The following is a 72,089-nucleotide window of genomic DNA, read 5'->3' as shown; positions in this document are numbered from 1 at the left end:
AGTTTTTAGTAAGATATTCTTTTAAAAGTCCTTTCTCCACTAATTTCTGAATCCGACCCCGGAGAGTGCGACAAAGTTTTGTCTCATGGCCATAGTCATTATAGAATTTACACCGCAAGGATTTGTCCCTTGTACCTTTGGTATCTTCTAAAAGTGGATAAGGCGGAGAAAGAAGATTCCCACTTTTCAACTTCTCATATATAACAGAGTACTTGGCATTGAGCGGGGTCAGTTTTAGCTCAGGTAGAGTCTTTCCATCACGATTGAAATTGACTTGCTTATGATTGTCATTCTTTCCATCATTATGTTGTTGATCTGACTGTCCTTGCTTCGGCTTAGAATTCTTGCAGTCAGAAAAATCTTTACTCCGAATATCTTTGTCTCTTTGCCGCTTTTCCGATAGGTTCTCCTCGATCTGGATGTGTTGTTCAGCCCTAACATACGATCGTCTCGAGTTTTAGGGACATCTTTAATTAGAGAGTGGTAAAGATCCCTTACAATGAAATTCGAACTTCTGTCTCTTTCATAATATAATGCTTCTTTAAAGGCGAAAAGAAGCATCCCATCGTAAACTTCGACATCTGCACACGCCTTTGAACCTAGTAACAAAAGTACGTAACTTTTCGTCACGTTGTTGCTTAATGTTCAGAAGTGAGTCGACATCCTTTGGCGTCTTGCAATTGTGGCGGAAACGATTACCAAACTGATTTTCTAGTTCATTGTATTGGTGAATTGATCTTGAAGGCAACTCACTAAACCAGCGTAATGCTTCTCCCTTTAGAGTTGATGGAAAGAGCTTACACATGAGCGGATCATCTCCACCCCATAACACCAACTTATTTTTGAACGAAAGAACATGCAAGCCAGGATCTCCTTCCGACTCATCATAAAGTTCAAAATCGGGTTGTTTAAAGTCGGGATGGTGGTAAGCTTTCTGAATGTCTAGCGAAAACTTATCAAGTACGCCATCATTGACTGTCCAGTTTTTCATTTTTACATCCCTTGACTCTCTATCGTTAAGTTCTTTTGCAATTAACTCTTTCAACTGTTGTTCTGTTAGAGTTAAAGTATTGGCTCGAACAACTGGACGCCCCCAGTCGTGCCCATGTGGAGAAGGATACCTTCCATTATCTCTTATTGGAGTTAGAGATCTTTGGCAGTATGCACGATCAGCTTCGACCGGTGATTGTCTTTGTCTATCCTTGTAACCAGCCTGTCTAGGCCGGTAGTTACCCTTGGCCGGGTGGTCGGTATAATTATACCGCTTCTCCATGTTTTGTTGCTCTTGTCTGGGATGCCCGCCTTCCCAGTCATGTCGGATATATCTCGGATGGCGGTCTTCCACCACGAAATTGCTTCTCGAGGTAAATCTTCCCTTTGAGATCGAACATGTCTAGGTAGTAGTTATCCCCGCCAATCCGATTCTCCCCATAAGTACGGGTAATAGGGTCATTACTCTTAGAGCGTGCAAATTTGGTTGATTGTGCTTGAGAAATAACACGTTGCTGGGGACGATGAAGTGGATCTTCAAGATGGTCCCATACACTGGAATGGCCTGCGTCCCTTCGTGGTCACCTTGATGTTGTTGAATTTACAGCATTGTCCACCGGCCTTTGCCTCTTTGCCAGCTTTCTTCTCAAGTTTCTATTTAAATTTTTGACTCGTCGTAACTCACGCTCAACCGTATTAGGTGAATTGGCTGATACTATCACCTTTTCCGTTAGTTGGTGTGAGAGTAATGTCCACGTCCATATCCATGTCAACTAAAGGATCGACATGGACAGACGGTGGACCGCATGGAGGATTACTGACTTGTCGGTTTTCTTGTTGCAAGATTGTTAGGGGTGGTGGTGGCGCTTGTACTGCCTTTTGCGGTGGCGGTGGCGGTGGCGCTGCTACAGTTGGATGTTGAGAATTGATCCTACCACTAGGAGCAACTTGATTGTTCAACAGTTCTTGCATTGGTCGATTTAAATTTCGAGGGTTGCGATTCCTATTAGCAGGAGGAATATGTTGACTATTTGGTCTGCTTCTTGTGCTTACCATCTTGATTGTTTCACGTGATAATGAATTCTAAAATCCCCACAGACGGCGCCAATTATGTTTCGGCAGTAAACTGCTTCAACACAACGAGAGCAATGGTAAAGAACGCACTAAGAAACAGAGGAATTTGATGTTGGGGGAGATGAAACTGAACCAAATAATGACTGCCTATGTACCTAAGATCTATTCTCTAGGGATTAAGTTTCAACGTAGTTTCTTATGAAAAATAATTTGGTATTTATATAGGTAGAGTAGAGAGTCCTTGTAGCTCAAGTAATCTTGTAGCTTGAGTAATTGTGATAGACTATAACTCTCATCTGATAATTATCTCTTTGATAAGAAATGAATCTAGACATAAATCAATGTACATTAGTGGCAAGCCATGTGGCTAAGGTTCATTCTTAGACACATGAGTTAATGGGCCTGTACATTGATCTATGGTATTGCAAATTGGGCTTTAGCCCTGTCGATTAAATGAATAAAATAGAGACCCCTACTAATGGACGTTTGCCACGTAGGTGGGGGTCGAAACACCCATAACCCAGAAAAATGCATTGCTTGGCTTTGTCATCAAATCTTGGATCTCTCATCTTTCGGAATATGTACAAATGCCTTGCACCCAAATACCCTAAAGTATCTACAATCAACATCTCTGCCTGACCATACTCTCTCTAGATAATCACTATTTAGAGGCTTCAATGGCGATAGGTTGATCACATGTACGGCTGTGCACATTGCTTCTACCTAGTAGCTTCTAGGTAGCTTAGATTGAGACAACATGCATCTCATCCTCTCTACAATGGTATGATTTATCCTCTCGGCTATACCATTTTGCTGCGGAGTTTTGGGAACGGTTTGCTTATGACGAATCCTATGACTCTGGCAAGACTCTTCAAACGGCCCAATGTACTCACCCCCATTATCTAAGCGAATACACTTCAAAAGCTTCACTGTCTCTCTTTCCACCATGCTATGGAATTTCTCAAACACGCCAAGTACTTCATCCTTGGTCTTCAAACTATATGCCCATACCTTTCTTGACGCATCATCAATGAAGGTCACGAAGTATAAAGCTCCCTTATGGGACTTTACTTTTATAGGACAATATAAATCTATGTGCACTAGTTCAAGGACATTGTCCTTTCTGTGAGACGGGAATCTTTGGAAAGATACCATGTGTTGCTTTCCTACCAAACAGTGAGTACATCTATTTAAATGTGGGCATTTGATGTCTGGCAAGGCCTTTTGCTTGGCAAGAACTTCCATGCCTTTTTCGCCCATATGACATAGTCTCTTGTGCCATAGTTCGGAGGAAGCTTCTTCTTCTACCGCATTTACTTCTGCTTTACACATACTAGCCTATGCCTTGTAAAGAGAGCAAGTTTTCTTCCCTTTGGCTGCTACAATGGAACCTCTGCTCAGCTTCCATACCCCGTTACCAAACGAGTTTAGAAAGACATCATCATCTAACTTCCCAACGGAAATTAGGCTTAGCCGAATGTCAGGGACATGCTTTACATCCTTGAGTGTCAAGGTGTATCCGACATTGGTTTCTATATGAACATCCCTAATGCCTGCAATCTTTGAGACTCCACTGTTGCCCATCTTCACTTCACCATATTCACCACAGGTGTAGGTAATGAAGAATCCCCTGTGCGGTGTGACGTGATAGGATGCTCTTGTATCTATCACCCACTCTGTATCCTGGCATGAGGTACTAAGACAACACTCACCACAATCTGACACAATTCCCACTAGACCATCATCGACTAGTGCGTTAGTATCTCTGCCTGAGTTTTCGTTCCTCTTTACCATGTCTTCATGTACACAATTATTCTTCTCATCCCTCTTCAGTGTTCTGCACTCATACCTGAAGTGACCCTTGGTGGCACAGTAGTAACATTGCCTCTCTGCCTTAAGAGTTCTAGCTTCACCCCTAGATTTGCTTCTGTCATCACCTCTAGAATGAGATGGTTTTCTGCTTCTTCCTTTCCCCCGTTTCTCTGTGACAAGGATCTCTGAGTGAGAAGGGCTGCTTCTTGAACTCCTTCTAGTCTCCTCATTCAACAAAGACGCGGTAGGCATCTCCATGGAAATGATTCCATCCTTAGCTGATCCGTGTAGAGAAACTGCTAATGTCTCCCAACTTTCGGGTAGAGAGTTTAATAGAAACAAAGCCTCAACTTCGTCTCCCATATTAATCTTCATCAAATGCAACTGATAGATGGTATTCTGTACTTCATTACGATGCTCATATATTGAAAAACCTTCTTGGTACTTCGTGTTGGCAAACTTCTAAACGAGCAGCACTTTGTTTCCGCCTGACTTCCTCTCATAGAGGTCTTCGAGTTTCTTCCACAAGCCAAAAGTTGTAGTCTCTTGGGATACATGGTGAAAGACACTGTCATCAATCCACTGTCGAATGTACCCAATTGCTTTTCTGCCAAGCTTGCTCCACTTAGCCGCAGCAACCGATTCCGGTTTTTCTCCTCCATTTTCAATGGATTATGTCATTGCAGTAGAGCAAGTCTTCCATCTTGGTTTTCCAAATGGTGTAGTTCTTCCTATTCAGACTTGTCATACGAGTGTTCACGGAATGGTCCATCTCTACAAGTTATTTAAACTCAAATCTTCTCTCAGGAATTTTATCAAACACCTTCCGATCAAGATTTGGATAACACCCTAGGTTAATCTAACCTGGGCTATGATACCACTTGTTGGGGTTAATACCGATACCAATTGATCCCCACTACACAGATAACTTGTAATATGAAACACTTCTTCTCCAGACAAATTCTAAATATTCACTACAACCTAATTAACATGTCAAACTCTCTAAACAACTATCAACAACAAATAATAATATAAAGAGAAGAACAAGCAAACCACAACACAAAGATATACCGTGGTTCGGCTAATGGTGCATATTTCCACAAGAGCTAATCTTTTTATAAAGTGGGAAGAAAGATTACAATCATTCCTTTCAGTCTCTCACCTTACTAGATCACTCCTCTCTCTTTACAGGCTTGTCTCTTTGTAAAGGTTATCTCTCAATCTTGATTGTTTTCAAGATTGGATTTTCTCTCTCTTGTGTTGCCTTGGTTTGTATGTTAGGTTTTGCCAAAAGCCCCAACTTATATTGCAAACTCGCGGTTTCACAAAAATAGAATTCTGCTCAAAATAGGCATGGGCGTGGGCACGCTCTCGGCAAGGCCAATGTCGAGCGCGCGCGCCCTCAACGTACTGTTTCTTGTTCACGGCATGGGCACGGGCGCGCCTTGAGCAAGACCAATCTAAGCGCGTGCGCGCTCAGACTTCTCCACGCAAACTAAACTTCTTTTCCTCCTTATGTGAGGGATAACTCCAACACTCCAACACTTAACACATCATTACGCGTTTGCAGCAAGAGATATTCCATAGATTTTCTGCAGCATACAATCAATATGGACACAGCTCCCGTGCATATGGCCTACTACAGCTAACAACTTGTGTATGGTCGTGTGGATAAGTTTGGCTAGCTGTGCCCTGGCAAGACCTTCGCAGGCTGTTCCCAGAGCTCGAGTTTAAACTCATACATGGAATGTGGTGGAGCAATAAAAAATTTGCGCGCATCTTATTATTGTTTCCTTGATGATACCTATTGCAGAAGCCAAGTAATCAGCCTATATAGGTTCATAGAGAATTGATAGGCCTGCTAGCGGTGGAAAAGGAGTACAAATAGTACGTGGACAATGCGTGATTCATTTTCAGTTTATTGTAGGTTTCGGTAAGCAACAGAAAAGATGTTCGTGTAATCATTCCATAATTTAAACTCTTAAAGTGTTGTTTAGTGAATACTGATGTTTAAATGAAGCTGAACAGAGAATATGCTTCTTCTAGGCAGTTAAGCACTCAAGCTAAGAGAGCATTCCATAACAGTAACGGCTTTTCCACTTATCAACATTCTTTGATTTTCTTCATCAAAATGGAGTTCCAATATTCCACCCCTTGGAGATGCCTGTAGGCAAACAATATCTTGTATTCTTGTTAATGTTTGGAAGTTGGAACAATTGGTAACATGCAAGCATACATGCATACACACACACAGCATATTGTGAAAAGAGAGAGATGCAAGCCTTAAAATCATTTTTGCCCAACTTTTCGCTCCAATAGGGTGCCAAGGCAAGTCTGCACTCTACACTTCCACAAACAGGATCCTAGGACAAAAATTACGGTGTGAAAAACATATCAGAGACTACTACTTCACTGATAAAGCCTGAAACATCAAAATAATTTTTGGAAGGAAACCTTTACTTTCGGAACTCCTTTTTCTTAATGAATGGCTACCCTGTATTTGGTTCAAAATGGAGAATATCTATGTTCTTACTTCTTAGAGAGAAAAAGAAAGATGAAGCAAGTTGCATCTCACTATAATACTAAAGTCTTATATGCAATGTGAGGGTCTTGCTATACGAACAAGTTTGACACATCATTACCAACAACGTTTTAAACCTACAAGAAGGTAACATTTGTCATTCAGGCACAATCTTCCATAGATTAGTGATATAGCTAAAACAATCTATGGATAACACAAAGCTGACCACTTGAATAGAACGACGAGAAGAGACTAGTTTCTGGGCTAATTTACTTACTCAATTAGAGTGAGAGAAAACAGAACAACAATGCAAGCCAAATCAGGTTTCAGAACTTTCTCTTTCTACAAATCGAAATTATAATTTCATATTTAACTGCTACCTTACTGATTCTATTGGTCAAATGGTGGCAACATATGGGCAACATTACCAGTTTACCACTCGCTCACGGCTTGGGATGGTGGGGCCATGGGGTGCTTACAAGTAGAAATCTTCAGACGAGTGTAATAGTCGTAGAGTACTTACAGGCTTACAGCCTCACACGGACGCACAAATCCCATTGCAAAAATTGGAATTCATTCTGTTGCTGCTGGTTAAGATGAACTGCGACCTGAAGGATCTTACTTAAGAGTGGTGATAATGGTATCAAGACCACATTACCACTTGTGAGTTGGGTCATTGGGTGCATAGGGTTCAGAAGTTTGGAGAGCATAGTAATGCAGTGGACCTTATTGTGTGTCAAGTGGTGGCGTGGTGCTCAGTCACTTTGCACACCAGTCAGAGCATGAAGCCTAAACGTTGGCTAGTGTTGATGCACATACTTCTGTGAAGATAATTGGGACAACAATAGGAAGATATCTGTAAAAAGGAGGCCAGCCATTCCCATGTTTACTAGTGCAATAACGAATAGCTGGAGATGAACTGGATGCAACCGCTTGTGGTTATTGCAGCTAGAACTACCTGCATTTCTATACCATAAGGACCAGATACTCTAAAGAAAGATTAGTTAGCTCTCTCTACACTAGTTCGTCTGGTCCACTCACTCCTCACCATCCTCCTATTTACATTCTCTAGTAGCTAAGAACTTCATCATTTGCAGATGGCTTCTGCATGAACTTCCACACCCAATGTCTTCTCTTCTCTATAACAATGCGGCGACTGTGTAAGTTTTTGTTCAGTATAAATACATCAGAGCAATTTTTCCACATGAGATCCTATCTTACTACTTTCTAGATCGATGAAAAATATTATTTCCATTCAGTTCCTACACTTTACTGTAACAGAAGAACTGCTAACATCCTTAAATGTGAGAGAGAAAAAAATATTGAAAACAAAAATCATGGCATCCATCACTAATATATTAGAGTTGCATACTCGCAACTAGGTGAACAAGTGGAATGGTAAAATCCGGTGTCACAGAAAGCTTTTGAAATGTGAGCTAAAAGGAAATTATCATTTTGAACTTCGGCAACAGAGGAGAAACTATGTGATACCAAATGGTAGACACATATATGTGATACAATCATACAAGTAGGCAATTCTTCAAGTTCAGGTCTCCAGGACATTAACATGCGATAACCAGATGTTTAAATGTTATAGATACGATTAAAATGGGGACATGATAATTTCTTCATTCGTTTTAGCAGTCAATGTTTAGTCTTTAGGACAAGGATAAATAGAACATGCCGTGTGTATATTCTGCACATGAATAACTATTAGGTGCTCATTATCAAAATGAACCTATTACTTACTATAGAAAGAGAGACAGTAAAAGTTGGGTCTCAAAGTGAGACCCATCCTTTATTTATTTATAATAACAGAGTTACAATGTACATACATGGGTTGGGCCCAAGTATAGGCCCAATAGGACTAATATTACAATACTCCCCATCAAGCTAGTGCGAAGATATCCAATAGACCCAGCTTGCCAATGGAAGAGCAAAGATCAGCAGGTCTCACTGGTTTGGTAAGAGTATCAACAATCTGTGCCTTAGTCCTAACAAAGGACGGGGAGACAGTCCCAGAACGAACTTTCTCCCGCAAAAAATGCACATCAATCTCTATGTGCTTAGTCCGCTCATGTAAGACTGATTCTGAAGCTAAATGGATGACAGCTTAATTGTCACAATAAAATATGGATGATCCAGACAGTGCAAAACCAAGCTCTCCCAAAATAGATCGCAACCACATAATCTCACAAGTGCCCAAAACTAGGGCACGATACTCAGCTTCAGCAGATGATCTGGAGACAATAGACTGCTTCTGGCTTTTCCATGAGATAAGGTGATTCCCACGAAAAACACATAAGCCGGTAGTGGAACGACTGTCAATAGAACCTCCATAATCAATGTAGCATTCTAAGGGACCTGTGAACCGGCGGCATAGAAGAGACCTAAGCCAGGGCAAGACTTTAGATACTTCAGAATATGCTCCACTGCATTCATATGAGATTGATGTGGAGCATGCATGAATTGACTAACTCTGTTCACAACATAGGCAATGTCCGGTCTAGTTTTAACTAGATAAATAAGACGCCCAACAAGGCGCTAATAAGCTGATGGATCTGACAATAATGGTCTCTCGTCTGCAACTAACCGGCTGTTAGGCACCATAGGAGTAGAAACTAGTCGACAACCCAGCATCCCTGTATCAGTTAGAAGATCTAGAACATACTTTCGGGGAGATAAGGAGATTCCCTTGGGATTCCTTAATTTGTACAATGTCTGGTGCATTGTCTCCTGTAATAATAATGTCGTCCACATATTCAAACAGATAAGTGCGACCCCCAGAATTCCGCCGAACAAACAATGTATGGTCTGGGTGGCACCTGGCAAATCCATATTGTAGCACAACCTCGCTAAATCTACTAAACCAGGCTCGTGGTGACTGCTTAAGCCCATATAAAGACTTACGAAGTCGACAAACTCTCCCAGCATACTCCCCCTCACCACGAAAGCTTGGTGGGGGATCCATATAAATTGTCTCGGCCAGATCTCCGTGAAGGAAGGCATTCTTCACATCCAACTAATGAAGAGGCCAATCATAAGAGGCAGCCAGGGAAATAAGAAGTCGAACAAATTTTAACTTGGCTACCGGAGCAAAGGTCGCACCAAAGTCACGTTCAGGTACCTGTGTAAATCCCTTATCAACCAAACGGGCCTTATATCGTTCAACTGTACCATCTGCCAAGTACTTTACTGTAAAAATCCATTTGCATCCAATAGGGCGAGTCTTGGGAGGTAAAGCAACCATTTCCCAAGTCTGATTCTGCTCAAGGGCTGTCATCTCAGCCTGCATAGCGGCTACCCAATGTGGATCTGACAGAGCCTCAAAAACTGATCGCAGTATCCGAATGGAGGAAACCGAAGTTAGATATGTCTGATAGGAAGCATATACACCCTGATAAGAGACAAATTGTGCAATATGATGGTTAGTGGGAAAACCGTATTTGTCTGGGGGATGGCGGATGCCTAGTTCTGGAAGGAAATCGAGGGGGCTCAACAACAGGAGAATCAACAGTAGGAGCAATCACAGTAGGTAGATCACTAGAAGGTGAAGGAATGTTACTTGAGGCAGTGGGCAAAGCATGAGCAGGAGTAAGAGTGCGACAGGTATACACCTGTAATGGTTTAGTAGGAGAGACCACCCGAGGAATATCAAAGACAGGAACAGGATAAACAACGGAAAACGCCTCCTCTGGGGAAGACAAAGGTTCCTGCACAGATGTATAAGGACAAAAATATGCACTATGTTCAACAAATGTGACATCATATCCAGGGTATGATAGAGGCGACGACTAGGTGGATGATAACAACAATACCCCTTGGACATAGGGGAATACCTTAGAAAGACACACTGGATGGATTTATATATCATCCAATTTGGTCTACGTAGGACTCTTATCATGAACATAGCAAACACAGCCAAACACTCGGGGAATAATGGGAAACAGAACACAACTAGGGTATACAACCTAAAAAGGGGTCTTACCATTAAGAACTCTACTGGGTGTGCGGTTTCGAAAGTAGGCAGCAGTAAGAACCGCATAATGCCAGTAGGACTGAGGAACATGCATACCTTGCAACAAACACCGAACTACATCCATAAGACTCCGATTTTTTCGTTCAGCAACACCATTTTGCTCACGTGTATAAGGACAGGTCAGTTGTTGAAGGATACCCCATTGGTTAAGACGGGCGACAAATTCGTTGGAAACATACTCCTTCGCATTATCAGACCGAAGTCCGCAAACCACGATATTGAACTGAGTTTTAATGAGCTGGAAAAACTGAGTGAAAACAGAGAGAACCTCATATTTTTTGCGAAGTAAATAGATCCAAGTACACTGAGTATGGTCATCTATAAAGGTCACGTAGTACCTATGGCCAGAGAGGGTAGTCACAGGAGAAAGGCCCCAAACATCCGTATGAATCACATCAAACATACAAGGAGATCTAGAAATGCGAGGAATATAAAAATTACGCACATGTTTAGACAAAGAACAAGTATCACAATGAAAAAGAATATTTTTGCATGCTTTTATTAATTCAGGAAATAAAGTACATAGATACTTGAAGTTGACATCGCCCAACCGAGCATGCCAACTTCTCAAAGACTCAGCAGAAAACAAATAACGACCTGACACAGGCAACACACTAGCATGCAAACTCGATACTGGAACAAGTACTGGGACAAGGGGGGGAGGGGGGTCTCCAAAGTAGTATAGTCTCGCATGCTCATAGCCCCTGCCAAAAATCTGCCTCGTACTCAAGTTCTGAAGATAACAAGAATGGGGTAAGAAAACAACATAACAGTGATAATCTTTAGCAAGATGACTAACAGATAATAAGCTAAGTGCAAAGTGAGGAACATGTAAGACTGACTCTAAACTGAATAGTACCCTGACAGGTAATAGTGGTGTATGAGCCATCCGCAAGGTGGACATGATGTGAAAAGGGTGTGATATCAGACAATAATCTAGACTAACCAGTCATATGATCATTTGCCCCAGAATCAAGGACCTAACCAGATGGAGACGGGGAACGAATATGGAACGCAGTAGGTGTACCTATGGCAGCAGTTATGGTAGAAGTACTAGATGTCCCCTCACGTAGAGACATAGCATGCATAAGCTGATCAATCTGTCTTTGGGTAAAAGTCCCAGAATCCTCAGAAATTCCCCCTGAATGATGACTACCAGAAATATCAGCAATAGCTGCAATACAAGGCTTACTGCCTCCTAAGCCCCTCGACCCCGTCTTGGGACGAAGCTCTGGATGCAATTGATAGCAACTATCAATAAGGTGGCCACTGCCCTTGCAATGGTCACAAAAGCGTCCACGAGTGTTCCCAGATGGAATAGTAGAACGAAAGCCAATAGAAGACCCCTAGGGTCGAGTAGTAGCAACAAACGTCATCTGATCAGCAGAAGACGGTGCATCAGAAACCACTGGAGAAGAAGTAATCCGAACACGCCGCTCTTGTTTCCCAATAATGGCATACGCCTCACCAAGAGATGGAAGAGGTGCAGTATTGAGAACTTGAGTGCGAATGGCTTCAAAATCAAAGTGAAGACCAATAAGGAACTGATGAACTCTCTGCTTCTCTTCACACTTCTGAAGAGCGACCATAATAGTCGGTGTCATACCAGTAATACTAGATAGGGAAGTGTAAGCAGAAAGCTCATCCCAGCGCTTCTTCAAGTACCCAAAGTAAGCTAAGACAGATCGAAAAAGCCCCCTGTGTAGTCTGACCCAACTCACGGTAGAGCTCATAAATTCAAAACTCATTGTTCGTAGTAGCATACACTTCGGAGATAGCAGCCCACAAACCATCAACAGTCTCATAAAAGGTAAACATCTCATAGACATCAGGCTCCATAGAGTTTAACAACCAACTTGGAATCATACAATTGGTCATGGACCAACTATTGTAGGTAGGGTCTGTATTAGTTGGACAAATCATCTTGTTGGGAACAAGCCAATTCATCTTCCCTTTGGCCCCTAAAAATAATCGAACAAAGCGAGCCCAAGAGTGGAAATTCTGCCCATTAAGAAGAGCGGTAGTAATTTTCTTCGAAGAAGAGAAATTATTCAACAAGGAGACATCGTCCGTACCTTTAGAGTCTTTATCCGTCATGATAAGGGATACAGTGCAAAGGATAGTATCTTGATGTGAGAAAAAAAATGAGAATCGCTAGAAACCTACCGGAAAAATGTTATAAACGCCGGAAACCTATCGGAAAAATGTTATAAACGCTGGAACCCACCGGAAAACAGCACATAACGCTCAGATGAGCAGCTCAATAGCACAAGTTAGGCGCAACATGCGTCATTGCCCAGGCCATGAAGAAGGAAGGGGGTGACGGCGGCTAGGGTGGTGGCTAGGGTTTGATCTCCTTACTTTTCTCTTCCTGTTTGCTCTGATACCATGTAGAAAGAGAGACAGTAAAAGTTGGGTCTCAAAGTGAGACCCATCCTCTATTTATAATAACAGAGTTACAATGTACATAGGTTGGGCCCAAGTATAGGCCCAATAGTACTAATATTACAATACTTACAAGCATGGTCAAGAAACAAAAATGATAATTTGCATTTAGATAAGAGACTCTGCAAATTATAATTGATCTTAGCTATCAGTTCTGCATAACTTTATTTGTAATGCTATTGGATCCATTATACGAGTCACACTAAAAAAAAGAAAACCAGTAGGCTAGCTAGTAGTTCCTTAAAAAACTTACTGACTATCTTGAAATGTTAAAACTAATACCTCATTAATACCCCCATTTTGTGAAAGAAAAAGCGAGAGAAAAAATCGAATCCACTCCCACTGGGAGCAATGCCACTGACGATAATCCCCTTTCCAGTTACGTATTTTGTCAATATTTGGCTGCAAATCAGTAACAATCTGTTCTGATGGGAGTTCGACCTACCAAAAAGAAAAGAAAATTAATTTATCGTAATGTTTACTCAACGAATTAAAGGATTGTGGACGGTTAGTTTCATCGTGAAATATATAGGAAGCCATATCTAGCATGACTTTAGTTTTTATTTTTTTTTCAAGGCAATGATTAATATACTGAAGATTGTAACTACAAAAAAAATAGCCTTATATAAAATGCCTTTCCCTTGAAAACAAGAGATGTCCATGGTGAGTGACACCCCCATTGCATTTTCCTCACAGCTGAATTTAAGGTGATTTAAGTATCACCATTTTAGCAAATCCATTGCAGGAATCACTAATAAAAAATTTCAAATATATGTATAACATTAAGAGAAGAAAATTAATTGAGAGAGTAAATACAATGAGGACACCCCTATTAGCTATTTTCTTTAGGGTTAACTAGTATTACCCTCCACTAGATGAGCCAATTAGGATTTCCCCCACTAGATGGTCAATTAGGGTATTCTCCTAAACACACGGTCAATTTGGATTGACCGTTAAATTTCAAGTCAAGCAACTAAAAATTACACAAATGCCCTCATTATTTTCAAAAAACAAATGTTCAGTTTTAATTAGGTGGGGACAATTGTTTCATTTTCAGCCATTTAACTTAAAAGTTAACAGTCAAACCAAGTTGACCGTATGTTTGGGGGGGGAAGGAGACCCTAATTTCCCATCTAGTGGGAAATCCTAATTGGCTCATCTAGTGGGGGGTAATACTAGGGGTGGGAATTTGGCCCTAACGACCCTAACCCGGCCCTGACCGACCCGACCCTAAGCCCTATAAAGCCCTCACAACTAAAGCCCTCACAGAGTTTAGGGCCGGGCCGGCCCGGCCCTAATGCCTTCTAGGGCAGGAATAGGGCTAAGATTTTAAAACATAGGCCCGACCCTAACCAAGCCCTAACTGGCCCTGTTTCATACTTTCACTATAAATACACATACCATAATTGTCCAACTCTTTGTTAAATATTTTCAATTAAAATAACATTGTCCTTTGTAATTTATCACTTACACCCAAGGGTACTTCCAATAACTTGTTTTATATAACAAAAACTTATCAACTTAGCAGCCATGAAGAACAATGAGCACTAGCCTAATAAAAATAAGACTTTATTCCTTTGATCATCAAGTCAAAGTCCATAACTTATTATTCTCAATTTCTTTTCTCACTTATTTCTTATAAATTATATTTTTATTCACATCCAAGCCAAGTCTAAAACTAAAGATTTCCTTCCACACCATTAAAGCAAAATACAGAGCAGACATTTGTAACATAGAAACCAAAAAACAACCTTTGTCAGAAAAATGACATTTGTAATCTCAAACCTTTCTCCATCACTTGTTCAAAAGCCAATATTTTCATTTCCATATACAAAGCTTGAATCACTTTTAAATTAGAAGAAAGGTAATATTATATTTGTTTGAATCTATTATAGAAATAATTTATGATATTACAAATAGTTTAACAACTTCCATGACCCTTAACCAAAACTATTATGTTTCTTCTTTATATATATTACTTCTTCCTTTAAAAATGATAATATAATTATTTGTCTATGTATTTCAATGTTAAATGTAATTTTAGTGAGGTTTGAGTACAAGGAAGAACAAATTCGAACTCTCGATGTACTTGAGTTCATTAGATTGTGGATGTGCATTTTAAATTTTGGACTTATACGAGATTATTACTAGATTGGTTGGACTTTGAGTTTGTAGATTATTGTACATTTTGTAATATAAATGAGTTTTAAAACCGATGTAGTAAAAAAAATATATATATATATAGGCCCTACCTAAAGCCCGAACCTCCTAAAGCCCGAATTCCTAAAGCCTTTAAAGAGGGCTAGGGTCAGGGTCAGGGCTTGAGGTTTCGACTTGTGACCCAGCCCGACCCGGCCCTATGCTGACTTTAGGGCCGGGCCGACCCGGCCCTAATATCTTAAGGGCTTTAAATATTTAGGGCCGGGCTAGCCCGTCCCGGCCCATTGCCCACCCCTAGGTAATACTACTTAACCCTTTTCTTTGGAGTAACTCTCAAGGACACCTTTTTATTTTTGTAACTCTCAAGGACCTGATAGATGAAAGGTCAAGTATACCCTTGACGCGAAATAAAAAACGGATCGGGTAGATGAAATGTCAAGTATACTCCTGACGCGAAATAATTAACGGTCCGGCCCAGACGAAACGACCTGGTGTATTTAGTATGAACATTGAATGTTCACAGTCCTTGGGTATGAACATTTAATGTTCATAGTCTTTTAGGTATGAACATTCAATGTTCATAGTGAACATTCAATGTTCACAGTCCTTGGATATGAATATTGATTGGGTATGAACATTCAATGTTCATAGTCATTGGGTATGAACATTCGATGTTCATAGTCCTTAGCATAGTACAAAATATCGCGATATATATCGAGATTTCAGAGAAGGGTAAATAAATATCGCGATACCAATTTGGATAAAAACCAGTGCAAATATCGACGATTTTTGTTGATATTTCGCGATATTTCCACGATATGTGTGATTTATACGATATTTTCGGAGAGAATTGGGTGATTGCAAACTGATGAAGAAGAAGAAGAAGAAAAGGGCTGGTGATTGCAAACCGACAAAGAAAAAAAAAAAGGCTACTCCTACCCTCTCCCACGCGAGCTACTCTATCTCCCACGCGAAATTTTGATGGCTATAAGCTCATTCTTCTCCACTCTCGGTCTCTTGCAGTGCTTGTGAAAATTCAATTGCAGAGCTCAATAAGGTAAGCTTTCTTGTCCCCTCCCATCCATGATTATTTGCTTCATGTATAACTTTCCAACTCTAAATAATCAAGTATTTGTTTTAGCAATCATTTAAAAGTTTGTTTTATTAATAGATTAGTAACTTAACTTCTGATTCTTCTCTGTGAACTTTAACGTGTCTAGCATGATATTGCAAACTAGGGTCAAGTGAGGCTACAGAACTCTTTTCACTAGTAATAGTTTTCAAGTTTTCAAGGTTATCTTATTTTGGTAATTGGTCTCACCGGAAATGTTCGCTCCAATTGAAATGTTTAGGTAGTGATTCGGTCCAAACAAACTTTCGCTTGACTTCATACTTGAAACCACGAGTACAAAGAAATAATAAAAATAAAAGTACTACTAACACATAAATAGAGAAATGGGCATACCATTTACAGCAGGATACTGGTTCAGTGATCGAACTACAACAACTGGAACCTCGAACTCAGGGTTGTGATTGATATATGGCTCAAAAGTTATCTCAGAGAGAGCATTGTAACCAACTACATGAATATGACTATCGTCGGCCTAGTTTTCCAGGATGGAATTATACTTGGAGCAGATACAAGAGCTACTGAGGGACCTATAGTTGCTGATAAGAATTGTGAGAAGATTCATTATATGGCACCTAATATATATTGTTGTGGAGCTGGGATCTGCATCGATACCGAAGGCGATTACATACATGGTCACCAGCTATTCGCATTACCGCCAGCAACTAGTCGTGAGTCGAGGGTTGTTACAGCTTTTACACTATTAAAGACTCACCTTTTCGGTTACCAAGGACATGTCTGTGCTGCTTTGGTACTTGGTGGAGTTGATATTACTGGACCTCATTTGCCTATATATCCTCATGGGTCGACTGATACACTTCCTTATGCGACAATGGGCTCGGGTTCTTTGGCTGCAATGGCTATGTTTGAGTCAAACTACAAAAAAGGCCTTTATAGAGATGAAGGTATTAAGCTTGTTTGCAAGGCAATATGTGCAAGCATTTTTAATGATTTTTTTAGTGGTAGCAATGTTGATGTTTGCGTGATAACTAAGGGGAAGACGGATTACCTGAGGAATTACCAGTTGCCAAATCCTCGCACTTATGTCAGCTCAAAGGGTTACTCTTTTGCAAGGGGTCAAACTGAGGTTTTGTCGACTAGGATTATCTCGTTGATGGCGAACCTGGTGTTGGCAGAAGGAGATGAAATGGAAGAGTGAAATAACCCCGACTTTCAAGGAGAAAAGAAATGCTTTACCAGAGTATGGTCCCGAAGACCTTTTATATATGAAGCTGAACATTGCAACGAATTTTAAATAACCACTTGATTACGTGATGTTCTAAAAACAATAATAGCACACGATAAAACAAGTAGAAACCCGTATGGTGTGATTAAGTACGGAACGAGCAATGTCTCCTCGTTATCGTAAAGAAGGGTGCTCCCTTGAATATAGATGGCGGGACTTTCTAGCTTAAGGCTTTAAAAGCAGTAGTTTTCCGGGCTTTAGTTAGAGGCGAGAGGTTTTACTCTATCAAGCAGGGTCTGCTGGCGGGAGAAGCATAAACCTCGAATCCTGCCGGAATGAATAGGTATAGGGGCTATTTGTTCCAATTTGAGAACTTATAGGAGCGACATACTGGCCACACTCATAAAGAACATATTAATTCAGTGGGAGTAGTTGATATTTTATATTGTCAAAATAAGTTGTGGTCCAATAAATGTTAACACAGCAAGCCTATTTTTTTGTCATATATATGTCGGTATATTTGTTCATTATTTAGTTCTGCCAACTGTTCCAGATTAAATGAAAGAAGACGACACTGTGAGAGTAAAAAAAAAACAAAATTGCAATGGTGTTTTAGACTTCTAGTTATAATGTCACGGTCTCATTATCCAAAGTGCTTCTTTTTCTATCATTTCCAAAAGAGAGATGATGATTCTCAGAAATTGAACTACTTCTTTTTCCAAGTGGTGTATATTACACACCATGACACCAAGTCACCAATGGTGTAGCGTGCTTTCTACTCTTGAGTCTTGAACATACAGACTACAGAGACAGATTAAGTATTACGAATTATGGAAAGAAGCTTTGTTTCTCTACTTTTGGCAGATGCACATAATTTGTTTGCTTAATATTCTCGCATGTTTTTCTTTTCTTTTCCGTTATCACGCTAACGTAAAGTATTGTATATCGGATTTTGTAAAGGATGGTGGCTTAACCGTGACCGTGGAGGAGAGGAAAAGGATGGTGAAAGAACGTAGTGATGCGGGGCATCTAGTTCGTGAAAGCGCCCCGCAAGTGAAGTGGAATTTGTGAGGTCGTCGGCGACTGGAGGGACGCGGAGTTGTCGAGGATTATGATTTCTGCCGACGAATCGCCGAGAGGAGGGCTAGTACTCGGGCCCGCTCCTCGGGGAATAGGAGGGATGGGTCTCCGCTTGAGCTGGAGGAGGTGGAGTTTGTTCCCCGAAGTTCAGCGGCCGAAGCGGGTGCCTCTGAGGAGAGGGCGCCAAGGTGGCCAAGGTCTAAGCAGCCAGATCTTGTCTTTGCAAACTTCAGCCGAGCTTAACCGGGGAAAAAGCGGAGAAACGCCAAGCCGGGACTAAACTTGAGGATGCCCGCCTTGGAGGGAGTGGATGCGTGCATTGGAATGGACACCTTCTTTGGAAGGGGAAGGCTGCTTTTTTACCAAGGGAGGCGGAAAGAAGCGTAACACCATAGTCTCGGTGACGAACCGGATCGCCGCCGGTCTACGTTGATGAGCGGTCCGGGGACAAGTGCTCTGTGGAAGAAAAACGGATCGCAGCTTCAAGGTGGCCCCGATCGTGGAGTCGCGGTCCCGGACGTTTCAGTCTTGGATGGGGACAAGAGGGAGATGGACACCAAGAGCTTAAAGCGTAATCTAAGAGCGATGGATCCGCTCAATGCTTGGTAAGCTTTGATGTTCGTGAGGTGTTGATTTATTTTTGGTGAAAGCGATCCAACTTAGATGTTATGTGTTATTATGCACCTGTTGACGGGATATCAAAAGTTGAAGCAGATAGCACAGATCATTTGAAGTTGGAGAGTGGCGAAATTTGGAGAAGGTGAAGGACGAGTTGGCAAATCTCCGGCTGTCCGGGGAGATGGAGAAGAGGGAGGCGGAGGAACGTCGGGGAAGAGTAATGATGAGGCGCTGGAGAGGATGACATTGGCCGCTGCAAACGCCAAGTCGGGCGGAGGAGCCGGGTCACTTTATCGAAGTATGCCAAGAAATGCAAGGCCGTTACCAAGGAAGCACAGGATGCATACAACGCTTTCGACAAATAATGAGGACCTAGAAACGACCTACCTTCTATTGAAGTGGAATCGGTGAACGGGCCCTAGATACACCGGAGGAGGAAGTACACGAATGCCGGGCGATGTTCCGTCCACCAAATTATGTCGCTCCTGGATATATGTATCGATCCGCGATGAGTGTGTAGAAGTGACTATCGTGGTCGGGCTAAGGATATTTGTCCGCAATGTTATAAATAAAATATGATGATATAGTTAAGTTACTTAATGTCTTAAGTGTTAGTTATATTAAACCTTGATTGAATTGTGATTTGCAAGAGGGTAGACCCTACTAACTCTTTGTGCGGTGGCGTGTCTACCCTATGAAAAACTAACTTGGGTAAAGGTAAAAGAAAAGTTAAATATAGTTATTTTGTATAATCGCCAGATATGATACTTTGATTATTTTGTTAAGGGGAATAAGGAACTACGATGCCTATGAGGGAGGAACTACCGCCTTATCCCTAAATCACTTACATCGCCTTTATGCTTACCCCTCGTAATATGTTTTTTGCATGGGGTGCGCTACGTGTTGGAACGCAGATGTAGAACAACAGATGGGAGACCTAATCGCGGCTAGAAGGTATTGTATTTGATCAATTTTATTTGTTTTATGATGAAGTTGTATCATATTTGAGCTCTTTTGTTTTGGAAGATGGGTTTTGATGTATAAGTAGTGTGGAGGACGTGATGTATATTGTTGAGGTTGTTATGATAACGTAGAGATGTATGTATGTTAGTTTGTATTGTATAAGACCTATATTAGGGTTTAAGGATTTGTTTGTATATAAATTATTTTCTTTTGATTTGAGGGTTGGTTATTTGACTTAACTGGCACTAGTCGAGATGGTTAAGTAGCCGGTTCTACGAATCAGTATATCTTTTAGTATGTGGGTGTAGTTTTATTGGATTTCCAAGTTATGACAGATTTAAGTTTATGAAATGTTGAAAATACTGAGAGGAAATTCTCACAAATTTTGTAGGATTTTTTGATTCGAGGATTGGTTACTTGACTTAACCGCACTAGTCGAGATGGTTAAGTAGCCGGTTCTCTGCGAATCAATATTTCTTTAGTAGTTGGGTGTAGTTTTATTGGATTTGAAGGTTATGGCAGGATTTAAATTTATGAAATGTCGAAAATACGAGGAAACTCTGCCAAATTTTTGTAGGATTTTTCCGCCTCTGTGTAGTTTAGGTTTTGCTTAGTTGGTCTATATCACGCCCCGAAGTTTTGTAATAATTAAAGATGTCAATGGTGTCTTTGGTATTCATGGATCGTTTTATTGTTATCTTCGTTCTCTTATCTCTTATCTCTCCGAAATGCTAGGGCTAGTTGTTCTTGTGTGTAAGATCGTCTTTGAAGATTCATAATGAAGGAATCATTGTTATAGTGTAATTGAAGGGCTAGTTTTGGCAAGTGATGTAATTGAACACGCCATATTGACAACCCGATGAAGTGGATTGAGTTGTGTTGGTCGCCTCAAGACGGCGTTAGAGTGTTGGATAGACTCTATATATGCGAAGGCATCTATGGACATCGTGGTTACAGGGCCTTCACGCTCTCATCATGGATTCAATCACAACAGAAGATCTAATAGATCGCTTATATGATTGAACGCCGGTGCAAGTGCAACAAGTATTGTAATATGTAGAAAAAAAATCAAGATTCATTGTTAAAGAATGAAAAGTCAATGTAATATGTAGGAATTCCGAGGTGTATTTTTGAGTATTAGAGAGTAATTTATATTAAAAGTATGACTGTGAGGGAATAATATATTTATATATATTATGCATGTGTCCAACACGAATCAGGAAAACTCATGGAAGATCGTTATAACATAACACCTTGTCTAGAACTAGGTGATAACCTCCGGGACTCATGATAGATCGTTATTAACATAACACCTCGTCGAATCGAGGTGACAACTGCACATGCACGCAACGGGCGATGCGCCAACGTAGGCGTGTTAGTTAAAATCGTAGCATCGATCCACGCTTATAAATAGACCGCCTAAAAAGCTCATTTATTCTCATCAAGATAGGGACTTGAGTGAGGAAGAGGAAAGGGGAACAATGTCCGACTTGATTCAAGTTCATCACAAAATCTTGATATGTAGGCATTTCGTCCCAAAGCGAGCTCGACCAAAAACTTCGACCCATCACAATCTTCTCCATTATTCACACTTGTAAGGACTGATCAAATTCAACCTTTATAATGACCACATTCAAAGAAAATATAGATATTTATCGATATTTGTCGATATTTGTGGATATTTATCAATATTTGTCGATATATCGAGATATATCCACGATATTTGCAGTCAGAAATACCCACACATAGTCTGTGGATATTTGTCGATATTTATCGATATATCTCGATATATCCACGATATTTACAGATACCCAAATGTAATATATCCCCACACAGGGGGATATATCCACGATACATATCCATAAATCAGAGGTCGATATTTTGCTATATCCCGATATTTTGTACTATGGTCCTTAGTCCTTTGGGTATGAACATTTAATATTCATAGTCTTTGGGTATGAACATTGATTAGGTATGAACATTGAATGTTCATAGTCCCTTTGGGTATGAACATTGTTCATACATCAATATATTGTATAAAGTACATTCACTTATTTGGATATGAACAATCATTGTTCATACACCAGCAGAAAGTATGAACACTCATTGTTCATAGTAAAATGACAGAAAGGGTAAAATTGGAAAATATTTATTTTAAATCCGAGTCATTTGTCCTTGAGGGTTATTTTCACGAAAGGGTATAACTGACATTTAAAAAAAATAAAATGGCCGGACCAACTTATTTTGTCCTTGAGGGTTACTAAATTTGAAATCATGGGTTTGTGAGTTACTAATTGCTAGAATTTGTCCTTGTAAGTTACTCACCAAAAACCGTGTCCTCTAGACTTCATTTTCTCCAAAATTAGGTGTTAGGCCCAATTTCTTGTTTCTTTATATTGACCATTTCAGCACCATTCAGCGTCAAAGGAATTGATGGGATCTCTGATGGTTCACAGTCAACCGATGTTAATGTAGGTACGTCCAATTCTATAAAGAAGCCATCTTCTCCATTTCTAGGAACTTTTTTGGCAATCAGAATTCCTGATAGGGTGGAAAACTCAATGATGTTGCTACTTATTAAACCCGATGTAAAGAGAGCATGTGAAAGCTGCTAAGGTTGCATGGCCACAAATATGCACCTGCAAATAAGAACACATGTGTGGGTAAACCCGCAAAGATAATACTAATAAGAATTAAGAAGTAATACCCAAGAATTGAAGATTATAGGGGGGGAAAAGGAATATACCCCTGCAACTGGTGCGAACCATCTGAGATGGAACCTTGGAACTGAATCACTGTTTGGAATCCTAGTCAAGTAAGCAGTTTCAGAGAAGTTGAACTCCCTCGCAACTACTTACAACCATTCATCGTCTTTTTCTTCTTCTAATAAACAGACAGCAGTTGGGTTTCCTTTGAATGGTGAATCTTTGAATGCGTCGACCTGGTTGAGAAGAACTTAAAACTGAATGAATAATGAACATGAAAAGCATTGATGAGCAATATAGAGAAAGAAGTATTTACCAGTGTATTTAACCGGCTTTTTTGCCATTACAGAGAAGCTGAGTAGAACAGTATGGGTTTCCAAGGAAGAAGGAGAGAAGTTGAAAGAAGAGTTTCAAAGTTGTTGCAACTTGGAAGGAGACTCCAATCCAAGTATCTCTTCATCCTGACCTGACATAAAAGAGTGCCCATGCATCCTTACAACATTGAACCTAGAAAATAATTGACCAGAATTTCTGAACTTCTTTTTCAATGACAGGATATGGAATAAACCTCAGGATATTGTACTTAGGCGATTCGGCCAAACCATAAGTGTAGGCATTAGTCCTGGAACAGCAAGAAGTTATCCTTCCAGAAAATCCTGCAAATACACTAGGATGAATATCAGGTCTCCAGTATATTCATTATAGTATCATGAGAAGCTTAGACGGACAAAATATATATGAAATAAAAACATTCACTAGGGATAAAAGTATGCTACCTATATACAAAAAAAGGACAACCTCATACTCTCTGTATACTTGTTATTCCGATAGAAAAAATTCATAGGAAAGTCAAGAGCGTAGTCAACATACTACTCGAACCTGTGATGACATACATTTAACTCAGACTCACTCACCAGGAAAGCAATACCGATTGTCACTAAATTAGCAGTGTTCTACATAGTTATTAGGTGTCTCTCTCCAATCCCAGTCACTTGCTTGTTGTGCACCAAATCCAGCCAGCGCATATGGCCCGCACCATAGTTAGCTTCCCTGTATACCCAACTGACCTCTACATTCATGGTTTTCATTAATTCCCATATACCGAGTACTACCTCTTTCATTAAGGCATCATTTTTTCAGGGCGACGGGGGACCTATATGGGTATTAGTTTAGTAGTAAAAATGCTCAAACTGAGAAACCATAACCTCCTCCTAATCCAATTAACTTGACATTTCATCTAGAAGACATCCATTTAGTATGACTGTTTTTGCACATCAAAATTTTCAAGTGTTTGTAAGTGAACAACTGATCTTCAAGTGAACAACCAAAAGAGGAATTCATACATGAGAATTACAGTAGGTATCAGACTAACAGAAATATTCTTCTAGTAAAGATGGTTTGTATACATGGACTTCAACTGCATTCTAAAATTCCTATTCATCTCTTTTTACCAAGTAGAAATTCAGTGAGATTTCCTTGTTTGCCTAAATCTTAATTGTCCTCGCTTGTTTTGTCCAGCCTGATGAAAAACCACATCAGTTTCAGACTTTCAGATACAAGCAAGCCACATATTTATACAGATTAAATGACTCAAAACTTAGCTAGAGTCTGGCTATATGCAACCTGTAATGTCATGTTAATTCCATTCTGATATAACTCTCTCTATTTAACTAGTGCTCTATCAGCAGGAACAACAGAACAATGCAACGAAGAAGACAGAAACAAATTAAATCACTAATTGTATACTGCACATATTAACATATACACTATCAATTACACCTATGTACACAAGCAAGGAATAAATAGAAAAAATCACTAATTGTATACCACATGTCTACACAATACACATATACACTATCAAATACACCTACATAGACATGTAGTTACATGTACGTGTGTATCCTTAACACAATGATTAATGAATGTTAAAATCAATGGTAAACAAAGCGTCACCAGAGGCACTCGTGTAGCTAATACAAAGATTGGTGTACTTGGGTTAGGAATCAGAAAAGAGACAATGACCTGCTATTGGTTCTGATCACTGTCCTATCCTTCTGGACACCCAACCACCCAATAAATTACCCCTAAATCTTTTAAATTTCAGTCCATGTGGATTCAGCACCCGGATTATCACAATACAATCAACTCTTCTTGGAATAACTCTTATCATCAAGAGCCCCTTATTCCACCACACCTTCTTTTCTCAAAAAACCTTGGTTCCATTAAAAAGGCTCTTAATCTTTGGAATAAAGTAACGTTTGGTAATATTTTTGATCAAATAAAAGATTTACGTTTAAAAATTGCTTCCTACCAGATGAAGGCACCCACTGCGGAAAACAGATTTCTTGAAAAAACTGCCCTTAATAAACTTGAAAACCTTCTGGATTATGAGGAAAGTTTTTGGAAACAAAAGTCTAGGGATGTTGATATCAAAGAGGGTGACAGAAATACGATGTACTTTCACATAAAGACCCTAAGACACAGAAAATTTAATAGGATTGATCATTTGAAAACTGAAGATGGGTCTTGGGTATCCAACTCTTCACTCATTGCTAAAACTCTGGTGGATCACTTTAAAAACTTCCTTAATGAAGATAAACCGGTTAATTCTACAACCATCCCCTACCTTTTCCCACACATAATTACACAAGATGAAAATGATGCCCTTCTTCTTCCTATCACCAAAGAAGAGGTTAAGTCTGTTCTGTTTGGGATGGGTGCTCTTAAGGCATCTGGTCCGGATGGGTTCCCTGCCATATTCTACCAAAAGTCTTGGGATCTGTTACAGGGAGACATTTTCAAAATGGTCTCAAACTTTTTTACCTCTGCTCATAGTCTTGAAAATCTTAACCATACAAACATTGCTCTTATCCCTAAGTTTGTTAATCCAACCACCAGTAAAGATTTTAGGCCCATTAGCTTATGCAACATCTCATATAAAATCATTTCCAAAACTCTAGCTAATAGACTCAAACCTATCCTCTTCCCTAGCATCTCACCTTATCAGAGTGCTTACGTTACTGGTAGGCAAATATCTGATAATGTTATCCTCGCACATGAGATTTTCCACACCATGAAAAAATAAAAAAAGGCATCTCTGGTCTTATGGCGATTAAAGTTGACATGTCAAAGGCTTTTGACAGAATCAACTGGAATACTATAACTGAGATCATGAAATCCTTGGGTATTGACCCTAAAGTAAGTACTCTTGTCCATAACTCAGATCTCATCCCCTCATTTCTCATCATTGTCAATGGTTCTCCTCATGGTCACTTCAAATCCACAAGAGGTTTGCGACAAGGTGATCCGTTGTCCCCCCTTCTTTTCATTTTGTGTATGGAAGTCCTCTCTAGACTTATAAATAAACTTGTTTCTGATAATAAAATTCATGGGATTAAAATAGCTAAAAACAGCTCCCCCATTGCGCACTTGCTTTTCGCAGACGATGCATTTATCTTCTGTAGAGCAGATATTAAGGAAGCAAACTCTGTTCTTGCTATCCTCAATGATTTCTGTCAAATCACTGGACAAGAGATAAATTTTGAAAAGTCGGGAGTTCATTTTAGTAAAAATATTCCCAGCGGAAAAGTTATCGATATTCAAAAGATTCTTAATATGAAAAGAATTCCCATGGGAGAAAAATACTTGGGTACAAAACTCTTTCTTGGTCAGCCCAAATTTGAGATTTTCAATGACCTAATCCTTAAAATCAACAAGAAGATTTCTGGTTGGAAAAGTAAAATTTTATCTCAAGCCGCTAGAACGGTTAAGTCCATTACCTCTGCTATGCCTGTTTACCATATGAGCACGTTCCTTTTACCCATAGGTATTACGGACAAAATTAATGCGATTCAAAGAGATTTTTGGTGGGGAAAACAGCCAGAGAAGAATAATCCTTGCTATCTTAAAACGTGGTCCTTCATATGTCAATCCAAAAAATCAGGAGGCCTTGGCATTAGAGACTCCAAACTTAATAACTTGGCTCACCTAACTAGAATTTTCTGGCAAATTCTAACTAATCCTACTAATTTAGTAGCTTCACAGCTCAAGAGTAAGTACTTTCCAAACAATAACATCTTACAGACTTGTAGGAAAAATGGATCCTCGTGGTTCTGGCAAGGTATGTTACATATCCTACCTCTCATTAGAGACAATTCCATATGGCATGTTGGAACAGGTACAAGCATAAATATTTGGGAAGACTCTTGGCTACCATGTGGTAAAATCCCTCCATCTTATCCTGTCAACATTAATTATATTCACGTATCTCTTTTGATTAATCAGCATAGTAGAACATGGAATTCTTCTATTGTTCAATCTCTTTTCGACCAGGACACTGCCATGCATATTCATAAGGTTTATCTCTCCACTAGAAACCTAGATGACTCTTTACACTGGAACCTTACAAAAAAAGGCACTTATAGCGTAAAATCTATGTATAATAAACTAAGCATGAATGTTAATACGTCGGTAAACCATGCTACCACTTTGTCTTTCTGGAATAATGCAAATCTGCCTAGACACACTCTCCTGGCTTGGAAATTCTATCATGAGATGGTACCCACTAGAGATCATTTATCTTATATTATGTTTATCCCTAATAAATCATGTCTTCTATGTGGTAATGTGTTGGAGAGTGTACACCATCTTCTGCTGGCCTGCCCTTTCACAACAGCTTTGTGGTTTCAAACTCCTTGGATGTTTTGTCTAGAGGTTTTCAAACTATACTCCTCTAAGAGGTGGATTGATATTTGGTTCAAGCCACCACCTGATTGGCCTATAGAAACAAAGCAGTGGACCAAATTCTGCCTGCTTCTTTACTATAACATCTGGATAGACAGATGTAACATCCTCCATAACAAGTCTAAACCTTCTCTTGACAGAATAAGCAAAGTCATAAGAAACTTCTTTGACGAGCTAAGTATACCTATGCCTAACGTAAACAATCTGCTTTTGCCTATCACTGTTAATTGGTTACAACCTCCAAAGGGACATCTAAAGTTAAATGTAAATGCTAGTTTTCTTTTAAATAAAAACAAAGCAGGTTATGGGTATGTGTTAAGAGATGACAAAGGCAATTTGGTGGCTGCAGGAACAAGCACAAAGCTGCTACCGGTCAGAGGAATCGAATTGTAGAGGACTGCTTCGAGCTATTAGGTGGTGCCCAAAAACACCTCCTTAAAGCTTCGGTGGAGTTGGAATCGAAAAGCTGCAGCTTGATTATCCGGGGAACAAGCTTTCAAATCTTTCCGGGCAAAGACAATTGATACTTTCGGATCACGACAAATCTTTTTGAATTTTTGGTTCTAGATATTAACTATGTACCCAAAAGTGGAAACTTGGTGGCACATAAATTGGCGGCCTCTGCTAGTACAAATCCACAGTACAAAAACTGGACACTCAACCCACCAAACAATGAGGTCGACATTCAGTTTTCTTTCCCTATTATTCCTTGTCAGATAGTTCCAATATGGCTGAAACAAAGCCTGGAGCATGACAATGCTTTTGTAATCCGTTGTTGATATAAATAAAACAGTTTGATTACCAAAAAAAAAAAAAAAAAAACAGGAACTACCAAGGCGTGTTAGACACTGTCCTTAAGTAAAGATTTCACCCCCGACTCCCCTCACAGGATTCAATGGTAATAATTGGCCAAACCCACTAACATATCACACACAAGAAGTCCAAGAGCAAGCCTGAACCTAGCTCGGGCTTTGTGTATGGTCTCCCTTCTAACACAAAAACATATGTACCCTAAAGATAGTCTAGATATACTCACAAAGTTAGTAGTAGCTTACCAATGTGGGACTATTACAAAAAAACAAAGTGACGAGAAACACTCAATGTTCTTCCTCTCCACTTTGCTCAAACACAAGTAATTTGAAATATAAAACAAGGAATTCCAACAAAGATCGTGTATTTCAGTCTCAACATACCGTTTATGCACATCAACATTTTATCCACGATCTCTTCCTAGCATTTGAGAAATTTAAAGCAAATTAATTACAAATTAGCTAGCTGAGGAAAAAAAAACTACACTAGGAATTAGGAAAGATTTGATAGACCTGCAGGATCCATGATATTGTCCGTACTGGTTCATATCTGACGCGCACTATCATATGTCACTGGATCATAGGTAAACGTAACAAGGATGCAGTAGTATGATGATCTAAAAGGACGAGTACATAAAGTCCATTTACATGCTTGGAAAAGGTATATGTAATTAGTTGACGGATCAAAGTTATGCAACTGGTGGGAAGATCAGAGAATTTCTGTAGATGTATCTAATGTGAGTTACATTCTCAGAAAGAGGTGCGTGCCAAATAAATTTGACATTTAGGATGAAGAAGATGTGCTTATGTGCTCAGTGCTGGGCAAAGCCAATGATGGCTAAAATGAGCACTGTGAATTACTAGAAGAAGCTCTTCAAATACATCCTCAAGACTCAAGAGTAATGTTACCAACGACCTCCCCTTCTTCAATATCCTCTGATGAATGAAACACTCCATTGGTTGCAACATCAATTAATTGAAAAGAGATAGGGTTTAGGGTTTAGGCCTAGGGACCTTCTCAAAGTCGACCAATAATCTTTTCTGATATTCGGCCCTGCTTGTGTTTGGAATCATTGCTTGCTTCATCACTGCACCTCTATCACCACTGGATGGAGGTTCCTTGCTCTTAGCTTTAGCCTTCACCACTGCTGCCGTAGGACTACTTCCTATTTGAAATTTGCTTTAATTTAGCCTTAATTTTTTCCTTCTTGCATCGTGTTCTCTCCAACCCAAGATAGCTCATCCAACCAATCTGGGAAGTAAGCGCCATTTTGTGTAGCTAAGAGCATTTTTAGGAGAGATACTTTCCTAACATCAAACACCAAACCAATTTGGCGTTTTTTCATCTTCCGGAGAGTCACATGTTAGAAAACACCAAACCAAACACCAAATCAACCAAAATTTGGTTCTAGCTTTGGTGCTGTATCAAATCTCTCTCGCGGTTTTTCTAACACCGCATGGGCTTGGGCTGCTAAGTGGCCTTTTATGGCGCAGTTTTGCCAACACCGCTTGGGCTTGGGCTTCTATTGGCGCGGTTTTGCCAACACCGTGTGTGTTTTTTCTAAAAATTAGGAACTATGCTAATGAAGATATTAAGAATTGTGCAATTGAAAAAATTAAGAATTGTGCAATTGAAGAAATTAGAAATTGTGCAATTGCATCTAAAAATGATAAAAATGATTATGATTATGTATCCAAAATGATAAAAATTATCCAAAACCTATGATTATGATTATGTATCCAAAACGATAAAAATTATCCAAAATCTATGATTATGATCAAATATCCAAAATGATCCAAAACCTATCATATTACATAAAATTTATTTAGCTCTCTTCTTACGCCTCTTACCACTTGATGCCTCTCCTCTCTCTATTTGGATGTTACTCAAGTCGCCCTCTAAGTTCCTAACCCGAGAACCAAGATCTTCTCATGCGCATCGAAGGTTAACTACCTCCTCAAGATGAAGTTCCTCATATCCCCGATGTTGTTGCGGTAATACGGTGAATATCCTCATACGCTTTTCGAGTCTCGTCATACGCACGTTGGCCGGGATTGCTGATATGTTTGAGAATATGCCTCCTCTCTTTCTTGGCTATAATGATACACGACAGTCCTCATCCCATCAAACATACAAATCTGGTTCTCATATCTTTCTCGAACCTCAGCCTGAAAATCCAAGAAAATACAGTGTGAGTACATATTATATATATAATAAATAAGATAAATAAAACAACTAAACTCACCGTGGTATACTGATCAATCTGCGGCTCTAACTCATGGCAACGAGCACGAGGCACCTTAGGATTAGAAATGTAAGTAGCCTCCCAATCAAGTCCACACATGGCAAACATATGAGGATTACTGGCAAACACAGGAGCTGGCTGATATACATTCAGAGGTTGTGGGTTGTAAACAGGCTGTGGCGGATGAGGAATATGTAGCTCACATCTCATCCCTTCTATGCCCACAAACTCAAAGTTGCTAGCTCGACCAACAGGGGGCAACTAACAACGGACCCATGGAGACACGGTTTCACCATCTATAATATAATATACTAATCAGCAGTCTGCTCAACAACAAAAGAAGATGCATCTGGCTAAGGACCACAATTATTGGCATGGACTTCATGAACTTGAGTTCTACTCCACAACTTAGCATCACTAACATCTGGTATGAGAGCACATGGAACTCCATAACGTCCAGTCATCTGTCTCCAACATCTGTCACCATAGTACCAAACCTTACAGTCACGTGCGGCAAAAACAACTCTATAACGTGACAAAACACAAACATGCTGCATAACTGGATCGTCAAAGGCAGTAGACAAACGCCAATATTTTCACTCAATAGATGACAATGATCTAATATCAATCTGAGCACGAGCCATACAGACATTATTTCTAATATGCCCCCTGTTACGACTCAAGTGAGGCCCTGACCAACTAGCAAATCTAGGGCGAGTATCAGCAATCATGTCTATGTTAGGACAAAGACAACGGAAGTACTCATAAAACCAAATCTTTAAACGTCCTGTGAATCCTGTAATCTGAGGACTTCTACTTCCGAATGTCTGTGAAGATTTATCTAACGCTGATATCAATGTGGCATATACTGAGCTACCAAGGTTATAATCTCTCATATTATGCAAATTAGAAACATAAGCATAATATCCAAGTCGTATCGTAGAATGACCATTTGGAAACAGAACATGCCCAATAAAAAATATCAAAAAAGCCCTAACATACACATCAGCACCCTCACTACCAGGTAGAACAGTCAAAGCTAACTCTACTTGTGTATTAGGATCCAAGAGGGGTGCATATATGCAATCTTAATATGAGATAGCTTTATACCAGAAGAATCATAAGCATCTACATCCAAGCGAGGAAAAATTACAAGCATACTACCAATATTCTCATAATTTGTATTAAAATGTATCGGTTGGCCTATACCGATATTCAACCCAGAAATTATGGTGAAGTCTAGTGGTGTGAACCCTAACTCCGCACAAGGAAAATAAAATGTATGAGTTGTATTCCACAATCTTTCTACTAAAGCTATGACCACTGTCCAATCAGCCTTCTCATAATCTATATCAACCGAAAGACCCAAAGGTGTACACATAATACTATCTCGAATATGTACAAACTCATCCAAACTCTTAATAACCTTCCACCACTCTCTAACACTAAGTAAAGCCGATCTAACTCGGTAGTAAATAACTTGTTGATATTATGAAAAAAAAATAATGCATATAAGATAAATAATTAATTGGTCCAACTCAACTAATTAATGCATAATATTCAAAATATTTAATCAAAACTAATTAATTACCTGAGAATTAGTCACAGCACTTGACACGTGTTTCGTATCACATGTAGAAGACACAACTTGCATATCAAGTGTTTCACTGGGATTAAATTGTCAATCGAAGTCGTTCATTTGATACTCAAGTACATAGGGATGTCTATCAGTCAGCGCGACATCCTCGGCTTCTTCTCCCCCACCGTCTTGTACTTCCTCGGGTTCTTCTATCTCTACTTAATTGCCAATGTCATTTGCAATACACATCGTCATCACCATCGAAAGGTTGAAAATGATCCATATAAAATTTCAAGAGTTTAGGTAGGTTTTTGTTTTTGTTTTTGTTTTTTTTTACTATTGAGAGGGTTTATAATTGAGAGAAAAGTTAAAAGTGATTGAACCACGCGGTTTTGGTCATCTTTATATAGAAAATAGCACGCGGAGTTGAGAAACACCGCGTGGTTTTTGGAAAACCGCGTGGGCTTGGGCTTGTCAAATGGGCTTTAGTGGCGCAGTTTGGGAAAACCCGTGTGGACTATATGACACGGTTTATCCAAAACCACGTCATTTGATGTCAAAAATTTGATGTTGCTTCTAAAGATGGTTGGTGTTTTTTTAGTTTAGTGTTTGGTTTGGTTCAAAAATTTAATATTTTTTTGGTTTCTCTCCTAAAGATGCTCTAAGTAATTAACTAATTATCAGTAGCAACGCATCTCAAATTGCATGCATAAATTAAGGGCTGCGGTATTGGCACCCCGATGAATGGGACTAACACCAATTCAACGGTACTAGCACCCCTCCATTAAATACACAAAAAACACTAACGACAAGCACCTGCCGTGGGATTGCACAATCCATGGCATCGGGTTGCCGCGAGATCCCATATCCCACGGAAGGTGGCTTCCGTGGGTCTTTTTTTAATTATTTTTTAAATAGCCACCGTAAAAAAAAAAAAAATAGTTGTCGCGAGATAATTTTGTTTACTAAAATGGAGTATTTGATTGTGTTAATTATCAAAACTCTTCTTCATTAATTTGATCACAAAATTTTCTTATAGCATTTGAAAATATTTGCCGCGAGATAGCAATGGCTCGATTGTATATTTTTTTTGTCATGGTTTTGGTGTTGTTCTTGAATAAAGAAACTTTAAAGAAGAAAATGAGGTATCTATATGTCGTGTGTGTTCAATACGTAAAATTTGAAGTGAAAAAAAAAAAAAAAAAAAAAAAAAAAAAAAAATGCCGCGGTAACTGCTTGCTGTAGGATATGCGATCTCGCGGCAGTTGCCTGCCGTAGGATATAAGATCTCGTAGCAACTACCTGCCGTAGAACTATGGGCATGTGGGATGTAAAAAGACATATAAGAAATAACCATTATTGTTTATTTTTTGTCAAAGTGGTGCTACTCCCATTTATCGCACTACTCCTCGTAACTTTTCCTCTAGAGAGACCTTGGAATTTTTTCTTAGCCAAACCCACCCCTCTCGATCAACTAACTCTAATTGAACGTGATATTCATTCCCGAAGTAGAATATGTCATTTCCCCAGACGCATCATCTCCTTTGGTTTATATTTGTGTTTAAACAATTATGCCACTCTTACTTATTCATGTCCTGTTCCGCATGTCCTTTTTGAGGGGCCTTTATATTTTTTTTCTTACTCAAACGGCCAAACTCACTCCATTAAATCAAAATTCAAGGTGATATTCATGCTAAAGTAGCAGATTTCATGCTTACACCGAATCAGATCGTATCATTTTTTTTGGTGAAAACATACTTTATACTTGTTTTTTCTGTTTGTACCTGATTAGGAAATAAAATGATGTTTTAGGATTAGGACACTAGCTTACATGAGCTCTGAAGGAGGGAAAGCTAATTACCTAACCAGGATCCTGACATTCTAGCATTCTATTTCTACTACACTTCAAAAGTAGACGTCTTCGTCGGCCACGCTATTTATTTTTATAGTGACAAAATGATAACAGTATCCGCTTTGACAACTCCACTCATCTATCAAATACAGTAACCAAGCACCACTCATACAAATAAAGTTGAAAAATTACTGTGGAATCGTTGTTCAAACTGTTATTTGTAGAAAGGCAAATGTGAGTTGTTCATTGTCTGACACTCTGACCAATGTGGTTATAACGCCTCCTGAGTTACCAGATGAACAGTTGCAGAATACCGAATGCGTACACAATTTTTGTTTACACAACATACATTTTCAAGACATTACACCGGCAGGCTTCTTGACCCCTTCTAAAATGTCAGTATTACATATTATAACCTTAATTTTTGCTCATCAAACTTGAAGCCTCCCCCTCTCAGCTTATCTCAGATTAAATACAGGCGCAAAATAAGGTTCTTTCCAGTCTAAGATGAAACAGGATGCGTTTTCAGTCTGATGGGCCTCTTTCAGACTGGACACGTTTTGTGAAAGACAGTTGGTTTTGAATCTGAAAATTTGTCCAGTCAAGGGAACCTACTGTCTTGATGGCTTCCTAAAGGCAGGTGTTTTTGGTTATAAGAGCAAATTTAGCATAACTTTGCTGAGCCTGTCGGATAATAATTGTACAAGACAACTAAAATCAATATTGCAGCGCGAAAAGGAAAAATCAGTATTCATAGCATTAACTTAGTTTTATGCTGGGTGACTGTGTAAGTACCCATAGGTTTCTGCACTCTGTTCGTGTAAATGACCAGGACATATATTACAGAAGCCAGGTTCTTCATGTACACAGAGAATTGTACCTTTTTGGTCAAGCAAGAGTCACTCGAGAAAGAGAACTAAGAAAGATGATGCACTGACTTAATAGGCAAATGAAAAGAAGTCCAATCATTTCAACTTTCAATATTTAAAGTGTTGTTCGTTGATGTTTAAATGAAATGTTAGCTATGGATACACCACTCAATTACATGAAGAACCTGAATATAGTATGTGGTCTAGCCAATTAAGCAAAGAGAGACCCTTCCATAACGGTAACAGCTTCTCCACGTATCAACATTCTTTGGATTGCTTCATCAAAATGGAGTTCCAATATTCCACCCCTTGGAGACGCCTGCATGCAAGTACTGTCTTGTTAATGTGTGGATTAATTGGAAACACCAATGCATGCAGAATATTTATGAAAAGAGAGAAAAGGATGGGTAGTACCATGTAAGCCATAAAATCGCTTTTACCCAACTTTTTGCTCCAATAGGGCGCCAAGCCACAGTGTGCACTTCCACAAACAGGATCCTGAGACAAACAGTAAGGTGTTAAAAACTGAAACCATATAAGAGAACGCTTCAACTGATAAGGCCTGAAATATCAAAATAACTTCTGGATTTTCACTACTACATAATAGATATTCAATGGCCTCCATCAATTTGTTTGGCAAGAAATACTCAGTGCAGGCTTCGTCCACCAATGGATTTTGGGTACAAAACGGAACTAACCATGAGACGCAGAATTGTAACCTGCAAGACGTGTTTGATTATAACAATGTAGCCAATTTTAATAAAATACTAAAATAACTTATTTGTTAACAAATGTTTTGGTAATCCCAATATCTCAACTACACACACAAGAAATATTGGTACACACATCATAAACATCATTGAGAAGAGTATGTGATTAAACCAAATTATTATGTAGTAGTGTATGTTAAGTTGTTACAATGTTGAAATAGAACTTTGAAAGTACATACACAAGGTTCTTGTGTTCGCAAATGACTCGAATTTGAATGACTGGAAATTTGTCCGGAAGTATGAAAGAAGTGTGTGCATGTGAGTGTGACGGTCACACTCACACACGTACTAATGTACCCAAGTATCCAACTACCCAAGCATGCATTCTCTCAGGACTCGGGGTATACATCTTGATTGGATTGCTAGCAGAACAAATTTTGAGAGATCTTTACCAACAATTTGTAATCAAATCAAGAAGTTAAGATCTACCATTCGATAAGAAATCTCCCATAAATTAGTGATAAATTTCGAACTTATATCAGATGATAAAAGAGCAAAAAGCTGGCCACTTGAGTAAAACTACGAGAAGTCATTAAGGGCCCTTATCTAGGCTAAACCACTCACTTAATTAGAGTGAGACAACACATATTACCATTGCACCTTTCAGGGTTTTCGACCTCTATAAGGCGGATTTTTATTGGCCTGCATCACTGATCCTCTTGGACAAATGGTGACAATGTAATTTGGGCTTAATTACCACTTGGCTTGAACCGGTGGGGATTCAATTAAAAAGGCTACAGACCAGTACTGTAACAATTGTAGAATACTTCTTACAGCCTAAGGTGGAGGCACACATGCGAAAGTAGCACTAAAGAATTTGACTTCATTCAATAGATGGTTACTATTCCCAAGTGGTGGCAACGGTAGTTAGGTTAATTACTACTTATGGGCTGGCTCTCTGGGGGTTCAAAAGGAAGTCTGGATACCACAATAATGAGAGGACTATCATAGGCATCACCTTATCACCATGATCAATTGCTGCTTTGTTACTTGGCACACCAACCAGAGCACAAAGCCTACCGGTTAAACAGAGCTGATGCACACACTTCTCCTAAGATGGTTGGGACAACATCGCCAGGAGAATCTGTAGAGGGACTGAGGGAGGCCAGCTCCCAGCCATTCCCCAAGTTTACTGGCACAATACGTATGAGGTAATTAAATAAGTACCTGCATTCTCACACCAACAAATAATAAGGCCAGATACCCTATGAAATATCGATTGGCTCACTCTGCAAAAACTCATCTGGCCTCCATTCTATTCCAGTAACTCTCCCTCACTCCTCACTGTCCCCCAGCATACACCTTCCAGTAAATAAAGACTTACTTTTTGTTGATAGCCTTCCGCATGAACTTCTACACCCAATGGCGTCTTCTTCATACCAAAGAAACTACTTTGTAGAACTGATTCATTTCAAAACTCCTCTGTTCAATATTTTTATGCTGCCAAAGCTTGAGGTACCAATTTTCCTACATTAGATCCTATATGTATTTCGATCAATGGCCTACATAATTAACTCCTTTCGTTTCCAAGTTCGGCGTCTACACTTCACTGGGACTAGAAAACCGAACTAACATTCACTAATATTTTTTTTTTCTTTTTTTCTATATATATATATATTTTTTTGCTCGGTTAAGTGAAATTTCGTTAATAATGTGGAAGTAGGCTGAGAAGTCCTACATTCCAAGAGAAAAATGAATAATAACCATTTAGAGTACAATAGCTAACAACATAAGAAAAAAATAAGCTACGAAATGCAACATCACCCCATGTCTAAGACGATCCCACCAAGCTACAACAGACTCAAAAAGACATCCTCTAAACTCTTTGACCATCCTCTAAAGTCCAGTCCCAAATGGTATGCAGACTTAAATTATGCATCAAAACTTTGGGAAAATAGACGACAACATTACATGTGGGAGTCAAACAAATATGTATGCAAAAAAGAAAAACGGACATGGCATCCAGCACTAATTACATGAAAGGAATGAAATTTTTGTGAACAATAGAATGGAGAAAATCTTCCGTCAAGGAAAGCTTTAATATCTGAGCTAAAAGAAGCAATCTAGGGTACTACTTAGCAACCCAAGAAAAACTACGGTACCAAAAGGTGTTGATGCATACAAGAGATACAAGTAGGCATTTGTTCAAGTCCAGGACTTCAAGTCCTGAGTCCTGGACACCCTATTACTCTATACCCAGACGTCTAAACTCTAAACAATATGCATACCATTATAAGAGCGACACAGAAATTCTGCATTGGTTTTAACATCTGATAATCAGTCATTACCACATGAGTAAAAACATGCAATGTATATTCTTTTCCTTCTTAATTGTAACATGCCACACATATTCTGTAACTTGAATACCTTTTAGTGGCTCATTGGCAAAATAAACTATTATTTATGGGCATAATAAAAAATAAGTACGATAATTTGAATTTAAATAAGAGATTCAGCATGTTATATCTGATCTTAGCTATCAGTTTCACAAAATCTTCTTTGTAATCCTATTAGCTCCATAATATTTATCATGAACACAAAATAGCAGCTCTCTATGAAGAGTAAGTGATTATATGTGAAATGACAAAATTGGTACCTCATTAATACCCAGCTTGGGACAGAAGAAGCGAGAGAAGAAATCAAATCCAGATCCACTGGGAGCAATTCCCGTGACAATAATTCCTCTTCCAGGGCATTTATGTATTTCATCAAAATTTGGTTGCAAATCGGAGACGCTCTTTCCTGTAGAGAGCTCGACCTACCCAAAATGTAGATATAGAAATACATAATTCTGCATATAAATGGTCAAAATTATTGAAAGATGTCATCCTACGGTTGCGACCAGCTAAAAGCCTAAGAACATACAAAATGATGAGACCACCCATAACAAAAGACGACTAGTGTAGCAAGTGATATTACAAATAATTTGTATATCCTAGCCATAAAGCCACATGATTAATAACATGTGATTAATTACGCTCCTACTGAACAAACACCTGGGCCAAGGTTAAAAGTATTTGTACAGTCATTGATTCAAAATAAGAGATGTCCATTAGTGAGTGACATCCTCTTTTAATTTTCCATGGCAGTGGAACTTACTACTTGATGCAAGTATCACCATTTTAGCAAATTCAAAATGCAGGGATCACTAATCAAAATGTAGGTTTCAAAAAAGGAGAATTGAAATAGTACAATGAGATCACCACTAGTAGCCATTTTCTTTATATTGACCACTTGAGCACCATTCAGAGTCAAAGGAATCGATGGGATCTCTGAGGGATCACATTCAACCACTGAAACTGTAGGGAAGTCCAATTCTATAGAAAAGCGGTCTTCTGCATTTCCATTTGAAATACTCGGCGGCTCTGATTTACCAGTTCTAGGAACCCTTTTGGCAGTCAGAATTCCTGATAGGGTAGAAAACTCGATTATGTTGGTTGTTATTAAACCTGACGTGAAGAGAACATGTGCTGCTGCTAAGGTTGCGTGGCCACAAAGGTTCACCTGCATATAGGAAAAGGGGTATTTAGAACATAAATTTATTCAGTGTGTTGATGGGCATGGAGAGGGGGTGCTCAGAACATAATATTGAAGAGGGTGACTTCCTCCGCTCCGCTCAACATGTGACCACATACATACCACTCTACCAGAAATACCCTATGCTTTCAATCTAACCAACTATACTTTTAACATTACAAAACTAGCTATGAGATTTAATAGGGCCTCACACACAGCCTGACCTCGGGCCCATAAGCTTTACGGATCTAACTAGTACCAGTGTTCTAAAAAACGCTAGGCGGTAGTCGGGCGGTGGAAGAGTGCCTAGCGCTTAGGCCTTCTAGGCAGTGCCTAGACGGGCTAGGCGCTAGGCGGTTTTTTTTCCTAATATATATAGTAATACACACATATACTACAATAAATGAAGAAAATCATTTATCATAACTCAAAAAATAAACACAAACAAAGATACTTATTACAAAAATACATAATAGTTGAAGAATATTGATTTCATATAAAAACATACTCTTTGTTATAGTGGCATATAATTTACATTAGACTTAAGTCTTTTAAACTCATTCAAATCTTAAGCCTACACGGGCCTTTATTTTTCGTCATTTAATCATTAAAAAAAAAAAAAAAAAAAAAAACCTTGACTGGACCGCCTAGCCTGCCTAATCGGTTCGCCTAGACCGCCTAGCCAGTCCACCGATTTTTTAAATGACTAGGGCCTAGGCGAGTAGGTTGGGCACTGCCTAGACCGATTTTTAGAACAGTGACTAGTACCAATACTGTCCCCAACTTAACCACACATTGGACTTGGGTCAACACATGGCCATAGGTGTGGGGATTTATGTGAAAAGGCCTTGAAACTAGTTGTGATAGATCCCACATTATTAACCCATGATGAATTTGTCTCTTCTCCCATGTGAAACTATTAGATTTCCGGTTCACAATACCCAACAAGATTTAACTGCAAAACACTTGCTATCATAGATTACCTTTCTCTGTTGTCCCATTTAAGCAAAATGAACAGGATATGACAACAAGCTCAAAAGTTGAGGGCAACAACCTTATAATGACAAATTGACTACTTGACTGGCGTCATGCCCATGACACTGCTCCCACAAACTCAAAGAGCAACTAGATATTATTAACACTTAGTACTTCACAACAATAAAGCACAAGGAACAATTTAATGTCTGGTTCGGATTTCTTTCTCAATTATGGTTAAACAATTGAGTACTTCAACAAACACCACATATCCGAGTCAACTACTCATCCCATTTTTGATAACCAGATATTTGACTCCAACAAGCTAACTTTGCAATATAATCAGCTACGACATTAGCTTCTCTTTGAAACATCTGCATACGGATAATGGTGTAAGGAGTGTCAGCTTGCTTGTTTTCTTTTATAATTCTTCATTTCATCCCGCCTTCCCCAAGAAAACTGGGATACATAAAATTTAACTTCAATCCTCCAAAATTCAGGCAAAACGTTTCTCGAGATTTTCTTCTACACATGCTATACAAAAGAAATGACCATTCCCAAAACCCATATCTTTCACTACATTATAAGTCAATAATATACACCCAAGAATCTAAATTTATTAAAAAAGACAAACAATTGAAAATGAGAGAAAGAAAAAGACCTCAGCAACAGGAGTGAACCACCTAAGACTGAACTCCGCAACTGACTCGGTATTAATCCGAGTCAAGTAACAAGTTTGAGAGACGTTGAACTCCTTTGCAACTGCTTGTAACCATTCATCATCTCTTTCTTCTTCTAATATGCAAACAGCAGCTGGGTTTCCTTTAAATGGTGTGTCAGTGAACGCGTCAACCTGGTTGACAAGAGCTCAAAACTTATTCAAACATGAACAAAAAGATATAGAGAAGAGAAAGAAACAAAAAAAATAAGTAGATTACCACAGTGTACTTGACGGCCATTTTTGTCATTATTATGTTGTATAGACGAGTTCGTGCAAATTTTCTGATATTTTTGTTGTAGTTTCAACTTTCAAGTTTGGAAGTGAAGGAAAGAATGAAGTGCTACCGTACTAGCTTCCGCTCAGTATATTTGTTCCGCTTATTCTTCTTTCAATATCCAATTGTTAAACTGTATATTGTTTTGCTTAATTATTGAAACTGTTGGAACTCTGAAGAAGTTGTTAATGGCAAGTGCAGAGAAATCATGTGTATATTATTTGAACTTTTATAATCTCTATTAGTAAAATACACCATAATTAACCTGGCCTTTTAAATTAGACCAGCCTTTTTTCTACCACCTAATACTCCTAATTAAATACAAAAAAATATTATTCAATGTCTTTAAAAAGGACTATTTCGTCATTTAATTTTGTATTTCTATTTATACCCTTCAATTACAACACACAGACAAAGATGTTTTATGTAAATTCAGGGCAAAAACCAAATCCACGCCTCTATATTGACATGTACGCAGTTTTTGCCACTTAACTACCATTAATACCCACTTCAATTACCATTAATACCCACTTAACTACCATTAATACTGAATTCTTTCAATATTAACATTTATACCGAATTTCAATGGGCTAGGTAACAGACGGTATTTCTCCCTTTTCCCCTTCCGTCTCCTCTCTCAATCCCACCCCCTCATTTGCATCTCCCACTTCTCAAAAAAAAAAAAAAAAAAAAAAAAAATTCTCCGTCATTCTCTCTTTCTCTTCATATTGAGTTCTCTCATTACAACAAATTCGGTCCAGCCATTCAATCAAAGAGCCATTCAATGGAGGTAAAAAAACTCGAGAAAACTATGTGCTATTTGTTTGCAGCTCGGTCTATCAAATTCTTAGTCACATACGCTATATCAGGAAACATGAAAGTCTTGCTTCTCTATTTACCTACTTTGCAATTTTGTTTGGTTAGATGAAGGTCTGCTAAAATAGCTTATATGTATAGAGTTATATATTCATGGTAATAAGTTTGTGGACATTTGATTAACAGGCAGGTTGGAAGCTATGGCCGTTTGCTCACCTGATTACCTATGGTGTAATCCCATTAGAACAGAGGCTTCTATGGGTTGACTGTGTGGAGCTCATCTGGGTAGAGAGTGGTGGCGAAATTGAAGGAAGGATTAGGGGTTGTTTTGGAAGAATTTTATCCCTTGGCAGGAAAATTAGGGAAAGATGAGGAGGGAGTATTGAGGGTGGAATATGAGGATGAGAATGCGGGGTGGAGGTCGAGAGGGCGTTGCCGGCGATGTCGATATAGCTGAACCGGCAAAGGAGGATGCTTCAAGCATATTGCAAGAGATCATTCCCTGCACCAATGTCATGAACTTAGAGGGACTTCATCGGCCATTGTTGGCCGTGCAGGTCAGTTCCTATAATTTATAGCTAAAGTAAGAGATCTCCTGAAGTAATTCATAATAGCATAATCACATACTGAAGCCAGCCTAGATCTGGGCCTGTGCTATAGGCTTAGCCCCTAGGCTTGCCTAGCCGCGTTTTTCATTGCATAAGAAAATATAAGTTCTCTTAAGAAAATCCACCCAATAATGAAAGCCACCCTATGAATCCTTGTGAATTATGTGTTACCATATATAGTATGTGTTCTCAAAAAAATTTATTGACTGGTAGATACATTTATATATTCTCCTAATAGCATGTTTTTGTCTGGGCTGGGCGTACAAGAAGTCCGGTAATATTATCTTCACTGATCATTGTTATCTTTGATTGGTTCATCTTTACTGCAGATGACTTAATTGTTGATCCACGTAACTTGGAGTGGATGAGGGAAGCGAATTGTCCTATAGTAAGCAAAATACTTTTACATGTCATTTTTGGTTTGTTGCACCAATTTCAATATTTTTCATGAGTATTTATCTCTAATTTTTTTGCTCCTTCGTGCTAATCTGAGTTCTGTTGGATGTGAAATGCTTAGTGCTTAACAGCTTAAGTAATTATTATTTTGTCTATCTTCTTAATTATTTTTCTATGAAAATAATGGATCCCACAAAATCACAAACAGAACTCAACGTTGCAACTAAATGGCAAGTTGGTTCCCCAAAATTGCTCCAAAAAAAAAAGAAGTTTGTACCCCAAATCCAGTTTCTGTGTAAAGTTCGTTGCCCGATTGTGCATATTTTTATTTTCAGTAATAATCTAATCAATTACAAAGAGACATAAAATGAACTTATCAACTCCTACAGGAAGGTCTTGCAAATACTTTACCACAAATCAAACCATACTAGGGGCCTCAGTGTTGGCATGTATTGGTATATGTCCATAGATCATATTTGAGATAATAATAATGTGACGGATATACGTTGTGGACTTTTGACATTTTAGAGTTCTTAGGCCTGGCCTTTAGATTCCCTTGGAACTCTAACATGAGTCATAATCTTGGATGCATATTCAACTTGGCTGCTTTGGCGTTCAACTTTTATGTCAAGATTCTAGATAGCCACAGTTTCTTCCTGTTGCTTGCACATCTAAGACATCGTGCTTCATTGCGGTAGCGAGATATTACACATGCATTGCAACAACCTTCTTTGGGAGAAAGGTTTGTATAATTTAAATCTCTTACTTGAAGGATACATTTATGTACATGATTACCATTCCCTACCTGTATACATATCTTACCTATATATTTCTTTTGATAATTATTTCGGACATGGAAGATGAACCTCGTCTATATAATCGTATATAATATAATAATATATCTGTTTTATCACTAAAGTTCAAATTCATAGAATCTCATTATGGTGGAGCTACCTAAGTTTGCAAATTCAAGACTCCTTTACAAATGTTGTACCTCATACAAGTGAATCCCAATTACGGTAAAACACATGAAAAATTAGACCTGTAAAGCTCGAACAAGCGGTGTCCAATAACAAAAGTTCTTTGACTCCCTCCACCGAATTCCTTTGACCATTTGTTGGTATTCCACTGTCCATGTAGCTTTTCCCCAAGGTGGAGGAATAACGATCTATTTAGAAAGAGCTTCCTTTATATTTGAAGGTGGTGCCCAAGGCTTTTGAAAGGAATTATAAACAAAATCCTACACCGCTTCTTTCTCTGCAACAAGATCTTTGAGAAGGGAATGGAGTTTTAAGTTTTCTCAAGAGTTGATTGTAAAGTATATCTTGTCCGGTGCTAATTTCTACTTACGAGTCTTTTTTTCTCTGTATCTCTGTATCGTAGGATAGGATAGCCTTTAATTTTCTAGATAAATTTCACTACAACTTTCCTTTAGGAAAAATATTATGCTGAAAATGTATTTTTCTCTCAACCATTTCGATGGTGGAGGTGTTGCAAGTGGAGGCCTCGAGAGAGTTAATACCATGCATTGCAAGAACATCGATTCTTTGTCGGTGTGGATGGAATCTTCATGGAGGTATAAGACTAGAATCTCCTCTAACCGATATTCATAACATTCAAATCCTCTCAAAGACCTCATGCTTTTGTTGGTCACATCCAAGATATTTGAGAAGACATTCTCTTATGTCAAAATTGTCTTTGACACACTTTGTGCATTGAACTAGGGTCCGGGATCCCTAGCTTTAATAAATTAGCGGCTTTAATAACTAGGGTTCAGTCTTTACCAGCTTGTTCACTTTCTTTCATAGAGTTTCAAAATGGGCTGATTTACATGGTGACGATTATGGACTGTTTATTTTCACTTTGTTAACTTAAAGACCATTAGTTTTAACTGGTTTACAAAATTCGGAATCAGATGGTTGTGCTTCTGCATAGTAAGTTAGTAACCTCTCCACCTAAATCCACACATTATAAAATCCAGATGAAATTGTGTAATTCAGAATGTAGCAGTTTGAGGAAGCCTCTCATAACGTCATTGTGGTGGAAGGTTTTCAAATGTTACGTGTGGGATTTATGATCATGTTTCCTTGAACCCGGGATGACTCTAGGGAGCAAATTTGCTATGGGGTGACTTGAAGGCGTGTGTTCCCTTAGATCCCATGGGGACACCACAAGCTTGAATATTCGTTGTGATTTGTGTTCTTGCTCTTTAATCACGGATACACTCTTTATCTACGTAAACTATGTTTGTGGTGACTTTTAAATGTGTTTTTAAATCCACGGGGTTTGAAAGAGTATAATTGCCTTCTAGCTTAGTTGGTAAAACCTTTGGGTGATGATATCAACGGTTTGGGGTTCTAACCCCGCTACACACTATTGAGTTACTAATCTCTTTAAAAACAGGCTTGCCCACACATTTTTCTGATAAAAAAAAGAGTATAATTGCAACCGTTAGTTGGTTAGGCAGAAGTTGCGCTCAGTTTTGGCCTCCTCACAAACCATTAGCACCCTTGCTCACTGTCAAAAAAACTAACTTGCTAATCTACAAAGATAGAGGTCATGGCTATCTACAAAGATGTGGACCTTAGTATTATTACTTGTATATGTAAGGTTTCCAAAAGGGTTTGCACCGGCTAATCTACACATGACTCATACATATGCTATATACCCAACCCATGATGCCGGATGAGTTGTTTATCTACACAATGAAGTTTCTGGTCACAATATATAATTATATATATATGGGTTGTCCCATATAACCCCTGCTGTTGATAAAGTATGACTCTTACACCAACCTAGAGGTGTGTGCTACACAGAAATGAGTAAAATATTTCTAATGTGTACAAGAGATTTAATCATGTTTATTTAGAAGCCAACTCTTATGAATGACATAATCAGCCGAAATCTTCAAGTTTCAACCTACACAATGGCTCTATCTACAAGAATCTCTTCCAAGAATCTTGAACTTCCCTCTTAATAGATTGTACCCGGTGTATCTGCTCTACAAATCTAGGTTGAGAATATGCACCATTTGCTCTTTTCAATGAACATCAAGAGCTTCCGGAACTTCTAGCCGATGAAAAACATTCCTGCCCCCCATATTAACTTCGGTTTCTCCCAATTAATTGTATTGACGCGATCGCGAACCAATATCTCTATATAGAATTTACTCAACATTATACATGGAACAAGTCCTTAAGCCAATCGCACCCGATAAGAAGCCACCTAAAAGTCATTATCGCGGCAATTGCAAATTGTCTTTTAATTTTGGTATGATCCTATATGCTTTATTTTTCATCAAATTTAAAAGCTATCATTGCAAATACTAACAGTTGTCTTTTTAATCATGACCAAGCAATGTCAAAAGCGGGGAAGAACTCACGATTCTAAGGACATTGTATGTCCCGGGCTATTTCACTAGGGTACCTTGAGGTTAGTAAAAACATTTGAAGACATTGTATTTGTCCCGGGGCTATGTCACGATTCTAAGGACATTGTATGTGTTGGGCTGTTTTTAAATTTTTTTTTTTTGCCAAGTGCTTATATTGTAATACCGGTTTGGAGACACCGGTTGTTAATTATCGGGTTTAAACAATATTTATGTTGTAACCTCTGGTCTATCTCTTTTGCACTTAGACATGAAGTGATCTTTGAGTTGTTGACTATTTGAAACACATGTAACCTTCGGGATATCCCCATGTCACTTGGTCGTGTTTAGCATGAAATTTTTCTTGATATGCTCTTGGTTGGTTCTGCTTTTTGACCTTTCTTGAATGTAGAGACCTTCACTATGACAAGAAATCTCTTTATACACCGTGGAATGTCTCAATCTCTCGGGTGGGTCCGCGACCGGTAGATGTTGTTAAGGCACCATGATAATAGGATATCATTATGGCATCATTTCATTGTAGTTAAGTTTATGATTGATGGGTTGATTGAATCATAAAATTCCAAACTGCATAGCACTCCTGGGGTATGACAAACTCCGAACAAAGTCCGAAAGATAGTTATGTAGTTTGTCCATAAGTTATTGTTTGTATTTGAGTAATCAATTTGCTTTGCATTATTGGTGGTCAACTTTCATTTTAATCAATATGAATTATGAATTACAAATTAGCAACTCATATGCTAAACCGATCTCATTTAAAACAGGGCTTGCATTGCCAATAAAAAAAAAATGAAATTAGCAGATAATTAGTTCATTTGTGTACTATTTTCATATGTAAATTTGGTTCAATGTTTGTAGTTGCCTCCATTTTTCAAGCAGGTTGTTGTGGCAAAAGACTCATGACATGGTTGGACTGGCTCATTTTTTTGGGAAGGCGGTGTTTACTCTAAAGCTATTGATGGATTTGAACCGCCACTGCAGTTTGGTATTTCAAGATCGGTAGTTGCCTACCCATGTGCACCTTGGGTTCAAATTTTACCCCAACAAATTTCGTCATGATTTCCACATGAATAGGTGCTTCCCAAGGCATTCTCATCAAGGGTAGAAATGCTCTTGAAAAAGCACACAAAGCAAGAAACTCAGTATCTAATATCCGTTAATAAACATTCAAAACTGTTATATGTAACTTTTTATATCTTCTATTTTGTCTTTGATTCTAAACACATTCTATTGACTAAATGCATAGAAAGATGATTCATTGGATTTCAACACTCTGGCTCCGGTGAAATGCGTTGTGTTTGAGAAGACTGGAACTTTTCATAGTAGAGAAGTCTTTGGTAGTTAGTACGATCTTTGTTTTTCGACATGGCTATTCAAGCATTTTGGGACATGGTCGCTAATGCAGAGGTAGTCTCTGTTCTAGCCCTGAGGTACCACGTTATGTCATTGTATGCGTCAAAGCCCTGGTGTACTTTTTTCTTTCTTTAGATTTTTTTCCCCTGAAGTTAGAGTTTTTCGGTTTTTTTGAATTGGGGTGGATCTGAGATCCTCTCTCCTCCTTCGTCTTATATCGGATACATCATAATAAAGAGTGTGCTCACCCAAATTATGTTTACACTTTTCAGCAAGTTTTGTTTAACATCGCGTGCATAGCACGTGTATAAATACTTTATTATGTTCAAATGGATTCTTGAGCATAAGGTGTAAGATTATAATAGCACGTGTATGTTTACATTTTTCGGCAAGTTTTGTTTAACATCGCGTGCATAGCACGTGCATCTTGCTAGTGTTTATAATGTTGTTGTATTTGGACTTTGGAGAGTAGGTGTTGACCAAAGTCACCAAACTGTCTCCACCACGTATACGCTGACGTATATGCGTAGACCACAAAAAAAGAACTTGATTTCAAGCGAAAAATAAGGGTGATTTTGGACACACCCATATAAATACTCCCTACTCCATAATTATCTTAATTTTTTGCCATACCCAATAACTGACTCAATCCAATAACGTACCCAAATTAATTTGGGGTATTTCCAAATAGGGGCAAAAGAATTTAAAACAATAATAACAATAACATGTCTTTCGTTTTTTGTACCTGTTTTTTTTGTGAAAGTTTCTTAGGACTGGTATCCTATCCAAATATGTCAAACAATGCAAGCTTTAGATTTTTTACAGTTATGTCATCCTTACCTGTCTTCTGTTTCAGTATTTCTATCAGTTTTAAGAGAGACAAGGAGCGCTTAATAATTCGGCGGTCTCCCGTGTCATCTTGTACCTCTGCTTCCTTGGCAACATTGTGATGTCGTCGGCGTATGAGTTTTTCTAAAGGGAGGTGTATTCTGCGTTTCTCAAATGAATTACTAACTTTCATCCGCAGGAAGTCTCTGAGTCTTACATCATGTTCTTCACGCTTGGTGCTTTCACCAATTTGCTCTTTTGCATCGTCAATTAATCCACCACTGTGGCAGGAATCAGATACAATTGTTATGCGACAGCCGTGTGGAAGTATATCAACAAACTCCCTGAAGTCATCATCTGCAGAGAGATGATCAAGAGAAAGTATTAAGTGTTATGATCCTGAATGTACATTTTAGCAAGCAACCTCCAAATCTTCAATTAGTGTGTACACTTAGTTTGGTTATGTTGGACATGATGTTACTCCTTTGTAAGTGCCACATGCCACAAATTGGTAGAAACCATTGTCACAAATTGAATTAGTTGGTGAAAAACAGCAGAAACCAGTAAAAAAATATACGTAAACTGAGTCAATAATGTATATTACATTAACCAAGAAACTTGCATTTTCATAATTTCTGAAAGTTTCTTATATGTACGTCTATCATGTAATTTGATAGATTATTTGTGATTGTTGATACTCGATAGTGTCAATGATTCATGCAATTGCCATAAACTGTTTATTAGTGTCTATTGATGGTTGTTGACCAGGAAAAGAAAAAGGAAATGGTTATTACTAGTGATGAGATTCATGTCATAGGGAACAATGCACTCGTCATATCCAATGTTGTCATTAGAGTCAGGGTTGGCTGGTAGACGTGTTTCATGACCCCTGAAGTGGAAGAAGAGGTAGTCACCAAGTTATGTTGATTGACAGAAGATGGAGTGCAGTTAGAATGTTTATTCCAGTTGGTTGAGGGTAAGAACTATCCGTGTCAATCATCACAAACATGTCTTCTTGCTTAAATCCATATTGTTGGATTAGGCAGTGATACATATTCTTGACATCATTGACGCAACCATTGAGTTCTGCCTGTGTTGCTGGGTAATTGCATTCAACAAGAATTGCCTTCTTGCCCATTTGATCATGTCTCACCACTCGGCAGTTTTAGTCTTAATCTTTCAGAAGTAGCTTATTGGCTCAATGATTTGGAGAATGCATTAACTTACTTATGAAATGAAGGAAAGCTCAAGGATACTTCTGTTGATAATAAGACATATCTTTGACCAAGAAAAAAAATACTCAATAAGACGACTAAGACGATATTAGCTGGTCTAGACTGTTTTGTAATGTGATGTGATCGACATCACCAGATTTGTGTTGTGATATGAAATTGGTGTACTCTAGAAATATCTCGTGGTGGTGTTAAAGAGGAGAGACGTTACATGAAGTCAATGACCGCAAACCATTCTCCAATCACATTTCTATTTAGTATTACTCATTTGTTAGTATTACGTAAGAAACTTTCAAAAAAAAAAAAAAAAACGGGTCCAAAAAACGAAAGGCGTGTTGTTATTATTATTGTTTTAAATCCTTTTGCCCCTATTTGGAAATATCCCAAATTAATTTGGGTACATTATTGGATTGAGTCAGTTATTGGGTATGGCAAAAATTTAAGATAATTATGGGGTACGGGAGTGTTTTCTATGGGTGTGTCCAAGATCACTCAAAAATAAATAAATAAATAAATAAAAAGATTTGACAATAATCACAATACGAGTTTCTTTAATTTTGTCGGGTATGATATCGATATCACATTTTGAACCTCAGGTGGGTGCCATTTTGTTTCGATTCCATTTCCGATCTGAAATTTTGTCGAATTTGGTAATGATATATGAGTTTCAATACCTGAAATTCCGATGTCCAAATTTTCCAAAAAAAAAAAAAAAAAAATCGAATCTGATGTGTTTTCAAAATCCGATCCGATCTAATTTTTCCAAAAACAATCTCTAAATTTATTTATTATTTTTTAAGACATTTTGATTGTCCATTCATATCTTTATAGTTAATCATTTAGGTTACATAGTTACAAACCAAACGTTGAGTACTTGAGTTGTACTTGGTAATGACTACAACAAGTTTACAATTTGGAATTTTCAAGTTATGTGTTTTGGTTAATATTTATGATTCCGAACGGAATGTCGGGATTCCACTCGATATTTCGGTTTTTAAAAAAAATATAGGATCGAAATAAATATTAATGATTCCGAAATTTGTCGAAATCAAAATTATAACATAGGTTGAAATATTGTCAATTTCGGTTTTTCAAATTTTCAGAATTCTAAAAATTCTGAAATCTTGAACTATGGTTTTAGTTAATTTAACAAGAAGCAATTTTGGGCTAAATATATGTATTGTTGAATGAATGTATCAAAATGTTCAAATTGATTTTTGATTCCATACATTACCAAGTTTTGAAATAGTTTTTTTTTATTTGTAAAAAACTAAAAATGTATCATATCTCTTGTGGTTGTGGCCAAATATCGTACAATACCAATATTTACCCTTATTTCAATGATTATTATAGGTACAAAAGAGTGAGGAAAGAAAAAACACATGTCACCAAATTATTGGAATGAGCACATATGGGAGCAGCAATAAAAAGAGGAAAGGAACAAGTGAGAAAAGGACAGATCACAATCACTCAATTCATTCCACTTTAAGCATCCGACACAATACTCAAGAGGGAGAAGCTCTGCTATTTATGAATTGTAACAAAGAGAGAGAAAAAAACATTGTAACATCATTTTCACCATTAATGAATAAAGAAGAAGCTTGGTTGATTATCATTTCTCTTCTTGTATCTCACATTGGCGCCGTCCGTTCTTCGAGAAACAAATTCAAGATTTCTTGTTTGAGCGACTTGGATCAAGATGAGATTGATTTGTCAATTGAGTTTTTTTCTCATTTTCTACCATTAAAGCTTAATGAAAAACCTTCAGACATGGAGGTCAAATAATGAAAACAGTAGAAGAGGTGATGAAAATGTGCTCAACTTTCAAAACAACCGAACTGTCGAGATAAGTTTCTTGACCACATTCTTCATGTCTTGTTTTTTCTATTTTCGGAAAGATAAATTGCTTCTCTGATTACTTTAATTAAGTTTCAGATAATAGAACATATAGAAATTCAATTCATTTCTCTCTGATTCAGGAACAGAACTTTCAATTTTTTCCTCCCTCATTTTCGATATAGATATTGATTAAGCACTTGGGGGCGTTTTCAGGAAACATCATTAGATATAGTGACAGTTGGTGAAGATGGAATTATACAATCTGTGTGATAATTGTGGTTCACCTTGTCTGGATTTAAAAGAAGGAAGAAAGGAGTTCAATTAAGATTTACAGACTTCGGCAACGTTTTTCAACTTCGACACGATTTCATTAAAAACCCCAACATTTCAACTTCGATTCTAATACCCAACACTTCAACTTCGGTACTGATACCCATAACCAAATACCCACAAACCAAATTCGATACCAAGACCAGAAGAGAGGAAAAAAAAATCGATACCGAGACCAGAAAAATTTGATACCGAGACCAACCAACCCAACTCAATAGAACGCAGTCCACAACCCAACTTCGATACCTAGTAGACATCTTCGAACAAACTCATCAATGTGGTCTTAACTTTGACTTTGACACCAAACCAAATTTAGAGATACCAAACCAAATTCAACAAAAGTTAGATACCGATACCCACAACCAAATACTCATAACCAAATAATCGATACCGATACCCAACTTCAATCAACTTCAACTTCGATACCAAACCAAACAAAATTCGATACTAAATTCAGTATACAACAACAACAACTTCGATACTGATACCTGACACTTTAGATTCGATACCGATACCGATATCGATACCAAGCCAAATTTAACCCATTTCGAAACCGAGACCAAAATCAAACTCAATGTCGAACCACACAACAACAACCCAACTTTGATACCCCACTGCCGATACACAGTCATCCAAACATTAAAACGTTTCCACCATATCAACTCAACTTTACTCGAATTTGAAGACAAAAATCACAACCGATATCAAGAAAAGAGAAAACATTCAAGATCCAATTTTAATATCGATACAAGAGGTGACCAATTACCGATACCAGAGTCATCCCGAATCAAACACTAACAACAATTTCGATACCGAGCTCCCGCAGTTTTGGACAATTCAAGAAAGTTTTGGACAACCAAAAGATCGAACTGTCGAGCTAAGTTTTCTGGACTCCTCCTTAAATTATGTTTTCTTTAACATAACCCCAGATTGATTTCTATAATTTGATTACTCATACAATTCATTTCGGCAGGGTTTTCTGTTCTTGGGTTTAAGAATCATTAGAAGATGGATTATGGAGAAATAATGAAATTTCTTTGGATTTGGGTATTTGGCATTAATAGCCGATGTACAGAGATTGTTTTTTTTTTGGTTGGGACTGTAAAGGTGTTATTTAGTTTGGGCTTTACAATATGTGATTAAGGTGGAGGAGATGGGGATAATAGATTGGAAATACCGAGTTCATTCTGAGCGAACTACCTACGTATCTATCTCTCACTTCTGGGGGGACAATAGAATCAGGTCTAGCGTAGTTCATATAGATGATATTTATAGCTGCTGAACGTGAGGAACCAACCAACACGTGTATTGACAAGCATAGATGTATGGTTGAGATTGAGAAGGAGTGTATGGATGGTGTTGGTAGGAATTTCGTAATAATGGGGAGTGATTACAATGGTTCGTAATTTGCGGTAATGGATTGTGTAAGTATGGCTTTGGTAATGATTGCATCTGGATAAGGGATGATGTCATGAGATGAAGCGTTCTGCGTGAGTTCACCTGTGCGACCTGCGTCCTTCTGGAGCGAGCTAGTAGGACGAACATCTTAGATCAGGTGATGATGTCATTTCTTGTAGAACGAGTTGAAGTGGACCACTTACATGAGGCGAGTTGCTTATGAAGCGAGCTCGAAGGACGAGGACATGAGGTCGGTAGGATATTTTTGCTTATGCTGGACGCGCACCTGATATTCATTAGATGTGAATATTACTCCCTCACACAGCCCAATCTCAATAGGTCACTTTGTACGGAGAAGTGATCTGCTGAGAAAGAACGATGGCGTGTGTCTAGCATATGTGAGGAGGTGACCGTTTGTGAACAGAAATATCCACCGCTTACGGAGATCGCTACGTGTTGTATAAACGAATCTTTGGATCAGAAGCAGAGCCGCGTGATTGACACGGGGGAGAATCTGAGCAATTGAGGAGGAAAATGTGCCGCCGCTTTTTTCGGGATTTTGAAAAGACAGGTCTTTAGTAGACGTGTGGGCTAGGGTTTAGGGTGTAATCATGATGTGCATCGGGAACTAAAGGGTCAGTCATATAAAACTAATCCTGGAAATCTGAAGAGCCATATCTTGCTTCATTTCCAGAAAACACTACGTCTAGAGCTCTCAGGTTAGTTTTCTGCCATTGTTGCTCTTACATCTCTCTGTTTTGTTATTGCTTCTGTTGAGTTGTTAGGTAATTCGTTTTGTTTATTGTTGTGGTAGTAGTGAGTTGTGAGAGGAAGATGTCTAATTCTGACGACACGCGATCTGATGAGATTCGCGAGGTTTCTCTGGGTTGTGATGATGTTGAGGAGGAGAGAGAAGAATCGGTTGGGTTTGAAAGTGAGAGGGAGGAAGTTAGACCTGATATTGTTGTTGCTGTAAAAAGTAGCTCTAGCAGTGAGGCAGCATCAACCTCTAGTGGTTTACCACCTAAAATAGTAGATAGACGAGCTGCAAAAGCTTTTGGCGATCTGAGGAAAATTTATGGTATAAAAGTGAGCGACCTGGAGATCTAAGAACTGGGAGACGACGCAGAAGTTTTTAGTGAGACATTCATCCCAGTGAACTACGAGGTAGTTATCCGCGAGGGGCAACTGAGGCCGGGGATGAAGATATCGCTCTCAAAGCTGGTTTGTGAGTTTCTGAACTTTTGTGGGAAAGCGCCCTGCCAGTTCGTTGGCAATACCTAGAGGTTTCTCAGGGTGTTTGATCTGCTGAACGGGAGTGGTGAATATCACATTGGGGTTGCGGACATTACTGAGCACTTCTCTATGAAGCGATCCCCGACTAATAATTTTAGCTTGCAAACACAGACGAGAAAGTTTAGCATGTTGGACGGTGTGTGTAATGAGCCTTGGGAGAGGAGGCCGTTGTTGATAGCTGGGAATTATTATGCCAGGGGGTTCGGTGTGCACACTAGGGTTTGCAATTTTTCTGGTGGGTGTTGGTATTTTGTGTTGATGTCTTGAGTGTTGATTTGGTATATGATATGTGTCTGTTTTGTTTTTGCAGAGGTCGCGGTTAAAAGGCGAACTAATCGTGGGGTGATAGAGAGGTTTGCTAAGCTAACTCAAGCTGAGAAATAGGAGATATTGCCCGAGGTAGCGAACTACTTCATTGAAAGGGGAGGTCGCCAGATCAAGGTGAAAAGAAGGAAGCAGAAGCAAAGGGGTCGGGGCCAAGTTGATCGTGAACTATTTGTTGACTCCAACATGGAGAGGGAGAACAGCGGCATTAAAACCAGGGAGGATGGTCGAAGGAACCGGCCAGGGCATGGGCGACTTGCGGGTGGTGTTGGGGCCTCTGGAACTGGAGGTGGAGGGGGGGATAAGAGCACACCCTATGATCTGGAAGCCATCTCCTTTGTTCCGCATGAGCGGAGCCGCTTGTTGAAAAGGAAGGGTGACGATCCTGACTCGAGGACTGCCAAGGTCGTGAGAGCGGCTGATATCATACTTGGGGGTAGCTCAGGAGCTGGTGGTGGAGGGCGAACTGGTGGAAAGGAAACTCGTAGCTCGAGGTTGAGAGCTGAGGTTGATTTTAGTGTCTTGGGCCATGGGAACACTGAGGTCGTATCGACCAAGGCTGCTGGGGACACTTCTAGTAAGGTGAAGGGAAAGGCTGCTGCTAGGGAGACTAGCAAAGGTCACTCTGGTAGTGGGAGGGATAACCTAGAGCGCAACTTGGTGTATGTAGATGAGTGTACTGGTAAGAAATAGCTTGTTAAGAGGTTGGATTGTAGTTACAAGTACGCACCTGTAGCGGCCTATTTACTAGAGGGGATGGCACTGGATGGTGACAGGAAAGATTTAGATTCGAAGGAGTTGGAAAAGAACCTGAGGGAAATGGATAAGGCATACTGCTTGGTAAGTGCCTATCTTATTGTGGTTGGTTTTCCTTTGCTTTGCTTCATATTGTTGTGCTAAAGTGTGTAATGATGCTATGTTGTGATCACACTAGTGCAGCTTATTGCTGGGTATCAAAAGTCGAAAACAACGGCTCAGATTGCTAAGATGGAAAAGTCTGAGGTTGAGTCCTTGAAGGACGAGCTGTCGACTATTCGAGAAGTCTAGCAGTCTGAGAAGAAGGAATTGAATGCTTTGAAAGCACAACCGACTTCGGTGATTCTGGAGAAGACAGTGACTATCAATGAGGTGGACGACCTGAAGAGGAAGCTGACCACGGCGAACAACTTCGCTGAGAAGTGCAAAGGGGTCACGCTGCAAGCTAAGGAGGCATATGATGACATGCGCCTTGATCTAGAGGATTTGGAGAAAAAATACGAAGAGCTCCAAGAGGAGCATGAACGTGGGGCTTTGGGTGGTCGAGGGAACGACTCGCTCGAAGATGCTAGTAATGCTCTCGAAGTAGTGTCGTCCTCTACTGTTGCTGCCTCTACTCATCTGCCTCGGGTCGGGGGCGAACTGGGAAAGACCATTGCTAACTCGGCTGCGGCGATCTCCATTGAACCTGTCTCCTCTCAAGTGTTGGATCCGCTCCTAAGTGAAGGTTTTGAACATGTTGTTTAGAAATTCTTGTGTAAGTAACTACTTTAGTATGGCCATTGGCTTAGAACAATAGAGCTGGTTTCCTAGGATAACCTGGGAAGTTCGCCTTAATTAGTAGGTTTTCCTTGTTGTACTTTGAACGAACTGGCTTCTTGGATTGTTCTGGGAAGTTTGTGGTGTGACGAATGCTAGCTAATTGAGTTGAGTTTTCTAGGATGTCTCAATAGTTCGGTTAGTCGACGAACTGGTGTCTAAGTTAGTTCAGGCAGTTCGTGCTTTTGGCTTTATGAAATGCATGTTTCTTCTTTTTGCTCAGTACCTTGATGCTTTGAATGTGATTTTGTTGCTTTTGTTGTACTTGCCTAGCTGTGTAGGCACCCCTGGTAAGAGTGGGTGAGGCTAAGTAGCCTGTGTTCTTGATTGAGCGTCCTGCTTTTTAATCGGTCCTAGTGTTGTAGGTCCAAATAGTGCTAGGTGTTAAGGCCATATAACTTGGGAGGTCAGGGGAACGTCTTGTGCATATGAAACATTTCCCATGTCAAAGCGTTCTGCTGAGAGAGGACCTTAGCACGTGTGTGGCACGTGTGGGAATATGAACAGTTGGAGATTCAAAAATGGTAGTCGCCAGGTGGCGCGCCGTTTGGCGTTTCAATGTATTTATGACATGTCTTAGGAAGGGACACAATGGAACATAAAACGAACTTGTGCGAGAAGTTCATAGGTGTTGGTTCTGCATTTTCTTTAAGCTGCTTCTCCAAGGTTCTTGTGCAAGCTCTTTGATCGTTCCAGGTAGGTGTCTTTCATTGTTTTTTCTTTCATTCTTGTTAACTTGTTGAACGTTAGGTTGTCTTTAGAATACCCGATAGGCAGGCGACGTGGAGATTTGCATGATGATGGAGGGACGAGGGAAGCCTCTCCCCTTGTGATAGATGATATTGAATTTGTGCCTCGTCACCGGTGTGATCGTGGTAAGTGGAAAGCGGTTGCTTCTAGCTCGAAGAGCAGCAAACGGTCCAAAGCTGAAGGTTGCTTTACTTCCGGTTTGCGCGAGCAAATTGGAGGTATAGTGTTTAGGTCCCCTAGTCGTAGGGATGGTGGTGATCTAAACACGGAGGACCGTGGCATGCTGGGTCAGGGACAAAGTGCTGCTGGTGAGAGCTCTGAGATGCGTGTTGGTGACCTGGGAAGCGGGTTCTTCTATATTGGGAGGACGGGGAAGAAGCGTATGGTTAAACGTTCTGACTGTAGCTTCCACTCGGCGCTCATAGCGACCTGTCTTCTGGAAGGGATTGTGTTGGATGGTGATAAAGAAGAGCTTGGAGATGAAGATTTGAGGACGACTCTGGGGACCATGGACATGGCATGTTGTTTGGTAAGCTCTTCATCTGGTCTGGTTTCTTATTGTTTTGTTGGCGAATATAACATTGATGTTCTATTTGTAGTTCCTTGCTGGGTATGATAAGTTGAAGCAAACGTGCTGACAATAGCGAAAGTGATGTGAGCAAGGCCAAGGAAGAGCTGGTGAGCATGCAGGCTGCATGGGAGATTGATAAGAAGAAACTGAAGGCTGTGATAAAAAAACATCAGGATGCTTTAGATGAAAGGTCAGTGCTGGTCAGCTTGATTGATTTGCAGGAGAAGCTGGCTGTAGTGATTGAGTACGCTAAGCATTGTCAGGCTGTTACACAAAGAGCGCAGGGTGTATATGACCGAGTGTGTGGAGAATATGCAATGCTGGAGGAGACGTACTTGCAGCTGAAAGATGAGTGTGATCATGGGGCTCTGGGTACAAGTGTGCTTATCGTACCAAGAGATGTGAGGAACGCTCCTTCTACCAGTGCTGCTCCTGCTATGCTTACTGATGATAAACACATTACTCCTGGTGTTTGACTATGGTTGTTGGATTTTCTTCTTCTTTGGTGTAAGTTGTGAAGCATTTTGACTACTTTGTCTGTTTTCAGTTTTGTAAGAGATTGCATAACAATAGAACTGGTGTCCTAGGCTTGCTTGGGATGTTCGCCTTTCTTTATTGTTACAAAGATACAGAACGAACTGGTTTCCACGTAAGTGGCAGTTTGATAGTTTCGAAAACTTGTAACTAGACCGATCTGGATTTCTGGGACCCAGCAGATCGGTGGATTTATGAGCTAGTTTCCTGAGTTTGTTCAGGCAGTTCAAATTGTAGATGTTATGGAATGCACTTATTTTGCTTATGTCTAAGTGCTTGTACATATTGTTTTGTCATTTCGTCGTCGCAGCCTAAGGTTGTAAGTCTACAACAAATACGAAATGTAGGGGCTAAGAAGCGTGGGAGCTCGAGTGAGCGTGTTAGCTTACGAAAGCGTGTTGCTCGCGGAGAGCGTTCTCGCTGAGTTAAGCCTAGAGTTGTAGGTCATCAACTAGTAAGAACTGTAAAGGCTAAGAAGCCTATGAGCTCAAGTGAGCGTGTTAATTTAAGAAAGCGGGTTGCTCGCGGAGAGCGTTCTCCCTGAGTTGATCCTAGAGTTATAGGTCATCAACTAGTAAGAACTGTATAGGCTAAGAAGCCTATGAGCTCGAGTGAGCGTGTTAGCTTAAGAAAACGTATTGCTCGCGAAGAACGTTCTCGCTGAGTTGAGCCTAGAGTTGTAGGTCATCAACTAGTAAGAATTGTAGAGGCTAAGGAGCCTGGTAGCTTAAGTGAGCGTGTTAGCTTAAGAATGCGTGTTGCTCGCAGAGAGCGTTCTCACTGAGTTGAGCCTAGAGTTGTAGGTCATCAACTAGTAAGAGCTGTAGAGGATAAGGAGCCTGGAAGCTCAAGTGAGCGTGTTAGCTTAAGGAAGCATACTTGAGAACGTTTGAACTCATGAGAGTGTTTTTAGTTCGCATACGCTGGTGGCTTTTTTAGAGCGAGCTCCACATCTGTTGGTGAACTTGAACGGAGCAGGTTGTAATGATATCCATAAATAAAGTATACATAGATTTGCAGTAAATAAGAGTATGGATTCTAACACATGACACTTTTATTGATAAAATTTCTTTAACAAATAAGTGTTCCAAGGAAGTGGTAATGCTTTCCCCTTTTGGGTCTTGATCCAGTATGCTCCATTGTCTACGACTCGTTCTACTATGTAAGGGCCCTCCCATGTTAGTGCTAGTTTAGAGTCCTCTTGAGTCTTTTTCAGAACTAGGTCGCCAGGTTGAAAAGATCAAGGATTGACTCGCTTATTGTATGACTTCTTTAGAGTCTGATGATAAGCTACCACTCTGATGGCTGCTAGGTCGTGGCGTTCTTCAAGTAAGTCGACTTCTCTAGCGAGAATGGAGTCGTTCTGTCCTGATTCGACGATCTCGGACCGAGTCGTTGTGACTGTCAGTTCAGTAGGAATAATGGCCTCTGTGTTATAGCATAGTGAAAATGGTGACTCTCATGTGCTAGAGCGAGCTGTAGTTCAGTGAGCCCATAGGATGTTCTCCAACTGATTCGGCCATTGGCTTTTGTTCTTTTCAATCTTCTTCTTCAAATTTTCCAGAATCGCTTTGTTGATGGCCTCGGCTTGGCCATTGCTTTAGGCATACTGGGGAGTGGAAAATACATGAACGATCTTTCACTTTGCCAGAAACTCTTTGATTGTTTTTCTCTTGAACTGGGAGCCATTGTCCATCACTAGTGTGTTGGGTAGACCAAATATGGTGATGATGTGTGTCCAAATAAAGTTTCTGACGTGTGATTCTTTGACATGAGCTAAGGGGACCGCTTCCACCCACTTAGTGAAGTAATCAGTGGCAGCAAGGACGAATCAAAATCCGGTGCTTTTCTACAGGAAGAATAGTCCCATGATATCCCAGCCCCACATGTGAAATGGCCAAGGGCTGGCAATATTGATCAATTTGCAAGCGGACTGGATGATATTGTGGCCAAATGTTTGGCATTTGAGGTATTTCATTACGTACTTCTTGGCGTCGACCTGCATTCGTGGCCAGAAGTACCTTTGGGAGATCGCTTTGTGAGCCAAGGAGCGACCTCTAGCATGGTTCCCGCATTCGTCCTCATGGATTTCTGCAAAAATCAGCTGACCTTGTTCTGGGCTTATGCACCTCAAGTGAGGTCCGCCAGCAGACTTTCTGAATAGTTTGTTGTTGACCAGGCAGTAACGACGTGCCTGATATTAAACTTGTTTGGCTTTGATACGGTCTTCTGGGGTTGTACCATGTTGGATGTACTCTATGATGGGCTACATCTATGTTTGACTCATCTGAATGTCAGAGAGTTGGCATAGGCCGCTGATTTCTAGGATGTGCTCAGCTTGGTAAGCAAGTTGGTCAATTACTTCGATGAGTAATTGTCTAGAGGAGCAATTCGGTGTTTGAGTAGCAAGATAAGCTAAACTGTCTGCGTGGCGATTCTCATCACGCAAGAAATGGTGTATGGTGGCTTTCTTGAAAGAAGGAAGTAACTGATAAACAACTTGAAGGTATTTAGAAAGGTTACCTTTATGGGTAGTGTACTATTTAGCAATCTGGCGAACAACTAGTTGCGAGTCACTAAAGACTTTTAGCTCCTGGACACCGAGCTGTAGTGCTGTTCTAAGTCCCATAATTAGAGCTTCGTACTCTGCCTCATTGTTAAAGGTCGCGAAATCGATGCGAACTGCTTTCTCAACCATAGTGCCATCTGGTGACACTAGGACGACTCCGATCCCGTTTTCTCCGGGATTGCTAGAACCATCCACAAAGAGTGACCAGGCTAACTTGTCTGGCTGTTTGGTGGATGTGATATCTGTTTCTAGCTCCTAATTCAGGTTATCAACAGGAAAGTCTGCTAGAAAGTCAGCAACGACCTGTCCTTTCTGAGAAGTGTACGGGACGAACTCGATGTGATGTTCATCGAGTTCTTCTGCCCATACAGCCATATGAGTTGTCTTGTTGTCTTTAAGAAGGATCTTCTTCAGTGGGAGGTTTGTGAGTACTTTAAGTGGATGTGCTTGAAAATAAGGCCTAAACTTCCTTGTAGAGTATAGCAATGCGAGTATTGCTTTTTCAATGTAAGAGTAGTTCTTTTTAGCTGGTGTTAGCACCTTGCTTGTGAAGTAGATCGGCTTTTCTGATCCTTGGTCCTCTTTGAAGAGAACTGAACTGATAGCAAAGTCAGAGACCGCGAGGTAGAGCCCCAATGTTTCACCATCTGTTGGTTTTGCTAGGACAGGTGGTGTTGTCAGGTAATCTTTTAGAGTAGAGAACCCTTGCTAGCATTGGTCGCTCCATGAGAATTGTTCCCTTTTTTTGAGAAGTTACAGGAAAGGTCGGCATTTGTCTGACGCCCTTGATATGAATTGGTTGAGAGCTTCCACCATTCTTGATAGTTTATGTATTTGCTTCTTTGTCTTTGGATCGGGCATTTCCAAGAACGCTCGGATCTGGTCTGGATTGGCCTCAATTCCTCGTTGTGATACCTGATACCCAAGAAATTTCCCGGAGGATGCTCTAAAAAGGCATTTTTCGAGATTCAGCTTCATCTGAGTTCGGCGTAATCTGGAGAACGCCTGCTCGAGGTGAGTGATATGATCAACCGCTTTCTTGCTCTTGACCACCATGTCATCTATATAGACTTCCATAATGTCCCCTAACATGTCCTGGAACATGTTAGTGACAATCCATTAGTAAGTCGCGCTAGCGTTCTTGAGGTCGGACGGGAGGACGTTATAGCAGTAGATCCCTTGCTCTGTGATGAATGAAGTTTTCTCTTGGTCTTCTTTGGCTAGTGGGATCTGGTTGTATCCACTGTATGCATCCATAAATGACAGGAGCTCGTGGCTGCAGGTCTGGTCCACGAGTCGATCGATTCTTAGCAAGGGGAAACTATCCTTATGTATTTCTTAGTTGAGATTGGTGAAGTCTATGCAAAGGCGAACTGTACCGTTCTTTTTTGGGACTGCTACTATGTTAGCGATCCACTCTGAGTAGTCTACCTTTTTGATGAAGCCTATTTTTCCGAGTTTATCGACCTCATCATTAATTGCTTTTTGAAATCTCAGGGATATCTTCCTAGGTCGCTGACGGACTGGCCTAGCATTTAAATTATGACTTGCAATATTAGGATCTATACTAGGTACATCGATGTACGACCAAGCGAAAACGTCTTTATTCAATGATAAAAAGTTTACAAGCTGTGCCTTGATAGTAGGGTCAAGGTTAGCCCCTACTTAGACAAACTTGGGATCGTCTTCAGTCCCTAGGTTCACTCGCTCCTTTTCTTCAGTTTGAATTGTTGCTTTAGAATCTAAAGCGACCTTAGTGGAGCTAGTCGTGGGTGATGCTTTGTTGATCTGAGGAATGGAGGTCTTGGCAACAGGAGTTGGTGTGACCTCTGTGGTTATGAATGACGGGGGCTGATCGACCTCACGTGGTCATGACAAACTGAGTGCGACCTCTGGGGTCCCCGACCGTGGAGTAACAGGGGCTGGGGCAACCTCTGGGGTCCTGACTGGTGGAGTGACTATTTTGACAAAGCCCCTAATGCTCTCCTTAGACGTTTTGGGTTTGACCTCAACGATTAAGCCTTTGGCCATTGTGGTGCTGGTGAGCTCGCTCTTGGTTCGGATGGAAGCCCCAGCAGGTTTGTTCGCTGAGAAGATTTGATTGCAGTGGTAAGCCTCGAGCTGGTTACTGCAAAGCTCCATCATACCTCTGGGGCCGGGAAAGCGGAGTACCTGATGGAGTGTTGATGGTATTGCTTGCATTTGATGGATCCAGCGACGTCCTAGGATGGCATTGTAGGACAAGTGGATGTCCAAAACGCTGAATCGCGTGGTGATGCTGACCTTGACTTCTTGAGATCTAACGGAGACGGGGAGTATGATGTCGCCAATTGGATCAGCTTGAGAGCCATTGAATCCATAGAGAGGGGCTATTGGATCTATGAAGATCGATCTGGGTAGGTGCATCTCTTTGATGGTCTGATAGAACAAGATATCACATGAACTACCTGGGTCTACCAGGACACGTTTGACTGTCTAGTCGCTGATTTTGACGTGGACAACTAGGGCATCATTATGGGGGAGGCAAACCTTGTTGAGGTCGGCCTCCGTGAAAGTTATGTCGCCTGAACTGCGACCTGAACTGCGTGGGGCAGGTGCTGCCTGGGAGGAGAACTGGTAGACTTCCTAGAGAGCGCATACGTATCTCCTTTTTTCTTTAGTGGATGTAACATAATCATCTTAGAACGTGATCATGTTGATCGTCCTATCGTAATCTCTGTCAGATGAGTGTTGATGACGGTCATGATGGGAATGGTCGTTGGGGCGTCCTCTGCTACGGTAGCGAGCTTGACCATTGTGGAGAGCTGGAGATCTGCTACGCTCTCTGTGAGCCATGAGCTTATGGCGTAGGTCGCCATCGGCAATATTGGTATAATGCTTGATATGACCCAACTCGACGAGGTCTTGGAGGTAGTGTTTGAGCCCCCAGCACTCGTTGGTATCATGACATTTTGCTCTATGGAAGGTACAATAGGGCTTGCCTGGTCGATCCTCTGGCTGCCGCACTTCAGGTCAATAATAGGCAGCTTTCTTGATCTTTTCGAGTATGTAACTGGGAGATCGGGTGAGTACAGCAAACTCTCGGCTGTTGGGAGTTCTGTTTCCAGACTTTTGTCCTTGTTGTCTGGGTCGTTTTTTTGAAGGTTGGGCGTCTTTAGAGATTGCTGCCACTTGTTTTTCTTCTATTAGGCATTCACGTTTCAGGCCTTCTTGCAACTTGATATACTTGTCTACTCGAGCATACAGCTCAAATAAAGTTTCTGGACGTTCTTTCAAGAGCGATCTAGAGAGCGTTGTGTTGCGTACACGGCAGGCACTGGTGAATGCCAATGTGGCAAATGACTCTTTGAGGCCGCTTCCATGCATAGCAGTTCGGTTTTGAAGCGACCTAAGAAGGCACGGATGGTTTCATCTTTGCCTAATGAGAACTGGAAAAGTGAATCTAGGTCTGCTTTTTTACGCCTGTTGTGTACGTACGGGCTAGCTAATAGATCGGTGAGATTCTCGAAGTTCTTTATCGAGTCTTGCTCGAGTGAAAAGAACAAATCGAGAGCGCCATCTTTCAGGCTGGCAGGAAACAAACGGCAGTGGAGATGGTCGAACTCCTAGGCACTATAGAGTGCGAGGCTTTGAATGTAGTGAGCCACGTGTTTACCGGGACATGTGCTGCCATCGTACATTGCAAAGCGTGGTTGGATGAAATCCAGATGGGAAGGTTTACTGAGTACCTCAGCATTGAAAGGGGACGCCCGGTACGTCTTTAGCATCTTCTAAATGATCTGAGTGACGTCCTTCTTGACTGCACTCTGATCGATTCTTTGTGACAGCTAGTTAATCTGCTGATTAACTTCGTTGATACCGTCTTCTGCTAAGGCACCAGGTGGATTTTGCTCGTCCACTTGTGCTTGTAATGCAATATTCTTCTGCCTAAGCAGGGTGATGTGCTCGTTCATTGTACCTAGTTGACTTGCTAAGCTTTGGATTTTAGCTTTAAGGCTTACCATGTTTCATGGGCTTGAGGAGTTTTCTTATTGAGTGATTTGTGAAAGTTGCGAAAGTTTCTCAAGAAATCGAGACCACAGACGGCGCAAATGTAAAGGTGTTATTTAGTTTGAGTTTTACAATATGTGATTAGGGTGGATGAGATGGGGATAATAGATTGGAAAGACCGAGTTCGTTCTGAGCTAACTGCCTACGTATCTATCTCTCACTTCTAGGGGAGAGTAGAATCAGGTCTGGCGTAGTTCATACAGATGGTATTTATAGCTGTTGAACGTGAGGATCCAACCAACACGTGTACTGACAAGCATAGATGTATGGATGAGATTGAGAAGGAGTGTATGGATGGTGTTGGTAGGAATTTCGTAATGATGGGGAGTGGTTACAGTTGTTCGTAATTTGTGGTAATGGATTGTATAAGTATGGCTTTGGTAATGATTGCATCTGGATAAGGGATGATGTCATGAGATGAAGCGTTCTGCGTGAGTTCGTCCGTGCGATCTACGTCCTTCTGGAGCGAGCTAGTAGGACGAACATCTTAGATCGGGTGATGATGTCGTTGCTTGTAGTACGAGCTAAAGTGGACCACCTACATGAGGCGAGTTGCTTATGAAGTGAGCTCGAAGGACGAGGACATGAAGTCGGTAGGATATTTCTGCTTATACTGGACGCGCGCCTGATATTCATTAGATGTGAATATTACTCTCTCACAGGGACTAATGTTTCTGGTGAAATTTTTTATGAGATTGGTGGAGTTACATGAACTTTGAACATATTGGATTAACTGGAAAGATCATCAAGACCGCGTTTTCGGTAGTGTCCATCGGTTTCGGGAGGTGGATGTCGGAAATCAGTTGAATACTTAAAATGGCGGATATTAAGAGAAAAAGAAGGTTAAATAATAGATTGGGTGTGAATATACGAGATGAGCTATAGAAGTGAATATCGATGAGTTCACAAAAAACAAAGGAATTTCAAATTCGATGTATACTTGAAGGTGGAGATGAGCGATACTGGACTTCCTTCTTTGGACACTCCTATTTAGAAATCAAAATTTAAGGTTGCTTGAGAAGAAGGATCTATTAAAGGAAAGCCGATATAATGGAAATCTAATATAAGTTTAATATTTTGATACTGGGTATCGAAATTGATCACTTGTAGTCGTTGGAGTCAAAAAATCAATTTTTCATAGCCAAGGCCTGAGGTCCAGTAGACCAGTAGCTAGCGTGGGCTGATTTTTCATTACCGATTTAGAGGTGATCACTTGAGGACAAAATGAAGCAGTAACCTGTAGCCCATCTCGACCAAACTCTTGGGGTCAATATTTCGAGTCCGATATATAGGTCACTAATTTGGAGCTAATATAGAAAAATCACTTGGAGCCGAAACAGATATATCACTTGTGACCAATATAGACTAGGGCTGTCAACGGGCCGGATTCGAGCCGGACCTATATAAGTCTAGGTCCGGCCTGTTATGTGTTCAGGCCCGGCCCAACTAGAGAATATTTTTTGGGAGTCCAAAACTGGCCGAGCCCGATTGGCTAATGTGCAAGTCCGGCCTGAATCCGACCAGCCCGAAAACCCTCACTTGATTCATTTCATGAAGATCCAGAAAAACACAACTATATATTAAGGACATAAAATAAAATAATAAATGGGAATATGATTTTTTTTAACTATATAAAATTGATATTCATTCATTCATTTTGCACAAGAAAAATGGAAACAAGCTAAACGGAAATTGCATACATTCCATAAGAAAATAACTGGACCTAACAACTGGGATAGGTCCTCCCCACAATAAACAACAAAGTATCAAGTGGATTCTAAATACTTCTGAACAGGAATCCTTGGTCCACAAAATACCATTCCATCACTTAGCTTTCGAACTTGAAGAAAGAGAGAAAAAAAAACAAGCAAAACAACAAACAAAAAACTTCCTCCTACAAATTCTAAGCTAGAAAATGCATTAAAATAGACTTCAACTCCAAACAGTGCAACAACAACAATAACCTTCAAAAATTGCATCCAGCATACTCCAACATCCTTGAGTTAAACCTGCAAAATTTTAAATGAATCACTACTTTGAATACTCTCCAAAAAGGAATAGAATCAAAGTAAAGTTTCATATAACTTCTAATACTCTCACCTGATTAGATGAAATAGGAGCATTTGGATTGGTTTCATTGGTGATTCCACCACTAGAAGAACAAGTGCCAACATCTAAAGAATAAGAATAAGGATGAATCAGTAACATCTACGGTAATATAAAAGAAATGAGTATTTTAGATAACAATATATTACCCATTTCTTCAGCCTGCACCCAATCTTGTCCACAAATCAAAGCCTCCACAGTTTCAGGAAGCATAGAACTCCGATATTGATCAAGCACCCTGCCACTTGTGCTAAAAGTTGATTCAGATGCCATAGTTGAAACTGGAATCATCAAAATGTCACGAGCCATCTTTGCCAGTGTGGGATATTTAGGTGCATTCGCTTTCCACCAAACTAAAATGTCAAAGTTTTCCACCCTTGGAAAGATTGGCTCTTCTAGGTACAAGTCCAAATCTGATTTTCTATTTTGTCCAATAGAAACCCCATTGTTGTACCAACTATCAAAGGCCTTGAGCTTCTCCTGACTAGTACTCCTAATATCATATGATGAGCTGCCAGAACTAGTACCAACATTGACATTCAAGGAAGAACTAGATGGAAAAGTTCTCTCATAGTAAGAGTAAATATCAAAAAGTCCATCTCGAATCCTCATAAAATGAGTGTAAGAATCAAAACCATAGATCAAATTGAAGTAGTACTCGACTATCTTCAACTTAAAACGAGGATCTAAAACAACTGCAATAGCCAAAACCAGATTGCAAACAGACCAGTACTTATCAAACTTTGTCTTCATCTTTTCAGCCATGGTGCTTACAATTGAATTGTCACTTTCCGACCACCCAATCAGCTTTAAATGGATATCAACTACCTCAGGAAAATACTGATTTGCAGTCGGATATTGAGTACCTTTAGATGCATAATAGACATGAGTGTTAGTTACTCCATGTTTCTATTTAGCAAAAGTTGAACATACTAAAAATGTTGTACCTGAAAAATAAATTTGAAGTATCACAGAAGTTCTTCAAAATATCACAAATAACTTTTGCCATCACCCAATCTTCTTTTGATGGTGCGCGCTGCCTACAAGGTATATAAATTAAAGGCTCAATTAGTTATTTACATAAAAATAAGTAATTTAAAATGCAAATTACTTATTAATCTTGGAAGAAGGTTTATCACCTTATAATCGTTATCGGCCTGCTCCAAACGAGAAAATGCATCCTTGTATTCAAGTGCAGATTCGAGCATAAGGTAAGTTGAGTTCCACCTTGTCGGAACATCATAGCTAACACCCTTGTTCCCTTGAAATTTTAATTGACCAATTGTTGCCTCCCATCTTTGCTTTCTCACAGGTGAAGCTCGGATATACTTTACACTTTCTCTTATTTTCACTAAGACATGCTTGATCACACTCAATCCATCTTGCACAATTAAGTTCAGAATATGTGCACAACAACGGATATGAAAAACATCCCCATTCAAAAGGAGGTTTTCATCTTGACCAATTGAAACCTTAAGCTTAGAGATCATAGAGTCATTGGTAGAACAATTATCTACTATTATAGTAGAAATCTTCTTGTCAATATTCCAATCTAATAAACACCTTTAAACAACCCTATAAAGTGTTTCAGCATTCGGAGAATCACCTACCATTACAAAATTAATAATTTTCTTTTGCAAATTCCACTCAACATCAACATAATGCGCTGTCAAACATAGATACCCATCATTTTGCCCGCTCGTCCACATATATGTGGTAAGATTAATTCGAGAAGCGAGACTATCAAACTGACGATAAAGCTTCTCTTTTTCAATCCTAACAAATTTCATTATATAATTTTTTATTGTGTTTCGCAAGACGACATAAAACAAAGGTTGCAAGTTTTTAAGAAATATCCTAAAAAACTTATGCTCAACCATGTTAAATGGGTATTCATGTTTCAGAATTGCACGAACCAAGTCTAATCGACTTCTTTCTTGATTAAACTTCCAATTTTTTTATAATGACAGACTTGTCTTGAGCATTTGCTACAGTAGACAACATCTGTTGACCAACATCTACAGATATTTTCCTCGGGCATTTTGTCAAATGCCTTTTCAAATGCGTAGTACCACTAGTGCTCGCACCTGTAAATCGTTTATTACAAAGGTTACAGAAAGCCCACTGCTCACCATTGTTACCTTTCACCTTCTTAAACTTTTGCCAAATGTTTGACCTTAGCTTGCGTTCAATTGGAGAAGGGTTGACGACATCAACTTCAATTGGTTCCTGTTGAATTTCAGCCATGTTCTTCTGCAAGATATAAATTCAAAACAAAAAACTCGAAGTCACTAATACATACAAAGTCACAAAGAATTACAGATATGGAAGAAATATTTTTGTAATTATTGAACGAAGTTGAAGAAGAATACCTTGTAGGGATTGAAGAAAATAAATCTTCACTGGATAAGTTGACAATTGGTAATGATGAACCTTTCTCACATCTCTTATGTATTTATAGGTATAGTTTTTGACAATCAAGTAGTTGGGTTTATTAGTATTTCTTGGATGAAGATCATTATCTTGGAATAGGAAATGGTTTACATTGGAAGAAGAAGAAGAAGCCATCTCAATTCTCAACGTTGGTGGAGGATTCTAGACTTCTAGTTGGGTAATTATTAATGGTGGCATCTTAATGGGCTAGGTTAATATATTTTTTGCACTACATTATATCTAAGTTCGGACCGGGCCCTTATCGGGTTCGAACATGGTGAGTCCAGAACTGGTCCAATAGCTTATTAGATCGGACCTGCTTTGGGCCAGACCTTGCGTTTCGGACATATTTTGAAGTCTAGGTCCTAATTTATTGGATTGGACTTGGTCGGGTTTTGGGCCTGGCCCGGCCCATTAACAACCCTAATATAAACAGATCACTTGGGGACAAAAAATTTATTGATGATGTAAGGCTATTCACCTCGATATTTCATTGATGATTTAAAGTGAGGAATGATATTTTAAAGAACCGATATTTACAGTTATCACTTGGGGGCGACAAATCAAATACTGATATGAAATTATCGCTTGGCCTGAGGCGACTTTTTAATGACAATATGGATGGATCATTTGAAATTGGATGAAGAGCTCAAAAATTTCTTTTATCAAAAAATTTCATTTATCAAATCCTATTTCAAATTCAAAAGTTTTATTTCAAACTTCAAAATTTTCAATTTATCAATTTTTATTCCAAATTCAAAACTTTATATTGTCAAAATTCGGATCCCAAAGTTCTTTATATCAAAATTCTACTTCAAATTCAAAATGTTCAATTTATCAAATTTTATTTCGGATTCAAAAATTCCTTATATCAAAATTTTACTTCAAATTCAAAATTTTCAATTTCAATTCAAATCTTGGTATATGTAGAATTATATCGATATTCAGGTCAATATAAAAAAATCCTGGTATTTGTAGCCCATTGTCTCGATACTAGGTCAATATAAAAAAATTCTGATGTCTATATAATTATATTGATACCAGGTCAATATCGAAAAATAAAATTGCCATCTCGGATTTCGAAAAATTATTTACAAAAATGTCATCTCGAATTTTGAAAAATTACTTACAAAATAATCCATATCGAATTTCAAAATTCCCATCTCGGGTGAATAGTGTCAAGGAACAGTAATGATGAACAGTATCGAATGAATAGTGTATATGAACAATGTCGATGTACAGTATCAAGAGTGTATAATGTCGATGCACAAGTGATCAAAACACTAAGTGGTGACGAAAGAGATGAATAACGTATAGAAGTAGTGAGAAAAGTGATGGTGATCGAGAGAATGATGAGACTGTACCTTTCGGTTGCCTACATACCCAAATTATCGATGGAATCAAGTCTCAAGAACGTAGTTCTGTATGAAAAATAGTTTGGTATTTATATAGGTAGAGTAGAGACTCATTATAGCTTAAGTAATTGTAATTGAATATAACTCTCAACTGATAATTATCCCTTTGATAAGAAACGAATCTAGATATAAACTAATGTATGTTAGTGGCAAGCTATGTGGCTAAGGTTCAGCCTTAGACACATGAGTTAATGGGCATGTACATTGATCCATGATATTGCAAATTAAGCTTTAGCCCTGTTGATTAAACGAATAAAATTGAGACCACTACTAATGGACATTTGCCACGTAGGTGTGGGTCGAAACAAGTATCGAATGAATAGTATTTATGTACAGTATCAAATGAACAGTGTTGAGGAACATTATCGGATGAATAGTGTATATAAATAGTGCCGATGTACAGTATCAGGAGTTACAGTGTTGATGCGCAATTTCAATGAACAGTATCGGATAAAAAAAAAAGAATTTCTTATATTGTTTCTCGAAATCTTCAAATTTTCACTTATAAAATTTGAAAATTTCGAGAGGAGGCGATGTGGTGGCCAAATATCGTACACTAACGATATTTGCCCTTATTTCAATGATTATTATATGTACAAAAGAGTGAGGAAAGAAATGACACATGTCACCAAACTATTGGAAAGAGTACATGTGGGAGCAACTATAAAAAGAGAAAAGAGACAAGTGAGAAAATGACAGATCACAAGCACTCAATTTATTCCACAAGAAGCATATGACACAACACTCAAGAGGGAGAAGTTATGCTATTTATGAATTGTAACAAAGAGAGAAAGAGAAAAAAACATTATAACATCATTTTCACTATTAATGAATAAAGAAAAAGCTTGATTGATTATCATTTCTCTTCTTGTATCTCACATCTCTACTATTTATAAAGGGCTTGGGCAAATTAGCTGATGGATAAGAGATATTGCTAATTTTCTGATATGTGTACAAACCTTTTTGTTTTTTTATGTTTTTTTAATATATTATTAAAGAAGAGAGAGAGACCGTAAGAGAAAGAGACGGTACCTGTACATGGAACCACGAAATCGAGCCTAATTATAGATAATGCATGGACCAAAATATCGCCGATATATCCGATATATATCGGTATTTTGGTACACCGACATCGATATTTCCGATATATATCCACTGAATATATAACCCTTTTTTCCCGATATATATCGGAATTTCCGATA

The 72,089-nt window shown here is 39.3% G+C and overlaps 2 protein-coding genes, 2 long non-coding RNA genes and 2 pseudogenes across 5 annotated transcripts; 1 reads left to right on the top strand and 5 right to left on the bottom strand.

The window, feature by feature from the left end:
- Positions 1 to 13,008: 13,008 nt before the first annotated feature.
- Positions 13,009 to 22,947, bottom strand: LOC147517858 (uncharacterized). The gene is made up of 3 exons (XR_015211587.1): positions 22,764 to 22,947; positions 22,343 to 22,656; positions 13,009 to 13,322 (listed from the first exon to the last, which is right to left on the bottom strand). It is a non-coding gene; the product is annotated as an uncharacterized LOC147517858 (long non-coding RNA).
- Positions 16,444 to 17,448, top strand: LOC147517859 (proteasome subunit beta type-7-B pseudogene; annotated as a pseudogene).
- A 57-nt stretch (positions 22,948 to 23,004) lies between the features above and the next one.
- On the bottom strand, positions 23,005 to 29,114 carry LOC147517857 (uncharacterized). 2 transcript variants are annotated; one of them, XR_015211589.1, is made up of 3 exons: positions 28,521 to 29,114; positions 23,291 to 23,378; positions 23,005 to 23,188 (listed from the first exon to the last, which is right to left on the bottom strand). It is a non-coding gene; the product is annotated as an uncharacterized LOC147517857 (long non-coding RNA). The 2 variants fall into 2 exon arrangements; XR_015211588.1 differs by having other exon boundaries at positions 28,659 to 28,676.
- Positions 29,115 to 34,901: 5,787 nt separating this feature from the next.
- On the bottom strand, positions 34,902 to 41,312 carry LOC147517856 (uncharacterized). Its single transcript, XM_086589922.1, has 6 exons — positions 41,020 to 41,312; positions 40,743 to 40,934; positions 38,783 to 39,094; positions 38,187 to 38,348; positions 35,235 to 35,318; positions 34,902 to 35,139 (listed from the first exon to the last, which is right to left on the bottom strand). The coding sequence occupies exons 1-6, from the start codon at positions 41,047 to 41,049 to the stop codon at positions 35,032 to 35,034; spliced, it is 888 nt and encodes a 295-aa protein (XP_086446048.1). The 5' UTR covers positions 41,050 to 41,312; the 3' UTR covers positions 34,902 to 35,031.
- Positions 41,313 to 48,273: 6,961 nt separating this feature from the next.
- On the bottom strand, positions 48,274 to 49,723 carry LOC147517855 (metacaspase-4-like; annotated as a pseudogene).
- Positions 49,724 to 66,762: 17,039 nt separating this feature from the next.
- On the bottom strand, positions 66,763 to 67,894 carry LOC147517854 (zinc finger BED domain-containing protein DAYSLEEPER-like). Its single transcript, XM_086594706.1, has 3 exons — positions 67,189 to 67,894; positions 67,034 to 67,107; positions 66,763 to 66,942 (listed from the first exon to the last, which is right to left on the bottom strand). Exons 1-3 carry the CDS (start codon positions 67,802 to 67,804, stop codon positions 66,937 to 66,939), a joined length of 696 nt encoding a protein of 231 aa, XP_086450832.1. The 5' UTR covers positions 67,805 to 67,894; the 3' UTR covers positions 66,763 to 66,936.
- Positions 67,895 to 72,089: the final 4,195 nt, after the last annotated feature.

Source organism: Coptis chinensis, chromosome 2, assembly GCF_015680905.1.
Source record: "Coptis chinensis isolate HL-2020 chromosome 2, ASM1568090v1, whole genome shotgun sequence".
Lineage (NCBI taxonomy): Eukaryota > Viridiplantae > Streptophyta > Magnoliopsida > Ranunculales > Ranunculaceae > Coptis > Coptis chinensis.
This window is presented reverse-complemented; position numbering and strand designations above follow the sequence as displayed.

Bases quoted from the DNA above. Each gene is read 5' to 3' on its own strand.
- LOC147517856 (XM_086589922.1), bottom strand. From the start codon at position 41,049: ATGACAAAAATGGCCGTCAAGTACACTGTG. The intron at 40,935-41,019 runs GTAATCTACTTA...CTTGTCAACCAG, and splicing joins TGGCCGTCAAGTACACTGTG to GTTGACGCGTTCACTGACAC. The intron at 39,095-40,742 runs GTCTTTTTCTTT...TCCTATATGCAG, and splicing joins GGTTCACTCCTGTTGCTGAG to GTGAACCTTTGTGGCCACGC.
- LOC147517854 (XM_086594706.1), bottom strand. From the start codon at position 67,804: ATGGCTGAAAAGATGAAGACAAAGTTTGATAAGTACTGGTCTGTTTGC. The intron at 67,108-67,188 runs GTAATATATTGT...CTTATTCTTTAG, and splicing joins GGTGCAGGCTGAAGAAATGG to ATGTTGGCACTTGTTCTTCT.